This window comes from Canis lupus, chromosome 29 (genome assembly GCF_048164855.1).
Source record: "Canis lupus baileyi chromosome 29, mCanLup2.hap1, whole genome shotgun sequence".
In the NCBI taxonomy this organism is placed as follows: domain Eukaryota; kingdom Metazoa; phylum Chordata; class Mammalia; order Carnivora; family Canidae; genus Canis; species Canis lupus.
In genome coordinates, this window is record NC_132866.1 from 19,394,873 (window position 1) to 19,455,661 (window position 60,789).

Consider the following 60,789-nt stretch of genomic DNA (forward strand, 5'->3'; position numbering starts at 1 on the left):
CAGCTCTCTCTCTTTTTTTTTTTTTTTTTTAATTTTTATTTATTTATGATAGTCAGAGAGAGAGAGAGAGGCAGAGGAAGAAGCAGGCTCCATGCACCGGGAGCCCGACGTGGGATTCGATCCCGGGTCTCCAGGATCGCGCCCTGGGCCAAAGGCAGGTGCCAAACCGCTGCACCACCCAGGGATCCCGGAGCTTCAGCTCTCAAGGGGTTTAGAGAAGATTGCTCGGCCTCAAAGTTCCTGCATCTCTTTCAATCATTGGGAAGTGGGCTACTTGGAGCTGTTTCTCAAACATTCTCTTGAAAAGGTGAAAAGACAAGGAAGCAAGAGTAAGAAGAGTCAAAGAACTAGAGCGATCTAGAGTTGCCTTGACAACAGTATCAGAGGAAATGGCCAAGCCCTTGAGGTGCCAGGGCTGGACTTGGCCAACTGTCCGTGGAAGGATATCACCTTTTGACTCTAGCAGAACTTCACTGAAGTGAGTCTTTGAAATCCAAAGGAAGTGGGGCCCACGCTTTGAGGAACTCATCCCACATCTTCTCCAGCCTTGTTCCGATTCTGTAGGAACACAGGATGTCCTCATTAAAGGCTGGCTGAGACCTTTGGAGGCAGTGTAGGGTACGGCTTACGAATCAAACAGGCCTTAGCTGTGCCTCATGGTAGCTCTGTAACTTTGCACAATATCTGTATCTCTGAGCCCCAGCATCTTCATTTTAAAAGTAGAAACAATAATATTAGTAGCACTCAAAGGGCGTTGTAAGGATGACATTATAAAATGTATGTGGGGATGCCTGGGTGGCTCAGCGGTTGAGTGTCTACCTTTTGCTCAGGGCGTGATCCTGGGGTTCGGAATGGAGTCTCGCATCGGGCTCCCTGTGAGGAGCCTGCTTCTCCCTCGGCTTATGTCTCTGCCTCTGTCTGTGTGTCTCTCATGAATATATAAATAAAATCTTTTTTAAAAATATATAAAATGTGTGTGAAGTTCTCAGCACAGTGCATGCAGTAAGCAAATGATAATGCTGGCTTAAAAAATAGAAGCTGAACTAAAGTTCAGAGTGCATTCTATCCAACTCCATTCTATGGATGGGAGAACCGAGGCCTGGTAGCCTAGTAATGGTGTGGAAAGATTATAGATTTTGGAGTTAGACTTGGTTTGAATCCTGGCTCTATCACTGGACTTTAGGAAGTTCCCTTAATCTCTCTAAATCTTAGTTTCCTCATCTTTGCAATGGGACAATCAGGTTGTTCTGAGAACTAAATGGGAGATATCCTGTAAAGTACCTGGTACTTGGGCCTGGCATATAGTACTTGCCCAATAAAATGTTCCTTTGTGTCCTTTCTTTGGTTGTCCAGCATCATATTTGGTCCTGACTTTTTCTTTCTTTTCTTTTCTTTTCTTTTCTTTCTTTTCTTTTCTTTTCTTTTCTTTCTTTCTTCTTTCTTTCTTTCCTCCTTCTTTCTTTCTTCCTTCTCTCTCTCTTTCTTCTTTCTTTCTTCCTTTTCTCTCTCTCTCTTTCTTTTCTTTCTTTCTTTCTTTCTTTCTTTCTTTCTTTCTTCTTTCTTTCTTCCTTTTCTCTCTCTCTCTTTCTTTCTTCTTTCTTTCTTTCTTCTTTCTTTTCTTCTTTTTTTTCTTTCTTTCTTTCTTCTTTCTTTCTTTCTTTCTTTCTTTCTTTCTTTCTTTCTTTCTTTCTTTCTTTCTTCTTTCTTCTTTCTTCTTTCTTCTTTCTTCATTTTAAGTAGAATCCAAGTCCAGGATGGAGCCCAACATGAGGCTTGAAGTCATGACTCCGAGATCAAGACACAAGCTGAGATCAAGAGCTGGATGCTCAACCAACTGAACTACCCAGGTGCTCTGGTTCAACTTTAAAAATGCAGGCCTTCAGGGAGTTCATGGTGACATTCATGATGCAAAAGTGAAAGTCAAGCATATCTCAACTCCGATCCAATTCCAGACCTTGGACAAGTTACTGATCCTTTTTTTGCTGTATTTAACTTGTCTGTAAGATGAAGATAATTATAGTACCTCGCTGCTGGTGCTGGTAAGAGGATCAAGCTCTTTTGAAGTGTCCCATTAATGTTTATTATCATGTCCTACAACTATATCTCTGATCTATAAGACACTCTCAGATAGATAACTAGTAATGCCTATATTCAATCATTCATTTATTCATTTTTTGATCATTCGTATGCCAGGCTATTATCAGATCTGGGATTCACATAATTAGACAAGATGCCCTGCTCTTGAGTTGCTCACAATCTACAAAACTGAAACAATGGCTACCTGATTGTATGTCAAGAGCTCTGAGGAGATACCAGATCACAAACAGTTGAGAGTATAGACTCTATGGTCAGACTTCAGCCCTGCCACTCTGTGATCTTACCAGAGTTACTTAACCTCTCTTGTGCCTCTATAAAATAACATAAAATAAGAATTATCAATCCATTTCATTCATGGGGTTGTTACGCAGGTTGAATGGTTCCGTGGCTGCAAAGAACTTGGAGCAGAGAGAACAAGTGAGAGATTGGCACATTGTGAGAACACGACGTGAGCTTCTTCAATCAATAGAAGCATAAGCAGAAAAGACATCGGCAACATTCAGGGGAGAGGGTAGAGTCCTAGGGGAAGAAACAGGGAAACCCAGAAGAAATTCAGTGCACTTTCTGCACTTCAGCTCCCCTATATTTCATATCAAAATATTCCCACTAGCCAAACCTGGAAGGGACCCTGGAGAGTGTTTTGTCAAAGACTCACAGTTTACAGATGAGAAAACTGAGGTCATGTGAGGGGAACAGAATAATGGACCCCCAAATATGTTCAAGTCCTAATCCCCAGAACCTATGATTATGTGTGTCTCTCTCTCTGTGTGTCTCTCATGAATATATAAATAAAATCTTTTTTAAAAATATATAAAATGTGCCATGACGTTACATGGCAAAAAGGAACTTTGCTTTTGTGATTAAATCAAGCATTTTTGGTTGGGGAGATTATCCTGGATTATCCGGGTGGGCCCAGCCTAATCACAAGGGTCCTTGTAAGGGAAAGAAGGAAGCAGGAAAATCAGAGAACTCAACGTAATGACAGAAATAGAGATTGGATGATGTGGGGCCAATGAGTCAAGGAACCCATGCATATATGAACACGAACTTCTGCTTTCCCCAGGCTCCTTTCCCCCATGGGTGCCCTTCCATTGATCTGAGCCTTCATTCCCTGGTGATATTTCCAGGAACCAAATTTGCTACTTCCAGGTTCGATAAAGTGCCCTCCCCCCATTCTTGCCTTTAGAGAAAAAAACAGAACTTTTACTTTCAGAAGTGGAAACTAGGAGTGCCGACAGGAAATGAGTGATATTAGCTATCTGGAAATCTTTTCAGGAAAGAAGTCACCGTAGATGAGATTTGTGAACAAAGCGGAGGAGATTTGGGAAATGTAGCCAATAGCAGATAAACTATTGCCTAACTGTCATGGGTCCTTCGTGAGAAAGACGTGGTGGCTGAAATGGAAAATTGGTGGGAAACAGTAGTCAGAGTTTGTGCCTCCAGAACTAGACACAGCAGAGGAGGCCTTGAGAGGCTGGGAAACCAAATTTATACAATTGGACAGGAATATCCCTGGAGCGGAGAAGAGAAAGTAGTCAGGCTACTGCTGCTGGTTCACCAGTGATCAAGAAAGCAGGTGCTACTGGATGTGGTAGGTGGGAACATAAATCGACATCAAGTTTTTCAAAGGCTCTTTTTTAGTATCCACCAACCCTCCTTTAGGAACCTCATCATAGGAGGCTAATAAAAGACGTTCAGCTGCTAAGATGTTCATTTTAGCTTTGTTTATCATGGTGAAAATGCTCAACAGTATGGAATTGGTTAAATAAAGGATGGTATGGCCATATATAGTAGGACACTATGCAAAACAGTTTTTAAAAATGGTGGTGTCAAAGACTATTTCAAGACATAAGATGTTAATACACACCTCATAATTGAAAAGAATGGGTTTGGGACCCCTGGATGGCTCAGCAGTTAAGCTCTGCTTTCAGCTCAGGGCATGATCCTGGAGTTCAGGGATCAAGTCTCACATCGGGCTCCCTAAGGGGAGTCTGCTTCTCCCTCTGCCTATGTCTCTGCTTCTTGCCCTCTCTGTGTCTCTCATGAATAAATAAAATCTTAAAAAAAAAAAAAAAAAGAAAAGAGTGGGTTATAAGATGGCATGGGAGTAGGATCCCATCTTTGTTTTGTTGTTGTTTCAAGCATGCAAAGCCTGGAAGGGCACATATTAAGATGTTACCAATAGTAGCATTATGGGATGTTTTAGTGTTTTACCTTTTCTCTTATAGAATATTTTCGATATTCAGTAATTAACATGAATTACCTTTGCAAATGAGTTATCTATAAAAAGTAATTAACAGTAAGTGACCACTTGGTTATATTTACTTTGTGCCTGGGGCTTCCCATATGTTCTGTCACTCATACTTTATTTTATTATTTCTTAAAGATTTTATCTATTTATTTATTTATGTATTTATTTATTTGAGAGAGCACAAGAGGGAAGAGGGTCAGAGGGAGAAGCAGACTCCCTGCTGATGTGGGGCTCCACCCCATGACACCAGGACCATGACCTGAGCAGATGTTTAATGGACTGAGCCACCCAGACACCCCTCTCACTTACACTTTAACACAGTATGAATTAGGTGTTATTGTACCCATTTTATTTACAGGGAAACTGACACAAAGATTTTAGGCAACTTGCTCAAGGTCGCACAGTTAAATAAGCGCCAGTCACATTTTCAAACCAATTCCTTTGCGCGGTAAGGCCACCTTCTTTCTACGACACATGTCCATTTGCGTCCCTATAAAGAATTGCCAGGTTGCTCTGTGCTCTTTCTGTGTTCTGAGTGACCTTCTGCTTATGTGGTAGCCTTAGCTTGCCTTATCCTCAGGAGGGAGAACAATACTGCTGTTGTTGGGCAGCCCGGGTGGCTCAGCAGTTTAGCGCCACCTTCAGCCCAGGGCATGATCCTGGAGACCCGGGATTGAGTCCCACATCAGGTCCCCCACTTCGGGATCCCTGCAAGGAGCCTGCTTCTCCCTCTGCCTGTGTGTCTCTGTCTCTGTCTCTGTCTCTCTCTCTCTGTGTCTCTCATGAATAAATAAATAAAAATCTAAAAAAAAAAAAAAACGCTGCTGTTGGAGTCAAGGAATTGCCTTATATAAATGAATACCTTCATTTCCTATTTCATTATTCCCACTCTTGTTACGCTTTAGGGTAAATTAGTCCCTCCAGGCCTGATTAGGGCTGGGGGAATTGGTGGGTCAAGGCCCAGGGTCCATGCTAGCAGGATCTGCTACACTGACTGCTCTCTTCCTCAGTCTCCTTCACTCTAGCTCCTAATGGGTCATTTGAAATAAGCTATGGCTTCTCTAAGTACCAGAAGTTGGGTGACCCCCCCCCCCACATGTGTTAACCCAGGGCATTGAGATAAATGCTCAGTCTCCATTGTGCAAGTTGACCTGGGGAGGGATGTATCTGAATGGACTCAGTATCCACACCACTTAGCATAGCGCTTGGCATGGAGAAGACACTCTGTCACCATAAAATGTATCCATGGCTACGGGAAATCAGCTAGGTCACTCTCCTTGCCAGTCGCTGCCTCTTCTCTCTCCTTAGGTCAAACACTGTCCAAGTGGCAGAGAACTGAGCAAGACCTTAGTATTTTCTGAAGACCTCCAGTATGTCCTACTATCCAAAATGACTAAAGGGAGGGTGACAGAATTGAACTATCGAGTGCCTGCCTGGGACCAGCATACCGCGCTTTCCAGTATTCATTCATTCAACAAATATTCAACTTGTTGAATGTCTGTGAGCTAAGCCTTGTACTGGATGCCACAGAAAATAAACAGGGATATATAAGGAGCTTCTTACTTGAAGCATAGGATTTTTAAAAATTATTTTTAAATTATTATACACTAAAATTGACTTCTTTTCTTCTGATGTATGGTCCATTCATTTTAGCACACTTGGATTCATGTAACTGGCATCACAATCAGGATGCAGAACAATGTGTAGGAAGTTTAATTTCTATTTGGCTATTGAGGAAATTGAGGTCCAGAGAGCCTGAGCAACATTCCAAGGACAAGCACCCTGGTGTTAACACAGATGACAGAAAGAAATAGCGATTTTGCTGTGGAGTCTGAGAGAGGCTAAGTAAGGGATCTGGTTCCAGTAATGGTCCTTGAAGTGGAAATTTACACTTTGTCAGGGATGATTGCAAACGTCAGTGAAGTCTATTCTCAAAACTTTGAGAAAGCCATCTGGGAATTTAGAATTTAGCTGGGTCCAGTGATTTCCTCTCTGATTACCTACCTTAAGGTAATCAGAGCTTGTCTGGAATAGCTGATTTTAATTATGAAACATTTTGACTCATTTCCTTTAAAAAATATGGATACATAGAAATCTTTTGCCAATAACTCCTGGTCATGTCCTTAACTGTCACTTGATGTACCCAAAATGAAACAATCGGTTTTTGACTCCTCTCTTGGCGAAAGTGTGCTTACCTGCCCTCATCACAAGCCCACTTTTAACTTGATGTGTTTAATGAGTGCCATACTGGAAAATAAACATATCACTGTTGTGAAAATTGTAAATTGAAAGTCAACAAAGTTGATTAAAAGGTCGAGTCTCTTCTAAGGAGTGTCATGCACTCACAACATCTAATACTTCTATTCCACCTCTCAAATCACCCCCTATGGTTGCTGAAAGCACTTTGGAAGTTTTTTCACCCAGTGTTTTAATTTTAGTTTATGTAATTAATAAATACACATCGTCAAAAATGATATTAAGTGAAAAATAATCTCCCTCCCAGCCCCCGATCCTCATCCCTTGGCCTCCCTTTCCAGAGGCCAACATGATGACTGGTTAACTGTGTATCCTCTTGAAAAGTCACTAAGCAATCAAAGGTATTTTATTTACTGTCTTTAGAATATGTATTTATATATTGCCTAAAAGAAATACACCATTCCATGTTTCTTGAGTCTATTCGTTCAAGTAATTCAAGAGTAGGTATCAGGGATTCAAGGACAAATAAAGCAGCTGCGACTTTCAAAGAGCTCATAGTAAAGCCGAGGGGAGCTTATGTGTAACCAGGACTGAACACAGAGTTTTTGGATTTGCAGCCCACATGCCCCTTGGTCCTGCCCATTTGGTCCTGACCCACCCACCACTGCTGCCATCTTGTGGCAATGGCTGGTTTTCCTGGTGTATTTACAGGGCTTGTTTCTGGCTTCTAAGGCAGGGCTCAGCTTGCCTTCCCAGTGCAAAGGGAAATTTTTCTCCTCAAAGTCCCTAACAGGACCCAGGAGCTCCACTTCCACAGCTGGTGACCTCTAACCAGTAGGCGGTGGAATAAGCCTCGTGAAAAATTTCCTTCCAAATTGCTTGGAATTCCCACCGTAGCATGCTTGGGTTGAAAGGGACCTGAGTGAATGACCCTCCATTCCAGACTTCACCTCCTACACATCCTTCCCCCATCATGGGGTCTTCTGGCCTCTGTAGGTGTGGGAACACACCAGTGAACAAACACTCCATCTCTGGGGCAGCCCACTCAGTGGTCACCCAACACAAAGCGTTGGAAAGATCTTTCCTAGATTAGCTGACATATGTGGCCCACTGACATCGGTCCACTGTTCCCAAAGCAGGATTATCCAGCACATAGACCCAATATAGCTTATGGAATCAGCAAAGTGGAGGCCACTGAAAAGATTATTTATTTTTTCAAAGAACATTGATAATTGATAAAATAAAAAGGAGAGAGAAAAAAGTTCTAAAATGGCCATCAATGGAAAAATCAGAACTTTACTGAACTTCCTTATATTTGTTTTTAGGATTTACATTGTTTATTTTGTATTACTTATGAGGATGGGGGTGGGCAGGAAATATCATAATCTTTAGAGGTTTAAGGCTTCTAAAGATCTTAAACAGGCCCATGGTCCTAGATTCCACATTTACCCAAAGGAAGTCACCTCCTCTGATAGCCTTTCAAATATTTGAGGACTTCCTCCACTCTTACACTCAACTTTGCTGCAGTTTGTCAGCCTCCAGGAAGCCCTTTCTGAGCAATTGAGAGAGAACTGGGGATTCCCCCAAGACATACAACCCCATCTGTATTTGTCTAACTCGGTGTCCTGACCCACGTACAAGGAGACAACTATACCCCTGAGTGGGTGCCCACACAGCGCCCACAGAGTCAGTGACTACTCCTTTACTTCATGGCTGAAGCTTGAACATCCGCCCACCTGTCCCCATCAGCCTTACATCACCAGTCTGGATCATCTCTTTGCCTCCTTACACATCCCCAGGACAACCAGGCTCTCCCATTAGCCATAGCAGGACTGTGGAATGGGGCTGAAGTTGAGAGTTGGTGCTCTCAGCCTGGTAGGATGAGGGTATAGGAAGGGGTGACTAAGCCTCTCTAGCAGCCTGGGGGGTCATAAGTATCATGGCTCTTATTACTAAACAGGGCATGGCAGAGAGAAGGCTCTGGAGAACAGGGGACCCTGAATGGAACAGGAAGTGGTCACTGTGATTCAACCACAGAGCTTTTCCCTAATGTCATCTGTTAAGAGTGACACAGCTTTTGGGGAAAGTCACTAGGCTGAGGTGGGGGTAGGGGTGGGTGGAGAGACGTCCAAGTTATGGGCTGGTGCTACCACAGAAACTGGGTAGCAAAATCAGGAAGGAGAGCAGCCTCCTGCAGCATTGGTATCTCCAGGGAGCCACTGCCAGCATGGATCCCAGCCCTGCGGGAAAATGCCTCTCTGTAGAGGGGGACAGCCCCCAGGATCTCTCTACCTTCCTGGGGTCAGAGACCCTACTTACCAGAGCTGCCATCTGGATGGGTTACTTTACTTCTCTGAGCCTCTATTTCCTTATCAATATAATGGGAATAATAATGGAGCCTATTACCAGGGCTGTTGTGAAAAATCAAATGAGATGTTATATGATTATCACTGAGAAGAGAGATTGACATAAGGTAGGTAGTAAGAAACAATAGCTGTTATTATTTTGTGTTTATTATAACCAGGGACTCCCAGAGGTGAAAGCTTAGCCTGAATAATACAATTTATTTTTTCTTTTGCTGCATTTTATTTTTTTAATTTAAATTCAATTAATTAACATACAGTGTGTTATTGGTTTCAGAGGTAGATGTTAGTGATTCTTCAGTCTTATATCATACCCAGTGCTCATTACATCATGTGCCCTCCTTAATGCCCATCACCCAGTTACCTCAACCCCTCACCCTTCTCCCCTCCAGGCACCCTCAGTTTGTTTCCTATGACTAAGAGTCTCTGATTTCATCTTGTTTTATTTTTCCCTCCCTTCCCCCATGATCCTCTTTTTTGTTTCCTAAATTCCACATATGAGTGAGATCATTATGATAATTCTTTCTCTGATTGACTTATTTCGTTTAGCATAATATCCTCCAGTTCCATTCATGTCATTGCAAATGGCAAGATTTCATTTTCATTTTCTGAATGGCTGAGTAGTATTTCATCAGGTATATATATATATGTGTATATATATATATATACACACACACACACATATATATGCACACACATCATATATACATATATATATATATATATATATATATATATATATATATCTCACATCTTCTTTATCCATTCATCTGTTGATGGACATCTGGGCTTTTTCCATAGTTTGGCTATTGTGAACATTGCTGCCATAAACATTGGGGTGCAGGTGCCCCTTTGGATCACTACATTTGTACCTTTGGGGTAAATACCTAGTAATGTATTGCTGGGTGGTAGGGTAGCTCTATTTTCAACTTTTTGAGGAACTTCTATATTGTTTTCCAGAGTGGCTATACCAGCTTGCTGAATAATCCATTTTAAATAAAATAAATCTGAAGTGTCAAGAGAGGCAGTGATGTCTCCACTGTCTCAAATAGCTAACCAGAGGCACAGCTGCGCATAGAGCCAAGATCTACTGCTTATCAGCCCCTTTGTCTCTTTCTCTTTCCCTTTCCCCACCCCTCCTTCTTCATCACACCATTTACTTTATCAACCATTTTATGTATATCAGTTAACTCCCATAAAAGTTAAGCAAAATTGTCCCATCTTTCAAATACTGTGTCATTCAGAATGCTTCTATCCATCTTCTCATCAATTTCTTTAGAACTCTGCCCTCACCACCCTCCCCTTTCAGGGAGTTCTAGATTAAACCTCCCCCAGAATTCTAATTCCTCTTAGACACTGTGTCCTCTCAGCGATTAGTGGACAGCTTGATATAGCAAGTACTTCTGCAACCATCAATGATCAACACAAATATATGGGAGAGGAGGACAATATAGGTCAAACATGGGTCTTTCAGGAGTGCCTGGCTGGCTCAGTTGGTAGAGCATGCAACTCTTAATCTCAGGGTGGTGAGTTCAAACCCCATGTTAGGTATAGAGCCTACTTAAAATAAAAATAGAATAAAATATTTTTTAAAAGGATCTTTCAAATCATAAATCATAATTTTAAAAAATTATTAAAAATACCTTTGTAATAAACATAAAGTAGTAATAACCGCCACCTGTTTTTTCGAGTGTTTATTTTATGCCAAGTTTTCTTCTGGGTGACTTACAGGGAATATTTGTATTTTAGTTTATTTTTATTTTTTGATTTTTAAAAAAGATTTTATTTATTTATTTGAGAGAGAGAGCGACAGAGCATGAGCATGAGCACTATTCTCAGCATGTGAGGAGAATTCCTCAACAGCTTCCATTCTTCCAGGGTTTTCCCTGGCTGCTGGCAGCTTACGCAAGGCAGTAGCAGCTTGTGGGCAGCTTCTACTCTCAGGAGATGTGCAGTCTCAAATAAAGCCACAGAACACCAGGATGGGGGGCCAGGTACATCTGAAGACAACTAGTCAAACATATTCATTGTGGTTTTAAACACATTTCTGAGAGGATACCTACCCTTTCTGGTTTGGGTCTGATCCCCTCAGTTTCAGTGTGAGCCTGAAGGTAGTTGGCCAGGTCTGCGGTGTCAAGTCTAAAATCCTAAGGGGACATTCTCTGTCTGGGGGAAGAATTGCCCCCTCCTCTCTCTAATCTCTGAGACCTGGTCACTCATCTCTCCTTCCTCTGGCTCCTGACCCTGTCTCTCTTACACCAGCAAGCTTTGTTGCAATTTCCCCCAATAAACCTAGGCATGTCATACATCTGGACTTCACATTTTCTCCCCTGCCTCGAACACTCCTCCCGTACCCTCTACTTGCTGTCCGAGGACATTCCTAGGGAATTAAATACATACTCCATTTGGGTCTGTCTCCCTAGACAAACTGTGATTGGAATTTAGTCTTATTTATGAAAATAGGCTGCAGGCCTACGGGCTATAGTTTGCTGATTTGATTTTTTTTTAAATATTGCATTAAAATATTATTTATCTTGGTCACTGAGTTTTTCGACACCCCCTTTCTTTAGGTTTTTGTACTCAAAGCAAGTGCCCCACTCTCCTCACACTATTCCCTGCCCTGTTTGTTTGCAACCCTAGAGCCCCAGCATACTACCTGATAAATGAATGAATGAATAAATGAATGAAGTGGAAAGGACACCAGATTGGAAATTGAGAGCTCTGAGGTCCAGGCTCTGCCACTAATTATGTGATCTAGGCATATTCTTTAACTCTGCAGACCTCAGTTCTCTCGTCTGTAAAATGCACAGATTATATTAGATGATCTTGCAGGGTTTTTTTCTGCAAACACTCAAGAAACATTCATAGGTAAAATTATGGATCAAACATAAAAAGGCAGACAGCTCCTTGCCCTGGAGGTACTCACACTTGAATGAATTTAGTAAATCTCTGAGCTGTACATTTTTCCTCTGGATAATGGGGTGCTGCTTGCCTTGGGCTGCTGTGAGGCTCAAATGAGAAAAGGTGAGCATCCTGCATTGTATTACTCCACAGCCTCTCAAACCTTGAACCCCAGGACTTCCTTTCACACTTTTCTGTAAACCAGTAGGCAAAAGTACTAACATCACACGCTTGTCCTGCATTGTGGGGAGCGGCTGAGTGCCATGATTTCAACCCCACCAGGCCACTTATCGGCCTTGTGTCTTTGGGCAAGTTACCAAACCTTGCAGAGCTGCCATTTCCTCACCTGATGAGTGGGAATGACCGTTGAGGAGTCTCCTATCTCACAGCCTTGCCGTGAAAGTGAGTGGAGACTGGCACTGCTGGGGCATTGAAAATTGACAAATGCCAGAGCTGGGAAGCTGCGCGGGGACCCCTCCTGCCACGACGAAGTTTTATGTCCTCCTTCCCTCACTCCCTTGCACCTGCTCTCAGAAAAGCGAACAGAAACTGCTTCTTGCTAACATGGGAAGTGATCCCTGCCAGGGGAAACCTTATAGCAAAGGAAGTGAAGTGGCATTTCAGGTGCTGCGGGTCGGAGGCGGAGGATTTGGGGTTGGCAGAACTTTCCTGACTCATTGATTGCACATCCAATAAACAAGGCCCCGCACGGTGTTTCTGAAAAGCTGGGGCCACTCTCCTCATTGGGTCATTTCTTACAAGAATCTTGGGGTAGAGCAATTCACTTCTCCTCGGGCCTCACGATCCTCCGGCATGAAATCAAAGAGTTGGACAAGCTGCCCTCTGAGCCCCCTGCGCCTTTAAGATTTTCATGGGGCTTTGGAAGGGAAGGAGGGGAAAGACTGAGTATTTCACTTCCCTTTGCCCTTCCTCCGTAACCTTTCTGGGCCCTGGGCAGGCCCAGGATGGATCCAGGAGCACGTGGGTGTCCGGGCCCAGGAGACTGGGGAGGTAAAGGTAAGCGCGCTGGTCCCTCCGGGTCGGGGAGCCCGGGGAGGCTGGGGCGCACCCCCTGCCAGCCCCACCCTCGGAGCCGCCCTGGCTGGGCGCAGGTGCCTATTGCACAACTCCTGCCCAGGGAATGCAGCCCGGGCAGTTCCCACGGGGCTCTCAGCTCAGGGTGGGACCCCCCCCCCTCCTTGGCAGGGTGATCAGAATCACATCTCTGCAAAATATTAATTATTGTTGCTTCCAAAGCCCCACCACTGGCGGTGCCGGGGCCCTGCCCAGGAAATACAAATAATCAACATCATTGGCATTTTAGTCACCCCCGGTGGGGGAGCCAGGCCACGTGACACACACACCCCCAGCTATTTTTTTTTTGAGCCAGAGCCACTTCCTGGAACCCAGCTTGAAACCCACAAGTGCCAGGAGGCTGGTGGGGGCCGGGGTGGGTGGGAGTGAGTATGGGAGCAGAGGGGAATATGAAACTCTAGGGGATAAGAGAAGAAGAAAAACTTACAAGATTCTCATTTTTGAGAAGAGGTTGAGAGATGTAAGAAAATTGCCCCAAGTCCCCAGCTGGCAAGAGTCGCTGGGGCATTTTCAATGACACTAAAGGCAGGTGATTTCATAGGCAGGATTAACCACGCTGGTCTAATCAGGGGTTGAACATATTGGGAACGTGAGAAAGCAGTGGGCAGGCCAGCGGTGGCAAGGTGGCAGTGGGACCGTGGGACTCATACTCTTGGTGGCAGTGAAAATGTCCCCTCAAAACACAGTGAGGTGGTGTGCATCCAGGAGGGTCATGCCCCCCATGACCACCAGAATTGTGGGAATTTTAAGAGACAGACTCTTAAAAGTTTCTTGAAACAGAGTGTTTCATTGGTGTCAGTTAAGCATCAGTTATTATTCCAAAGAAACATTCCAGAATCAGAAACAGTTTTTGAAAAATCATTCATAATTTATAAATGCATACCGCTCCGTGTCCTTTCCTGCTTCCCCAAATGATGGAAGCAACACTTGGGGAATAATTCTATGCACTCCACAGGATATTTTGCTGTTCTTAAGAATAATGATTATGAAAAGTGTTTATTTTTTTTAAAGATTTATTTATTTATTTATTTATTTATTTATTTATTTATTTATTTATGAGACACACACAGAGAGAGGCAGAGACATAGGCAGAGGGAGAAGCAGGCTCCCTGAGAGGAGCCTGATGTGGGACTCAATCCCAGGACCCCGGGATCATAACCTGAGTCAAAGTCAGACACTCAAACTCTGAGCCACCCAGATGTCCCCCAAAGTGTTCAATAACATAAGGAAATACATATGCTATAAGGTAGAGGCACAACTGTACACACAGGACAATCATAGCTGTTTGAAAGGAGAGAAAGAACACAAACCAATACATACATACAAAACAGACTAGCAGGAAACACCAAGATGTTGACAGCGGGTTTTCTGTGGGTGGCAGGTGATTTCTTTTCCTTCTTTCAACTTTCTAGTATTTTTCAACTTTACTGTCTATGGCATATATTACTTTATAGTAGAAACTAGCTATACTTTAAAAGAGAAAAAGTGGATGATAATAGTAATATAACAATAATTATAACAACAACGGTAAACCAGCATTTACTGAGCATGTACTGGGGGTCAGGCACTGTGCTAAGCATTTTACTTGCTTTTAAAAAAATCCTCATAGCAGTACTGTGAGGTGGACATAATTAATGTCTCTTATTTTACAAAAGCTCTGAGATATTAGGGCATGCCCTGGACCTCGAGTTTTTGGTTGTCCTGGATCCAAAGTCCCCTGGCTAGCATGAAAGACTTGCCCTTGTGTGCAGGCTTGAAGGAAGGAGACACCACCCTGCCCCCTCCTATCCTTGAGGTCCAAGAGCAAATCCTCCCACCTCAAGCTGACGATGGGTATGGGGACCTGACCAGGATGCTCCTGCTTAAGGCCTGGACCTTGGACCCTTGAGTGCTGAAGGGTTAGAACTCTGTCTGCTGTGATATCTGGCTGCAGTGACATCAAGATCCTAATCAGACGCTTCCTGGCCAAGGAATGATTTTGTGCCTTCTGCTGCTCTGAGCCTTGAGAGCTGCCTTCACCTCTGCTCCTTTCCTGAGACTAGTGCCTCTTGAACCCCTGCCAATTCCATTGCATTTGATTCTCTTCTTTGTTTAAAACATCAGGGTCTCTTTTTATGGCTTCTTATTCAAGAGTTCTGACTAATATCAGTGATTCTCCAGCAGGTCCAGAGCAAATGGTGGAAGCAGGACTCTAATCTAGATCTATCCATCTAGAGCCCAAGCATTTAACTAATCCTCTTGTACTACCCACTCTTCCCCTCTGAGGATGATAAATATTTCTTGAATTTCTAGAAAACAAACCAGAAACGTCATTTTGAAATTTTTCTCAAAAGTGAGGGGCCTGCCACCTACCCTCCTGCCACTGGGGCCTGGCAGGCCAGTCCTGAAGGGCACTAAGCTCAAGGCAAAAGCCAGGTCAGGGAGGAGACAAGTCACGTCTCCAGTGACTGCCCTGCAAAGGGATCTGGGGAGGGGAGGAAGCAGAGGCGGGTCAGGCCTCATAGTGCCAGGGAACTGACTCAGCATAGGGTCTCCTCCTCCAGAAACCTTCTTTGACTTTTGGCATCTGGGAGAAGAACCCCAGGTTTGTTCCCCCCCATGGCACCCCCACAGAGTTATGATAGTTTGTTTACATATCCACCCCCATGCAACTGTAAAGCACTGGACCTTTCCCCCCAAATCTCTATGCACATCAATGGTATTGGGATGAATGAGGGAATGAATGAATGAAGGGCTCTTCCCGTCCCAATGCCCAGCAGTGGGAAGCCTTATTAAACCCTGGAATTGGGATTCCCTGGATGGCTCAGTGGTTTGGCACCTGCCTTCAGCCCAGGGCATGATCCTGGAGACCCGGGATCGAGTCCCACATCGGGCTCCCTGCATGGAGCCTGCTTCTCCCTCTGCCCGTGTTTCTGCCCCCCCCCCCGTGTCTCTCATGAATAAATAAATAAAATATTTTTTAAAAACTCTGAAATTTTTCCAAGGCATCTTGGTAAAGCAGAACTACCATGGGCTTTGGCATTGACAAATCTTGCTTCAAGCCATGGCTCCCTTACCTATAAGCACATTCTTCCTTGACAGACCTGGTCCTGTAATTCTTCATCTGCAGCAGGGGGATAGTACCTAAACTCTCACCCCAAGTGAATGGGAAAACAGAAAAAGTGGTTGGCACACAGCAGAAGCCTTAGTCTATCCTAGCTCACTTCCTCCTCCCAATATCAATTTTGATTTGCTTCCCTCTTCCTACCCTTCACCTGAGTAAATATCCAACAGTAGGAAAAAGACTAAATAAACTGTGGCATACCAGTAAGAGAAAATGTTAAGCAGTCAATAAAAATGTTGTTTAACTAATAATTTTTAACGGAATAGAAGATGCTCATGTACTCATTTGAAGTGAAGAAAAGGCCAAATTATTTATACAGTATGACCTCAGCCATGTGAAATGAGTATGTATATACATGCTTGTACATGCAATAGGCAATTTCTGGAAGGATAGGTAAGAACTTCTCTAGAGAGGTTTCTTCTGGGTGGGAATAGAAAGTTGGGTTGGACTGACTTTTTCTCTTTATAACTTTCTGTCCCATTTTATACATATACAAATAGAGAATACATAATCTTATAATATAAATAAAAAATTTGCCATGATTATGTATTAATCTACCCCCCAAGGTGCAGAAAACTTAGAAAGGAAATATTATAGGATTTCAACAGTGGTTATTTGGGGAGTGGTGGAATTATGGAATTAATAAAATATTTTCTCCTTGATATTTTTCTATATTTCCCAAGTGTTCTGTGATGAGCTTATAGCTCTTCTATAATCAGAATTAAGGCAAACATCATTTCAATAGCTTCTCTGGAATAGTAAGGAGGGGGAGGAGGAGCAGGTGACTGTGTCCAAAGGGCCAAGCCTGAGGTGGAACTGGGCAGAGGCAGTTGTATTTTTGGAGACCTGTGGTTCCTGCTGAGTCAAGTAACTAGTTGTTTGGCCCCAGCCTGCCAGTGGAAGCAGGAAATGCTCCCACTCCTGCCCTGGTTCACTCTTAGTCATCCTCTGGGAAAGCAGGGTAGAGGAGGTTGCAGGAGGGTAGTTGGGAGTCTCCATCTGCCCCTAAAGCCTCCTAGGCAGAGAAGTCCTGAAAAGGAATCTAAGACCTGGCATCTTATCCACCTGGCATTGTCACCTTGGGGTGGGCAGCAGCTGGGAGTGAGTAGCAAGGGTTGGGGGAGGGGTACTGGGGAACTGCCTTTCTGGCCTTTGGCAGGCAGCGCTGCATCCCCCTGTGGAGCTGCTGTGAAAATTAATTAGCATTTGTCCAGGACTTTGAGATTCCCCAGATGAAAGACGCAGCAGAGGAGTGGCATGATGAACACATATTTACGGTATGGACTTTCATCCCAAACACTCATCATGACAATCACGTGCTCCCCTCCTAATCTTCCCCTGCCCTGACATCAGGGCTTCAGAACACCAGGCGTTGAACATCCATATCAAATACTGCTGAAGGGGAGGAGGGACTGGCAGGGGATCACTGATGCCCCACTGTCCTGTATTTCAGACAGGTAAACTGAGGTGCCGCCTCCCCTTCTCCCACAGGCTGAAAGGAGGAGATTATGACAAAATTGAGAAAAGGGAGGTAAGAAGACTTGGAGAGAGGGGTTGTGGGTTACTCTATCCCAGAACCCAGGACTCTGCCCCCCCTTGTGGCCTGGGGCTGAGGGATGGAAGGAATCGTAGAACTCTCTGGCTCAGGGCATGCTGTGCCAGGTAGGTTCATCCCCTGATGTGCAAGGTAGACAGACTGCACTCCGACCTCTAATTCCTTCAGCAAACTGAACGATTCTCTGTTGGTTGCTTCCTAACACTTGACCACGGTGAATTCTGTCATCTGGCTCTGGGAATTTGGGTGGAAAACTCTTTGGTTTTCTGGATTCTTCCTATTCTTTCCTCCCAATTTTGTGCAAGATAATTGATTCCCAAAGCTGCTTAATGTGTTTCTGGGCAGGTGTACAGAGCAAATCCAATGGAGAAAGAACAAGGAAGGGGCCAGGCCCTCCCTCAAAGAGACTGCATTCTTTTTTATTTATTTTTTTTTTAAATTTTTATTTATTTGTGATAGTCACAGAGAGAGAGAGAGAATGAGGCAGAGACACAGGCAGAGGGAGAAGCAGGCTCCATGCACCAGGAGCCCGACGTGGGATTCGATCCCGGGTCTCCAGGATCGCGCCCTGGGCCAAAGGCAGGCGCCAAACCGCTGCGCCACCCAGGGATCCCAAGAGACTGCATTCTTATTGGAGAGTTGGACCTTCCCTTGCTTACGAGACATTTAAACAACATACGGGGTCAGACAGATGAAGAGAAGGCCTGAACCCCAAGAGGAGTAGGACAGTTGTGGACTAGAGAACTTGGGAGACTTTCCTAGGACCCACAAGTAGGGAAATGCAAAGGGACATGGCCTCAGTGGAGACAGTGAGGAGGCCAATGAGGCCAGAATGGAAGGTGCAGAATGGACAGGCAGTTGGGCAGGCTGGGTGAGATTGTGAAGGGCCCTTGAATGCCAAGCTAAGGAACTGGGAGTTTTGTCCAGAGGGTAATGAAAAGCCCCTGATGTTTCTGAGCCAGAGAATGAGATAATGCAGAGTTTGAGAAGAGGTTAAAATGTTTTCATCAGGAGGTGAATTTTCACATCTCTGAGTCAGCCGCCCTACCATGAAATTCACCATTTTCATGTTCAGTCCAGCTGCTGAATTCTATTTCAGCTAATGACACACGTAAGCACAAATGTCACCTCCCCCGGTTGCTCTCTGACACACTACCTGGTGTTATTTTCTTCATAGTACTTATCACCTTTGGAAATAATCTTGTTTAGACACTTGTTTACTTCCGTTTTCTCTTGTTGTCCTTAGAATGTAAGCAAAATGGAGTAGGTGGGGTACTGTTTCCTATTTTGTTTGCTGTTTCATCTCTAGCACCTAGGACAGCACTGGGCTGGTGGCAGATGCTCAATGTGTATTTGTGGAATGAATAAGTGGATTGATAAATGGTACTCCCATTTTCTCAGCCATCTTGGCCCCAAACCCCATGGTGATTCCTGACTCATCCTTCTTCCTCCTCTGCAGAATTCGCTTGTTCTTTCCTATGTCTGTGGATAGTGTCTCTCCATCTTTTCCTCTCCTCATCCACCTCCTTTGCACTTTATGCCTCTATCCGCTCAAACAATTCTAGACTCCTTAAAGGCAGAAGCTCTTCATTATCATTTCCCCAGGGGACTCAGTACAGGACCTGGGCTGTAATTCCCACTGATCCGGTCTTTATTTTTTTTTATTTTTTATTTTTTTAAAGATTTTATTTATTTATTCATGATAGTCACAGAGGAGAGAGAGAGAGAGGCAGAGACACAGGCAGAGGGAGAAGCAGGCTCCATGCACCGGGAGCCTGACGTGGGATTCGATCCTGGGTCTCCAGGATCGCGCCCTGGGCCAAAGGCAGGCGCCAAACCGCTGCGCCACCCAGGGATCCCTGATCCGGTCTTTAAAGTTTTCCAAGTGCTTTTTACATGATCCTGCTATACCTAGGACTGGAACTTCAATTCTCATTTCTCAACTGCACTTATTCCATTATTATTCAGATTTATGCATAATCGTTGAATGAATGATTGAATGAATGAATTCTGGAAGTGCTCAAGATCAATTGTAGAGGGAGAAACTAGAAGCAGGAAGGCCTTTTGGGGGTAAAAAGTTGGTCCATATGGAGAAAAAGAGAATGAGTGAAGGAGGTGTGGTGAAGGGACAGCCAAAAGCTGGGGCTAGAGAAGGTTGGCTCCTCTATTACTCTATCCTATGTATTAAATACCCTCTCCCCCTTGTCTTGTTACTTAAGATGGAAAGACATGGAGCCAGAAGAAGACACTAGAGATGAAGCTAAAGGGACAGAGAGATTCTGAGTCCAAAGAAGACATTATTTATTGGTTTGTGAGCTATTGTGTTGATAAGCAATAAGTGTTAAATATATAAGCAATTCCACTGGACAGAAATTGCAGAGGACAGTGGTGCCTGGCTGGCTCACTTGGTGGAGCATGTGACTCTTGATCTCAGGGTGAGTTCTAGCCCTACATTGGGTGTACAGATTACTTAAAAATAAGAAAAATAGGAGCACCTGGGTGGCTCAGTGGTTGAGCGTCTGCCTTCAGCTGGGGTTGTGATCCCAGGGTCCTGGGATCCAGCCCTGCATCAGGCTCTCCACAGGGAGCCTACTTCTCCTTCTGCCTATATCTCTGCCTTTGTCTGTGTGTCTCTCATGAATAAATAAATAAAATCTTAAAAATAAATTAAAAAATAACTAAAAAGTAATTTTAAAACATTTTAAAGAGAAATTGCAAAGGACAAAATGTATAAAGAAAAAAGAAAAAGAAAAGAAAAAAGAAGATGAAAATCACCAGTTTTTCCACCATCCAGAAAAAGTCATTCTAACATTTGATGTACATCCTTTTAGACTACATAAATTTAAACATCAATATAAATATAAGTATATATACACTTATATTTATATAATTGTATTATATATGTTTATATATTTTGTTGTATATATTGTGTATACAGTAGATGTATTTTATATATGTAACTAGACACTCACATTTGTTTTTTTAATAAAATGGAATACATACAGTTTTGTAACCTGCTTTTTGTTCACTTAATAATACATAGTGAACACAAAAGAAATTTTATAAGCCCAAAGGGCAGTTTGAAAAGATAACCTCTGGGATAAACAGGAAGCCAGAGAAGATATATGAGCATAAAGTGAGTGGCTAGGTTCTGTGGTTTTGATAAATATTATTAAAGCAAATAAATCTTAGATGTCCTGCCAGGTTAGGTAATTATTAGCTCTCTATCAGCAAGGTCACTAATTCATAGACTCACAGGATGTTGGTCTTAAAGAAGCCTTTGAGATGATCTAATTCCTTCCCCTTGACTTAGGTATTGAGAAACTACAAACCCAGAGACATTAACTAATGTGCCTAAAGAGGCATGACCAGTGAGGTATGGAGCTGGAATGAGAACAGAGCCCTGACTCCCATTCCAGTGCTCTTACCACTAACCCCCATTGATCAACAGTGGTGCTCTTCAGCCACAGGCCCTGATGTGTTGAAAGGAACAGGGAGAGATGAGGCCCCAAACCCAGTGATTCTCCAGATCTATGATATCATTAGAACTGTGTGTTAGGAGGGTGGCAAAATGTCCTCAAGCAGGTCACTGGGGAGTCATAGAACGTAGCACTTGAGAGTGCTTGGTTCTGATGTCAGACCAAGATACCAAACCAACCTTGGTTCCTTTATTGATCTTGCTGCGTGACTATAGGCACTTTATTTAAACTTTCTTGCCTCCATTTTCTCATCTGTAAAAAGGGAATAGTGGCAGTATCTACATCAGATTGCAGTGAGATTGCAGAGATAATGCACACCAGGAGCTCAGCCAGGTGTTTGTCATATAGAAAGAGTCCAACAAATGTGAGCCATCATGATTATTAATGTTCTGGCATAGGAGGTCAACGCCCTCGTAAATTTTAAAGAGCTTAAGGGCACATCACACTTGTCCTTGACTGTGGCATCTGTAGGGAAAAGGGACATAGAAGCCCACCTACAGAGCTGCGTGAGCCCTGGCCACTATGAAGGCAGTCACCAAGAGACACTGTCATCCAAAGGAGGCTATGTGGCTTGGAGTGGAGCTGTAGGCAGCTGGGGACTCAGGGACTTTCTGGTATTCTCATTGAAGTCACCCCTGAGATATAACAGTGAGGCCATCCTCAATTGGGTGAGCCTATTATTATACAAATAAAGGATCCAAACAAACAAACAAACAAACAACAAAACAAAACAGAGGATCCATGTTTTCCCTTTATTTTTCAATCTATTTAAAAGATAAGCAATTTTTTTTCAAGCAGAAAAAATAACAAATTATTATGAGGTTTATCACTTACAAAGAATTCAATTCACTATGAGAGTACAAAGACTAGGGAGGAGGACATGTAAATGTATTATAAGTTCTTTCACTATATGCAAAACAATAGTACTATTTGAAGGCAGTGATGCATTAAAGGTGTGTATTTTAAGCCTTAGCACAACCATTAACAACAACAAAATGAGAATAACCAGTAAACCAACAGCAGAGAAAATGTGAAACTATAGGAACTATTCAATTTGTCTAAAAGAAATCAGGAAAAGTGGAAAACAGATATAGAGAACAGAGAGGGCAAGTAAAACACAAACAGAAAAATAATAGATTTAAGCTCAACATATTGGTAATTATATTAAAGGCAAGAAAAGCAAGACTCTACTACATGCTGTGTATAAGAAAACACCTCTACATATAAATACACAGATAGGTTAAAAGTAAAATAAACAGATGCGCCATGCAAACACTAACCCAAAGAAAGATAGAGTAGTGATACGATATTAATATCAGGCAATATAGACTACAGAACGAGGAATATGACCAGAGATAAAGACGGACATTTCACAATGATAAAGGGGTGAATTCATCAAGAGGACATGTCGGACCTAAACATTGCTACACCTCACAGAGCTTCCGAATACATGCAGCAAAGACAGATGGAACTGAGGGGCATCTGGCTGGCTCAGTCGGTGAAGCGTCTGACTCGTGATCTTAGCTCAGGTCTTGATCTCAGAATCAAGCCCTGCAATGGGCTTCATGCTGTGTTTGTGGAGCCTATGTAAACAAACAAATAAAACAAACGGAAGGGAGAACCGGGTAAATTCCAGGCGTAGTTGAAGACTTCAACACTCTTCTCTTGGTAATTGATAAAAGAGTAGACAGACTCAAGGAGGATAGAGAGGACTTGGATAACATGATTAATCAACTTGGCCTGACCTTTCATAACACTCCACCCCAAAACAGCAGAATACACATTTTTTCCCCAAGGGCACATGAAATAGTCACCGAGTCAGACCATATTTAGGGTCATAAAATTACTCTCAATAAATTTAAGTGATCAAAAATAAATAAATAAATAAATAAATAAATAAATAAATAAATAAATTTAAGGGATCAAAATCATACAAAGTATGTTCCATGATCACCACAGAATTAAACTTGAAATCAAAAACAATGATACATGATAAATAGATAAAAAAGGAAATCGCAATATGTTTTGAACTGAATGAGAATGGAAACACAACCTATCAAAACTTGTAAGGTGTTTACAGGAAAATTCATGGCTCTAAATGCTTACATGAGAAAAGAAAGCATAAATCAACGACAGATTTTCACCTTAAGGAATTAGAAAAGATGGGCAGCCTGGGTGGCTCAGCGGTTTAGTGCCGCCTTCAGACGGGGCCTGATCCTGGAGACTGGGGATCAAGTCCCATGTCAGGCTCCCTGCATGGAGCCTGCTTCTCATCTGCCTGTGTCTGTGCCTCTCTCTCTCTCTCTCTCTCTGTGTCTCTCATGAATAAATAAATAAAATATTTAAATAAAGAAAAAAGAAACTAGAAAAGCGGGACGCCTGGGTAGCTCGGTGGTTAAGCTTCTGCCTTTGGCTCAGGTCCCAGATTCCCGGGATCGAGTCCTGCATCAGGCTCCCCTCTGGGAGTTTGCTTCTCTCTTTGCCTGTGTCTCTGCCTCTTTCTGTGTCTCTCATGAATAAATAAATAAAATCTTTTAAAAAAAGAAAAGAAAAAGAAACTAGAAAAGGAAGAGCCAACTGAACCCAAAGTAAATGAGAGGAGGGAAAAATAAATATGTGTGGCAATCAATGAAGCAGAAAACAGACATGTACAGAAAAATCAATAAAACCAAAGAACCTAGTTCTTTGGAAAATATATATAACATTGATAAATTTATAACCAAACTGATCAGGAAAAAAACAAGGAAGGACAAAAATTACTAGTATCGAGAATGGGAGGCAGAGGGAATACTACTCTAGATCCTAGGACCAATATGATCAAAAGGAAACATTATTGACAACTTTATGCTAAACAATTCAGCAACATTGATGAAAATGAACAAGTTGTTTGAAAGGTACAGATTAGCAAACCTCAGGTAAGAAGTAGGTGACTGGAATTAGCTCTATCTCTACTAAAAAAACAAAACTGAATTTGTATAGCTAAAAAGCTTCACAAAAAGAAAACTTCAGGGGATCCCTGGGTGGCGCAGCGGTTTGGCGCCTGCCTTTGGCCCAGGGCGCGATCCTGGAGACCCGGGATCGAATCCCATGTCGGGCTCCTGGTGCATGGAGCCTGCTTCTCCCTCTGCCTGTGTCTCTGCCTCTCTCTCTCTGTGATGTGACTATCATAAATAAATAAAAAATAAAAAAAAAGAAAAAGAAAACTTCAGGCCCCAGTGACTTCACTGGTAGATTCCACCAAATAGTTAAGGAAGAAATAATACCGGTTCTATCCACTCTCTTACAGAAGTTGGAAGATGAGGGACCATATCCCTCATAAACACAGGTACAGAAATCTATAATAGAATATTAGCAAGTAGAACCCAGCAATACTTAAGAAAGATAATATGTCACGGTAAAGTGGGGTTTATCCCAGAAACACAAGGTCTGATCAACACTCAAAAACTTATCCATGTATGGGCACCTGGCTGGCTCGGTTGGCAGAGCCTGACTCTTGATCTCAGGGGTTGTGAGTTCAAGCCCCACAGTGGGTGTAGATATTACTTAAATAAATAAAAACTTAAAAAAAAATCAATCCTTGTAATGAAATTAAGAAAAGAACTCCATTTACAATGGCATAAAACATACTTAAGAATACATTTCATGACAGAAGTACAAGATGTATATACTGAAAACTACAAACTCTTGAAGTAAGGAAGGTCTAAGTAAATGGGAAGATGCCCCATGTTCATGGACCAGAAGACTTAACATCATGATGGTAGTACTCCCCAAACTCACCGACAGATTCAACACACACCTTAAGAAAACCCCAGCGATTTTTTGGCAGAAATTGACAAGTTGCTGCTAAAATTCAAAAGATCCAGGATAGCCAAAACAATCTTGAAAAAGGAGAACAAAGAATTGAAAGACTCATACTTCCCAATTTCAAAAATTATTACAAAGCTAAAGTAATCACTATTGTCTGGTACAGGGGTGCCTGGGTGACTCAGTGATTAAGTGTCTGCCTTTGGCTCAGGTCATGATCCCAGGGTCCTGGGATTGAGTTCCACATCAGCCTCCCCACAGGGTGTCTGCTTCTCTCTGTCTATTTCTCTGCCTCTATCCTTCTCGGCCTTTTGGCTAAGATCAAGTGTACTATTTCTCTGCCTCTCTCTGTGTGTCTTTCATGAATAAATAAATAAATTTTTTAAAAAGTTGTGCGGTACTGATATCAGGATAGAAATATAGATCAATGGAATATATAACTAACTTTTAAATCTCAATAAAACATAAAACTCATTTAAAGAAAATTTTCAGTAGATACTTTACTAAAGAAGACCTATGAATGGCCAGTAAGTATTTAAAGTAATTGAACATCATGAGTAATTATAGAAATAGAAACTAAAAAATCCAACGGGTTACCACTACACACTACCAGAATTGCTAAACTCAAAAAAACTAACAATACCAAGCATAAACTAGAATATAGAGCAACTGGTACTTTCATTCATTAATGGCAGGAATGCAACTTACCATTTGGCCAGAAATATGTCCACAAATGTCCATAGCAGCTTTATCCATAAAGCCAAAAAGCTGGAAACAACCCAGCGAATGCAGAAGCACAAAGAAATTTTGGATATCAACAAAGTAACTCACATCTTGATTGTGGTGATATATGTGCATACATTTGTCAAAACTCATTTAGCTGTAAAATTTAAATGAATTTCATGCTATGTAAATTATACCTTAATAATGTAATGATATGGGCAGCCCCGGTGGCTCGGAGGTTTAGCGCTGCCTTTGGCCCAGGGTGTGATCCTGGAGAACCGGGATCAAGTCCCATGTCAGGCTCCCTGCATGGAGCCTGCTTCTCCCTCTGCCTGTGTCTCTGCCTCTCTCTCTCTCTGTCTAATAAATCAATAAACAAATAAATAAAATCTTTAATAATAATAATATAATGATATTAATAATATTATAATGATTTTTTAAAATAATAAACATCATTATTTAATCGTTCTGCAGCAAAGGCATAAGTACCAGGGGGAACATTTAGTATGGAATCCTGAAATCTGAGAAGATTTCCCTGAAGAAGTGAAATCCTGAGTGAGGTACTAAAGAGATCCATAAACGAGCAAGTGGGAAAGGGAAAGAAGAAAGCAGAGGAAGGAATGTATGCAAAGGTCCTGAGGTTTGAATCCTCTCCACAGTAGTCTTTCCGATAGAAATCCACTCTGCTTGCCCAACCCTCACACCAGTGGGTAGTTCACTGCTGCAATTATTGTAATTAATAACCATGACCACTGTTCATTGAAGACTTATTGTGTCTTTGACTTCATACCAGGCAATTATTCTTCATCATGTTTAGTCTTCAAAATTGTACCCATGAGGTAGATTCAATTAGTATACCCTTTTATGGATAAGAACTTCAAGGCTGGTAGACATGAGGTAATTTGTCCATGTCCACACATCTAGCAAATGCCAGAGCCAGAATTCACACTCAGGCTTGTGAAACTCCAACCCCCGAGTTCCTAGCCACCACCCTATATACCTTCAGTCAGACAATTCACTGGTTCTCCTCTGCAGGCTGCACATCTCTACCTCTCTACTAGCTCTACTTCTTAAAATCTAGTTTCCAAACCCTTCATTGTCCATTATCTGTAAACACACCAGGTTGTCCACATCCTTCTTGAAATTCAGCTCCCAAACCTAACAAGTCAGTAATAATGTTGGAAGAGAAGGCTGTGGCTGTCAAGTTAATGAACTATTGCAATAAGATCTCTTGAAACCCCGTTCGGAAGAATAAATAGATTCCATAACCGCATTTTTGGGACATGGAGACACACAATTGAGATGCTTTTTAATTTCGTTTTCTGGAAAAGTGTAGTACAGAGGAAAGAGTATGGCTTTGGGAGTACGATGCAAGTTAGGTACCTTGGCTCTGACATCTGTAAGCTCTAGCTATGTAGCCTTAGGCTGGGCATGTAACCTCTCAGTTTTCTTACCCATAAACAGAGCTAACAGTATCCATTCTACTGGGTTTTTGTGGCCATTAAGTGGGAGAACATATGTAAAATATCCCGCATCCAGCCTACCCATTGTAAGTGCTTTTTAAAAGATCTTTTAAAAGATTCTAAGTAGTTAGTTTCCCTGAATCTGGCAGCTATGCTTCCTTATTCTAAGTCTACTGCTCTTTGACTTGAAGGCTGGAAATAAATACTTTTCGTCTTCCTACCATAGAGATATATTTGAGGCTTCACTATCTGAGAGGTTGTTCCTCTCAAGCAGCACATTTTCTCCTGGCTGCTAGAGAAGCCCGGAATGAAAACTGTACAGATGCTTCAAGGGTCTATTTTAAGCCCCCACCTAGTGGCTTCTTGGTTTCTGCAAACTTTAGAAGTTAATGGTGGTGGGTGTGTGGGTGTGAAACAGTTTGATCTACTGCTATAAATAAATACTACCAGAATATTAAATTTAGGTACCATAATTCATCACCTTAGGGTGCTCACTGGCAGTGGGACAAGATGAGTAGGGTTGAATTTCATTGTGCCCAGGCTATATAGCCGTCTCCTGGGCCTTCTTGTCTAATACTTAGTCGGCTGGCTTTGAGTCCTTTACATGGCATGTTAGTCCTTCTAGCTGAAACTGCCCTGTCTATAGCCCTGCTCAGGGAGTCTGATCTAGGCAGGTCTCTGACTTTAGTGGAAACTGATGGTCCCAAAATGGACGCCTGACCTATGGGCGGTGTGGTGACATGAACTCTGACCAATGGGGTAGCAGTCATTATACCCAGGAAATTGTTTCCTTGAGGATTGGGAGGGAACTGGTAAATGGCATGGGGTAAAAGAGCTTGTGTGTAGAGGATGGCACAGGGTTTGAGGGAGATGGAGAGCCCAGCTTCTGGTTCTGACAGTTTCTCATTCCCAGTTTTCTGTTTATTCATTCCTTTACTCAAGTGACGCTTAACTAAATACCCACTGTAGGTCAGGCTCATGGTGGGTCCCTCTCTCTCACTTTCTTTTTCTCTCTCTTTTCAAAAAAGATTTATTTATTTATTTATTTATTTACTTATTTATTTATTTATTTAATTTTTGAGAGAAAGAGAGAGTGCTGGGGGAGAGGAGTGGAGGGAGAGGGGAAAGAGTCTCAAGCAGATGCCCTGCTGAACATGGAGCCTGATGGCGGCTCGATCTCATGACCCTGAGATCGTGACCTGAACCAAAATCAAGAGTCTGATGTTCAACCAACTGAGCCACCCAGGGACCCCCTGGGTCCCTCTTGAAATGTAATGTAATCTTTGTTCTCCTGGTGCTTCTAGTCTGGAGGAGAAATATATTAATAAAATTATCACAGACAAATGAATACTCTTTAAACTTTGGTAAAATATGAAAAAAAAAATATAGATAGGGAGCTATGAGAGATGAACAGAGACATCTGACGTGATCTGGGACTCTGGGAGGGCTTCCCTGCAGAGGGAAAGTCTGAGTTCAGACTTGAAGACCAGTGGGAGTTATTTAGTTAAAAGTTGAATTTAGGGGAGAAACATGTTCCAGGCAGAGGGGGGAGCATGGATAAAGGTCCTGAGGCAGGAAGGAATGTGGTGTGTGTAGTGGCTGTCAGAACGCCAGTGTGTGGAGAGCAAATAGACATTATTTTCCTTAATGTGGTCTGAGAAGACTGGGCAAATACAAGCCCAGTGGACAAAAGCATCGAGTATACATCTCAGGTAGGGGCTCGGAGGGGTAAGAGATCAGTGACATAACTTCATCTTCACTCTACTGTTTACTGGCCGTGTGACCTACCTTGGGCAACTTACTCAATACCCTGACACTGTTTGTACATCTGGAAATGAAGATAATAAAAAAATGTTAGTACAGTTGTGGTGAGGATTAAATCTGACAATGCCTCTGTGCCTGCCTAACTTGGTTTGTGGGGCATGGTAGGTGCTTACTACACACCTTTGGTTGGCCAAATGACTGAGAAAGGACTGGGCTCAATAAAAACACTTTTTTAAAAAAAGATTTTATTTATTTATTAATGAGAAGCACACAAACACACACACACACACAGAGAGAGAGAGAGAGAGAGAGGGAGGCAGAGACACAGGCAGAGGAAGAAGCAGGCTCCTTGCAGGGAGCTGGACGTGGGACTCCATCCTAGGTCTCCAGGATCACGCCCTGGGCCGAAGGTGGCGCTAAACCACTGAGCCACCTGGAGGTGGGGGTGGGGGCCAAGGCTAATACAGCATTCAAAACAAGTTAGGAAACAATACAAGAGAAACTTCGGGATGCACCACACCAGAGCTCAGCTCTTTGCACAGGTGAACATGGCCACGTGTACAGGCTGCTATGTGCAGGGAGCTTGCATGAAGTATGCTGGAGCCAGAGGGGAGAGGTTGAAGCTGGAGTCTAGGAGAAGGGAGTGGGGAAGGGGATTGTGTGGGGCCTCAAAGACCAGCTCCAGTCTGGGGCTGAAAGTCACTAATACTTATGAAGTCCTTAAGTGTAGGGCCACTTGGCTCTCATCCTGCCCTACTGAATCCCAGGTGCTGGCAGGTGCTCAGTGCTAAATGGATGGAGCAGTGCTAGTTATCTAAGCACAGATCACATCCCTCACATCGGGTGTGTAGAGATCAGGAGAGGCTGTGTTGTGGCTTGGAGCAATCTGTCCATCTGTTCGTGGGTTCTCCCTATCAGAGCTTACTGGCAGCAGAATGCCAGGTTGAAGTGGAGGGCAGTCCCAGAAATTGAGAGACAAGGACCGAGGGCCCGAGCCATGGGCCTTGGAGTCTGTACAGGATTTATTCCAGAAAGAAGAGACCTTGGCAGTTACTGAGAAGGCAAAGGAACCTAGTTGGGTGGATGAATCCTCCAGAAGGAGATAGAGTAGCAGCACTGAACATAAACAGGCTTCTCCCCACATGTATTCATACACCACTTCATTCCATAAATGCGTATGATATGTCTCAACTTTACTACCCAAGGGTTGATTTGTATTTTTTTTTTTTTTTTTTTTGTAAGTCACTGTGGAAATAGAAGTAAAAGAAAGTTCAGAGACAAATGCCATAACGTCATTGCGGACAATCGTATAATTGTCACAAGGAAGGAGAAAACTTTCATTCTGGGCTGCCTAGTGGGCTGAGCAAGGAAGGAAACAGGGCAGGCATGAGCTTTATGGTGTTCAGAAGATAAACCACCAGCAATCCAGAGATTGCTTAGGGTTTTTCCAGGTCCTCACACAAAGGAGACCAGCAGGTACACAGGGCTTCTGCTAGCACGCTGGCGTGGGGCTGCTCGTACATTTCCTGCCCCATCAGGCCCGGCTCAGGAGCAAGAATGGACCTCAAGGTGCTCACCCACAGACCCAACTGGGAAACAATCGGGGGAGAGCTACTATCTCTATTCTCCCAGAACTGTTCCTAGAGACTAACCCAAAAGTGTTTCGTCAAAATCTGGGGATGAAGGAGCCAGACGGCACCAGCTTCAATTCCCCACCTGGCACTGGAAGCCAGTGTGAAGTTGGTCTTGACACAGATGGAGGTGTAATTAATGAGATTATTAAGGGAGTGAGAGTCAAAAGCCATCCCCAGCTGTGGGGCTTCACTTGGCTTACCCTTCAGTGACTCACGGGCTTATGAGCAATCCTCATACGCCTGATTTAGAGGACTTACTCACCCTTCAGAGAAAGACTTTAATGCAATAAAGCAAATGTCAGCAAGTGGGACGCAGCTTAGCACATCACCCCAGCCTGCACCCAGCTTCCCACCCCCTGGCTCTCCCTGCTCCAGGTCCCTGTGGCCACTGCGCACCTGGATAGGTTTCCGGGCCACATTCCAAGGCCCGAGCAGAGGCTCAGGGATTTGAAACCCTGGAAGGAACTAGCCCAAGCCCTGGAGCATTTCAGTCCAGCAGGGCTGAGATTAGCTCCAAAGGTGTTAGGGTTAGGGGTATAGGGCAAGGGCTAGAAGCCAGGACTTCACGCTTCGCGGCCAATGTTCTTCACTTTGTGAAATCCCCACTTGGATTATGCAGAGGAGGCGCACAAGGTGAAGGAAATGCAGCCTCTCTAATGTGAGTGGAATTCTTTCCAAGGCATCTGTGGAGGGAGAGTGGTGAAAACGAAAGGCTTGCAGAGAGCAAGGCCTCAAGCCAAGCCTTGGAGGTCACATGTTTAGAAAGAGCCGGGCTCCCCTGGGCTAGGCTGCCATCTTGCTATTTGTGGACATGGTGCCTGAGAGGGGAGCTGGCCAGCTCTTTGGGCCCCCCAGAATTGAGGGGTATGTTTAGAATTCCCACGTCAGGTCCTGATTAGGAAAACAGGCCCCAAGAGTTAGGCTGGGACAGAGGCCTCAGGTGTGGAAAGAAGTCAGTATTGCTCCTACCTTCCTCCAACAGAGGAAAACAACTGAGTAGGCAAGTCGATCCAGCCTTGGACTTAAACCTACTCACTCACTGAGGGAATCCCCTGGCAGAATTAGTTCCAAGGGTAAAAAAGAAGGGGGAGAGACAGGCCTGTATGGTGAACTGTCACCTAGTTCACTTCTCTGTCCCTCGGGCATTTTTCCAAATTTTTCTGAGTGTTTCTGCCATGTGCCAGGCACTAGAAGGAGGCTGACCACAAGCTTGGCACTCGGGTTTGCTACAATCAAGGCCTTGAGCTTTAAGGGACCTTCAGGATCCTCTAGCTCATTTCACTGATGAGGCATCTGAGGTTCAAGACCACCTTGCCCGGGTTTGTGGAAGTGAAGAGCTGTGAGTGGGTGGACCACCTCTTCACGTGGCTGGCGCCTAAGGACTCCTCCTGCAAGGAGCTTAGGGAAGCCTCTCAGTTGGAAAGCAGTATTCTGTATCCCTAAGATCACCAGCTCTCAAGCAGACACGCAGACTCACACCTACAGTAGCATGTCCACCATCACCCTAGTGCTCACCTGGAAAGAGTGTTTGGATCCAGTGAAAGAGGCTGGGTCCTCACCTAAATGTACTCCTACCTTATGACCCCAACTTACCAGTATGAAGAAGTGTTTTCTTTTAATCTTTTTATTTTGCACTATAAAAAAACAACACCCAGTAACATACTGCTGTTCTTCACATTCATATGGATTTTAGGAAATTATTGCCTTTTCCCCTGGAGAGAGAAACTACAGACAAAAAAAGAAGTACCACATTACAAAATCTGCAAACCCCAGAAGTCCACAGTCTGAAGACAACCCCCAGGGGTAGGGGAGAAAACATGTGTCACAAGAGACAAGACGAGCACACATTAAGGACAGCAAGCTGGGGAAATGACCAGTTCAATGCCAGTGACCCGGACGCAGCGGGTCCCTTTTACTCTTGGCACCCACAGCCACCCCCTCAAAGGGGTGATTTTTGGTCTAAGGTCTGAAGAGCTCTTTACGAATGACACAAGAGATGCTTTGAGGAGGGGGGTGACGAGAAAGGTTCAAGTATGAATAAGAATCATGCGAAGTCCAAAGTTAGGGAAGAACCCCCAGTGGAAAGGACACCCAGACAGGTCAACGTCTTGCTACTTCAACCACCCGCCTTCACACGGGACCCAAGAGGGAGTCTCAAAACCATGTGAGGGTTCAAATAAGCATCTTGATCTTGTCCCTCCACACCCTGGAGGGGTTACTTTCCTGACTGGGTGGTGATCAGCTTATGCCCTGAAGCAAGAGACAGATGCAGAGACTGCCAAAGTTAAAAAAGTAAGGTGGAAATTGTGCTTCCTTCAGAACAACTTGGCTTTGTAACTGCCTTTTCTCTTGGTCTAGCAACTGCTCTCTCCCACGTTGCTGTGGGTATTTATTGCCTTGCGCTTGAAATGAAAAGGCGAGCTTGGAGGTGCAGGGCCTAGGCGGTCCTGAGAGGGCAGGGGGTCTGGAAGTACAGTAGTCGGCACGTGCTGTGCTCTAATAATGGCTTGGCCTTCCTTCGGTCCCCAAAACCTATCCCCACTGTACATGTGAAGTTCGTTTGCAAGCCTGGTGACCACTCACTGTCCCACTGGGGCGGCGGGCCAGTGAGGTGTTCAGTATTGCACAGGTATGAAATGTCCACGAGTTTTAAAAAAGCAGAATCACAGTTGTTCTTGGGGCTCGGCTGGTTCCCCCATCCTGGTTTTAGCAGGATGTGGCCGTGGCCATGGGGCTCCTGCCGAGCTCTGAGACTGTCGAGTGGGTGGGCATGGGTGCCAGCACCGAGGTAGGGAACGTGCAGTAGGAACCCTGCATGTCAGGGCTCAGTGTCTGCAAATGGGCGAGGAATGAAGAGCCGGCTGCCTCCCCTTGGCAGGAAGGAGCCTGAGGCGTGGAAGGTAGGATCTCAGACTCATACTGCAGGAGCTGGCCCATGAAGCCAAAGTTGGGCGAGACCACACTCCTCCGCTGCTTGATGTAATCGAAGGCATCCTTCAGGCGGAACTGCTTGGCCTTCATGAGGTAAGCCATACAGATGGTGGGCGAGCGGGAGATCCCAGCCTCGCAGTGGACCAGGACCTTGCCTCCCTTTTCCCTGACACAATCTAGAAGGAAGAAAAGACAGTGAGGAGGTGTTGGGACTGAAACCCAAAGGCAATGCCAAAGATACAAGAATTAAACACAAAAGTGACCTAGTTATCAAACATCACATCTGCCCAAAGGCGAAGGTTCCCACATAGTCTAATGCTCATTGGCAGGGACAGAGCTTTTGGGGTCCCAGGAGAGTCTATCCTCGTGTGGGACCTCTCTAATCTTTAGAGGTGCTTCCCTGTTCTCCAGGATACTTGCATATATTCTGCCCCTGAAGGTGCTAGACTGGAGTAATAATCCCTTCCTGGAGATGCCATCCTCACTTGGGTTCCTGAAATGGGTTTCAAGAGGCCACTAGAAAATCCTTGACATTGCATGCAAATCTACTGGGTATGTATATTTTCCTGAGAGGGTCGCAGGTTTAAAGACTGGCTCAGAAAAGCAATTCCTGCCTCTTGGGATCTGATTCTCATAGGAAGGACCTAGCCCCGCCCCTCCTGCTAGAGGCCTACCAGCCTCCCTGGGCACCCTATCTGGCTGTGCCAGGGCGAGATGTTTGGCTCAGCTCCCAGAGTTCCCACCACCGAACGTCCAATGAATAGTGCACAGCCACTAATTACAGCCCTGGCTAAGTGACGCTTACTAGACCTGGGGATAGAGATGGCTTTCGCAAACTCCATCTTGCACAACAATGGGAGACACTGCTGTAAACCTACCACCACGAGTTAGCATTCTTTAGCTCAATATGTCAAGGGGGTGGCCTCCTTTTCTGTTCCACTCCTCCCCCAACCCCGGAAGAATTACAACAGTTAAAAAGGAGGAGCAAAAGGTTACACATATATGTACACATCAATTAAAAACCACAAAAAAAAACAGTCTTTCCAATTCCCTGTCTTGCTAGTGAGGAAACTATTACATCACAACACAGGAAGTCTGATGTACCTGGCACTGTGAAAGGCCACAGTACACAAAAACATGTAAGATTCTGAAGGGCAAATCAAGTCAGCTCCCTTACCTCCCTCCCTCCTTCCCTCCCTCCCCAAGTTCACAAGTTCGAAAAGATCAACTTGGATCAAGTTAGGGAGGAACCCTGGAGCTTCCCCAACAGAACCCAAGTCCCAAAGGCCATACTCAGTGGAGCTCATTAGAGGTACCCCCAATTTAGTCTGACTCAAAAAAACTTCCTGTAAATTTGTTCAACCCTCAACCCTTAGGATTGTAGGGTCAGGACTCCCAATTTCCCTTTGCTCCTTGTAGACTAGCTTTTCATTGCCCAGTGACATGTCCAAGAAAGCAAAGGGCCTAGAGTTGCTTCTGTTCTACCCCTCAGGACCGGTCTTCCACGTGGCCTTCCCAGGAGGGCCCTGGGAAGGTGCCAGTGCATGGTATGGGCTCAGTTCCCCCTTCCACCAGCAGGGCAAGGAGTCTGGGGAAAAGCATCCTGTGCTTTCAAAAGGCTGTGGGGGTTTGTGTGGTTGTGTACATAATACACAGGATGGGGAGGGAGGCTTCTGAGAAATGGATGGGGGCGGGTTTCATGAGCTCACGCAGTAGCTATCTAGGTAATTAAATAACAGGCAGAGAAGGGCAAGGCATTCCCAGGGTCAGGGAGACAACGTCAAGGGTTTCCCATTCTGAACCTATCATTTGGGCTGCCTCTCAGAGATCCAAAGGAAACCTCTCAGCCCAGAGGCTCAAAGCACCAGGACAGGCTTAGCCCTCTGCCTCTGGTGACTTTCCCAATGGGTTTCCTGTAGAGGAGAAACCACGTGTGATGAGCACAGGGCTCACCATGTGGCTGAAGGGCTCTCCTTAATTGCTACCTGCCCTAAATAGTTATTGCTGTGCCCAACACCTGCATTTCTGCGTTTCCCCCTCTAAAGCCCTCAAGTCAAGGTAAGGAAAATCACATCTCAGCTTCAACCTCCACGCATGTTAAATGGAAAGGAGAGGACAGGCCACAAGGTTGGGGAGTGGTGCTTGCAAATCAGAAATGGAAAAAAGTCAGCCTAGCCACCGAGGTGGGAGGAATTGGGGGTGTGGGGGAAGTTGTCAAATAAGGGAACAATCCAGGCTAGGCTGAAGAGATAGAAACCCAAAGCCCAAAGCCCTTTCCAGGCAGAGACCAGAGGTTTTCCAGGCCTGCACAGGGGAGCGAATGATAACTGCCTAACACAAGGTATAAGAGATGCCAACTTCTCTGTGCACAGAGCATGGAGCTTGATCAAATGCTATCCTTAATCCAAAATTAGCTGAAAATGCAAAACAAATTGCCCCTAAAGCAGTCTGCCAAAAACTGTGAAAAGCTGCCAGGGCCCTCAGGGCTCAGTGTGTAACTGGTGCTCTCTCAATCCTTCTGTTTGCTTTTTAAAAATACCCCAACCTACGTAGAAGCACAGTTAGGATGGTTCTTTCCCTCCCTTGCTTCCCTGGCGTGGAGCATTACGCACGGACACACTCTGCTTCCCGCCCAGCTAGGGAAAATAACAAGAGCAGCAGTGAGTGTTGCCATAAAATTATATTAATTCATTTATCTTGCAAATTAAAGCTCCTATTAATAGCAACTTGAATCCTCCCCTCTGCCTCTTTGGTGGCTGCATCTCTTCCTGGCCCCAACGCCTGGTGGTTGCAGATACAAGACACTTTTCTTCTTGGCAAAGGGAGCCTCCATCAGTACCTCAAAACCAAGAACAGGTGCCCCTTTGGGACACCCCCAAATGACTGAGGGTGAATGACTGAACCTACCAATGAAGTCAATTGCTTCTTGAAAGTGGGAGCTAATGTCGGCTGTGTGGCTGTCTTCCACAGGGATCCATTTGTAGTGTAGGTGGGTCGTGCAGGACTCGGAAATCCGCCGTGAGACATTCAGCAGGGCCGTGATGTGCAGGTTGGCGAGGAACTCGCACTTGGATGCATGGTAGGCACTTCCAAGGTAGAGGAATGGAAGGATTTCGACGGGGCCGCCCTGGAAAGAAGGGCGAAGGAAACATTGGATTAACTCGCTCCTTTAGGAGAGGAAACAAAACAACCCTGACCTACTTGTCGTTAAGGTGGGAGGTTCCCTTTCTGGTTTCCAGGTAGAGAGTTCAGAGCCAGGGTAGTTGAACCAGGAGTGTGGGTGGAGCCTCCATCCTGGCCGACTTTCTACCCGACATTGCTGCCTTGTGACTCAGTGATGGCAAAGCCCACACAGCAAAGATTTTCATTTTCTTATACATATTGAGGCGAGAGGACATGCTAACAGCCTTCCTGTGCTGATAAGGATGAGAAGATGTGCGTGACGGGAAGAACTGAGAAGCTTACATTCAAGTTCTAGCTGCTCCGACAGCACCAGGGCAAGCCTTCTAACTGTGGGGCAGCCTCAGTTTCTTTCTAGATGAAACAGATGTCAACAAGACAAGTACCTCCACTTTATAGCCCCGATGTTCCTACAGTGTTATTTCATCAAGCCTAGAGTACGGATGATTGGTCCTAAGATACATGGGGGTTTCAGAGATGTTAAAATGTGCCCCAAAGGGGTGCCTGGGTGGCTCAGTGGTTGAGCATCTGCCTTTGGTTCAGGTCATGATCCTGGAGTCCTGTGACTGAGTCCCACATCAGGCTCCCCATGGGGAGCCTGCTTCTCCCTCTATGTCTGTGTGTCTCATGAATAAATAAAATCTTAAAAATAAATAAATAAAATGTGCCCCCAAGAAAGGATGCTTCTTGGAAGTGGAAATGACCACTGTTTTTACCTAGAACCCTTAAAGAAAAGCTATTAAGCCAAGGGGAGAGGGGTTTCTCCTACCCCTGATCTTCCTCACGTGGGGCTGAGCATTTGTGAGAGATGCTGACATCATCACCCTTTTGGAAGGCCACCCACACACCAGGTTTCCAGTGAAGGAGGATCCCAATTAGAAGCAGAGACCATCTACCCTGAGGCAAAGTTAAAAAGAACAACAGCTTGCCGGTCAGACTCTGGCAGTCTTAGCACCTCCAGGGTGGCAAGAAAAAACCCAAGTTAACTGCAACAATGGGAGAGTCTAGAGATTTAGAAAGACTGGGGTTGGGGGGACAGTGGCTGTGTCTTTGGGAGCCTTTCTCCCCTCATCCACCCGCTTCCTGTATTTCCATTTCCTGTCCTGGAATAAAAGCAGAATGGAAACTGCCAGACCCGTAACAGGGAAAGGGGCATAGGACGAGGGGTAGGTAGAAGAAGGTACCCCCTTCTTCTCCTGCCAGCAAAACGCAATTTTCAAATTACCTGGCATGCGGTGTGTGCTTTTTCTTTCCTGAGAAAAAGTGTTTAAGCAAAGGCCGGTTTGGTCACTTGGGGGAAGTTATAGAGGAGTTTACAAACTCCTCTGTAACTCTAGTTTACAAAAGATAGAGTAACAACCAGTATATACATATATTTTTTTAAGTAGACTCTGCACCCAGTGAGGGGCTCAAACCCATGACCTTGAGATTAAGACCTGGGCTGAGATCAAGAGTCGGATGCTTAACCGGCTGAGCCCCTCCAGGTGCCCCACCTGGACTTAACACTTCAGATGTACCTACATGGATGTCTCCCTCTCTTTAGTGCCTGGAAAACACTGACACACCAGACCTGGGATCTTATCCAATTACTTCTAAAGCCTAAAACAACAACCCCCTGAAACCATGTATCTTTCTTTTTCTGATCCCTCTGTTTAGACTCCAGAGGAAGAAACCAACGGCCTTCAGAAACCCCAAAGGTTAACGCGAGCTTGCCTGGCTTCTCTCAATGCAGACGCGCTTCTAAGAAATAGCACTCGGGGGTTCCCCAGATGAACCCTAGAGACACATCAGGGCCTCCCCAGTCCTCTCTTGGCCAAACGTCTGCTGTGCTTTTACAACATCCTGACAATTCTTGTTTCTCTTTCACTTTCTGCGAAGCGAGGGTAAACCACCCAAACAAACAAAAAATAGAAATCCAGTGAAGCCACATGCCCAAACTTGAATGTTAAGGGTTCAAAAATTAAAAAATAAATAAAAAAATAAATAAAAAAATACGCTGTATTTTTTAATAAAGGATAACAAACAAAATAATAACCCTGGCACCTTGCCAAGCTAACAGACTTCCTAACCAAGGATCCCATTCAAGGAAAGCTACTTGGCTTTACTGGGAAGTTTATTCCCAGGGGCAGAGCACTGCTCATGACAGGCAGTCATTTTAGACAGCATCCAGGCATCTTCCTTCTTTAGGATTGTGATATGCAATTATTTTGGGGGGAAAACCTGAAAAGATCCTCCTGCCAAGTCAGGTGCCCAGACTGGCCCCTTTCCAAAAGGAATTCTGCTTCTGTGGAAAACAGAACAAGGTCCTGAAAAGAATCAGAGTTAAGAGAAGGGGGGAGCTCTGGGCCTACTGTTACCAGGAACCCAGCTACAGGATTCTTTGCAAAGAGATCATCTCCGCTGTGAGATACATTTTTTCCTCCCCCTCTGTAAAATAGGAAGGTGGGCTTCGAGCTCTGGTTTCTGCCAGATTTTGATCCTTGCCCGCCTTTCTCTCATCCTCCCGCACTGGAGGGAACCCCTGATTGAGTCTTCCACATTTTCAGCCTTTAAAGAGTTGCTGGAAAGTAGAATACTTTGAAGGAAAAAACCCCACATATTTGTAGGAGCTTGAAATTCTCTATGGTGTCTCTTGATCTTCTCTGGGCTTCAGAATTTATGGAATTGTAAGCACCAGAAACCCTTGGGGCCTGCTTAGCCATCCAAATAGGCATCCATTCCTCCAGCCCTGTTTCGGTTAAAAATAACAGTAAGACACATCTTGACAGGTCCTAGGTTGTTGTGCAGAAACTGCAGAGCATGAACAATTACAAAGATTAACACAGGAAGCCTGAAAGTCAGCTCTGAAACATCTTCAGGGAAACCTAAACTAGTATTTTGAAGCCTCTCTGCACTTCCGAGGCCAGCTAATCATAATGTATCTTTCACTTCCCCTTTTCTCCAGAAGCTGTCAAGCATCCTGTGGCTCGGTTTGCTCTTGTCAGCTTGTTTGCTGGAAAGAAGCCCATTTACTCTTGGATGGAAACTCAAGTTGGCAAGCCATAGCTCTCTGAAGCTAGAGGGCTCTGCCAACACCCTGATCCACAAAAGAACGAACCAGTGCCACCGAGCGAGTGGGGAGAGGAAGAGCCGGGGGCCGAGGAAGGAACAGAGTCAGCAGCCAAGACAGCACTTCCACACCACTTACCTGGTCATAGGCTGGCCTGTAGCTGATGCTGAGCACTGGTTTCCCACACTGGCTCATGAGGGCTTTCTCAGTGTCAACCTTCTCTTGTGAAATGGGTTGTACATCCACACAACACTCAGGATATTCAGAGTAGAAAGTCTCATATCCCCCTGCAAGGGGTTAAAAAAAAAAAAAAAAAGGAAGATAGATGTTAAGCATTGATTTCTCAGGCTTTCAGAAAATGTCCAGAATTAATCAATACCCTCAGTGTGGAAGAGTCAAGAATATATATATATATATATGTATATATATATATACATATATATATATATATATTTTTTTTTTTTAAGAGTCAAGAATATTAAGCTAACATAGATTCTGGTCTTATAAAATAAAAATTGAGCCCAACCAATGAATAGCTTTAAAACAGAAATGGGCCACACACACACACACACACACACACACACTCGCTCTTCTAAAAAGTTATAGTTCAGAGAGGCAATCATTAACTTTTTGTGTCTATCAGAAGCAGCTGAAAGGAAATCTGACATCTGGCAAATATTAACCAAATCCCTCCAGAAAACAAAAGCTATTTTCACTCATTTGTCTAAAATGCAGGTGTGATTATGCAGAATTTCATTCATTTGCAAGAGACGCCTAAATTGGTCAGTTTTATCCCTGGCCCATTAGCTCTGAACTGGATTATGGATGGAACCCCCTCTATTCATAAGGGAATGGGGGCTAGTATGAGGTTTAAACTAAGAGCAATTAAAACAGCCCTGCCCTTTCTCACTCCCAAGGTGCTAAAGAACACTGCTGATAATCCTCTCTATAGGTCCAATTTTGAGTAATCAATCTAATTACCCTTAGAACTTAATTCTCAGTCCAAATAAGTAAAAACCAAACTAGAGGCACGAGGCCCTTAGAACTTAATTCTCAGTCCCAATAAGTAAAAACTCTCTCCCTCTCAAGACTACCTACCCTCCCTTTCTACCTTATTAACTTTCCCTTCTGATCTTCCCCACAGCATGTCCTCAGATAAGAACTACCGGCAGGTAGGACTCTGTAAAAATCCTTTATATTACATTTAAACTTCTCCAGATGGGAAACTTCAGGTAAAAGCTACTGTGACCAAGGCACAGAAACTTGGGTATATTAAAGCAATCTCAGGCCCAGCACTAAGTAGGAAAGAACCAAATGAAAAACATGCCAAGTGCTACCAGGTGAATAGGCCAGCCGTCACTTGGGGAAACCCTCACTCCCAATCCAAAAGGACCTAAGGGGCTTCTGAGAGCCTCCAAAAAACCCTTCTATATTTTTCTGACCCGAATAATTCACTTAGGGTCAAATCATTGATTAAATATGCATCCTGAGACTGTGTATATTTTCCAAAGTCCCTTCTTTCTTCTGTCTCTGGGTGTTGTGATCGTCCCACAGTGGAGCGCACGGTGGTTTTAAACCCCTGCAGTAGACAAATGGTTAATGGATAGCATGGCGGTCTCCAGCTCCCTCCCAGAAGCTGCAGCCAATTCCTAGAATGAGTCATCTTGCCATTACTGCTTCCTCCCAGCTTGCTGGAACTGCCCCCGCCCCCATGAGTACACTCCAATCTCCTCTGTGGTCACTTCAACAAAAAGCCCAATGGGCCTCCCCAGATCAGCTTCTGGTCCTCCCAGTCATGACAGGAGCCCACATGTCAGAGAATGACTGAGGTGGGAGGCAGTGGTATTTGTGACTTAGCTTCCCCCTCCCCTCACTGTAGCCCCTCGGCCCTTTCCCTCCTGGGCGGCCCTTTCCCTCCTAGGAGGCAGAGAGAATGTTCGAATTAGTGACCCACAGCTTTGTTGAAAGAGGTGACCCTCGTTAGTAAATCACTTCCTGTGCTTGGGCCTCCAATGTTTTGGGTTCCAGGAGACAAACGGAGTGATATGGGATGGGAATCGGGAGTAAGAGTGGCCCAGGCCCTCCCCAACTTTCCCAAGAATGAGGCTTGGGAAAGAGAAGCCTTCAGGCCACCACATCTCGTCTTTAAATAGCACACTTAAGAGATGGCTGTCAGGACAGACAGGAGGTGCGGGTGTGGGCCGGGTTCCGCCTGCCTGTTGACAAAATAAGGCAGGCAGGCCAAGAGTCTCAGTGTAGTTGAGGGACAGATAAACAGGATCCTGTCTCTTCAAGCTGGGGTCAGGAGTCCTTCAGATTAGGTGGTGGTCTCTTTCACCCAGACCCCTCAGAGGCATGGACAGACAGATCATTCTTCCTTGGTGCCTCACTCTTGAGTTGCCAGAGCTGTGGCAATTCTTTTGGCTGCTTTAACCCTCTTCAGAGTGATTCCGCTTTTGATCACTGCTGCATGACCAGGGGAACAGAGAAGGTGTATGGACACTGTATATAAATACACAGTGACAATGCCATTCAGTCATCTCATTTTAGTGTTATTTGGGGACGGGGTGGGGTGGGGTGTGCGGAGGCTAAAAGAAAGGATGAAAGGCATTGCCCCCAAGATCTGAAATGCCACTAGACTAAAACCTGAATTCATATCCGGACATGATGTAGAGAAGTAAATAAAATTTTTCTTGAGCAACAACTTAAGTTTTGTACTGTTGTAACAGTAGGTATCCCGTAATTTCTACTGAAATTTAAAAGGCACACAACGATCAACCTGGCAATTATCAGAATTTTACTGAAAGACAGTACACACACCAAGCATTTGGACAAAAATATGCCCTACCACACTGCCTCAAATAGTGAGGTTGAAAGAAACCTACTGGCTACCAGTAGAGGACTGGTTTAAAAAGTAAAAGGGACATGTATGCTCGGATATGGACTAGTCTCCCAAGATCTAGTTAAGTGAAAGAAGCAGGAACTGGAAATATACAAAACCATCCTCCTTTTTAAAGATACTCATGGAAAATCAGCTTGTCTAAAGATGAACAAAAAAAAGTTGGTGGCTGTCTCTGGAGAGTGTAACCGGGCTCAATGGTGTGCAGAAGACACTTTTTTCATTGTACAGCCTTTGTGCTTTTATAATTTTACTTGTGTATGTTACTCTCAAAAAAATTTTTTTTAGACATGAATTTTCCCAAGATGTGAGTCTATAGAGCTCCTTCTTTCCTGTGGCAGTAACTTCTACTAAACAGTCAGCGTGCCCCCCCCAACCCCCCCCCCCCAGAGGGGTACGGAGCAGAGGCAGGACCCGGAGGGGTTTCCTGGAACATTTCTTTCATGCTACAGGGGAGGCAGTAGCTTTTCCTGTACCCATTACTAAGAACAGGACATAAAAACCACATCAGGAAGAGAAAGAAATCCCAGGCTAAGTGCGAAACTTCTGCAGAGCTGGGAGGGCATCTCTCCATCCCCTGCAAGCTGAGAAGATGACCATCTTCTGCTTGTCATCTCCCTAACAGGAATAAACAGGGGACAGTCTGTAAGAGGTGCTAATGGAGGTGGGGGCTGCGCATGTGATCTCCTGGCCTAGAGTGTGTGAAATTCCCCAAACTGCATGGTTTTAAAACAGGGCCCTAATCCTCAGCTCACTGCATCCGAGTTCTGAACCACATTCCTGCTGTATCTCAAGGAGTGGGCAACAGGGTTGGCAGGGCCTTGGGGCACAGCTCGGCTGAACTCTCATCTCTGCACTGTGGACTAGGTCTTCTACACATCGGAGATTACAAAGAACTCAAGACAAGGCGCGAGAAGTCATAGGAAGGGATCCAGAAATCAAAGCTCCGTAGTCTGAAAGTAAGTCACCTGCTCACTACAAGGCTCAGAAGTCAAAGTCCTCTCTCCAGCAGGTGTAATGGGCGGACTGGTGGGGCACCTCCTGGGGCGACTCAGACCAAAGGCGACGGAGTCCCTTTGGCCACCAGCCCGCTACGCCTCTCCCAAATCCTGGCTCCCCTGGCAGCCGTCAGGGAGCCGGCCCCGGGGATGACCTGGGGGCCAGGGGGCGGGGGGCAGTTAAGGGAAGGGGTAAGAAGAGCGGGAAGGCTGTCGGTTCCAAATGGAGCTAGAGAAAGACCTGGGAGGGGAGACGGGAAGGCCGGAGGAAAACAATAAAAAGCAGTAAAATGCAGTGGAAAGGAAGGGGAGGGGCTGGCCAGGGTCAAAAAGGCAAGAGGGGTCGGCGAAGACTGCCCAGCACACGTTAACCGTCCAGGCGGGAGGAAGGGGGCGCCGCGGCGCCACGCTCCGGGGGCGGGGGGTTGGGGGCGCGACCCGCTGATCCCGCCAGATCAGTCCCGGAGCAGGGCTCGGAGCCCCGGCCCCCGCGAGGGCGGCTAAGCCGGCGAGGCTGGGCGCGCGCGGCACGAGCCGACGGCCCCCTCCGCGGGACCCCCCCCCCCCCCGCCCCGGGCCGACCGGCTGCCCGGAGCTTTCGAGGAACGCGGGTGGGAGGGCGAGGCTGCGAGGCTGGCGCGGGCAGCGGCCTCCCCGGCGCACGTCAGCCCCGGGTGCGGACTTCGGGAGGCGGCGACGCCCGGGGCGGGGGTGGCGGGGGGCGCGCCGCACGAGGAGCGCACGGGAGCCCCCCAACCCCCCGGGCCGGGCGGGGGCGGGGAGGGCGAGGGCGGGGGCGGGGGCCGGGCGCCCCGACGCGCTCACCTTTGAGGAAGTAGACCCGCGGCCCGGCGGGCAGGCAGGCGAGCAGCGAGGTGAGCACGACGCGCGCGGCGCTCTCCTCGCGCAGCTTCTGCCAGTGGCGGCTGCCCTGGTCCAGCACCACCACGGCCGCCACGCCGCCGCCGCCCTCCTGCAGCAGCCGCGCGCGCGCCGCCTCGTCGGGCAGCACGTAGCGCGCAGACACCGCGCCGCCGCGGGCCCGCCGCAGCACCACCGAGTTGAGGTTGACGTTGAGCGAGCCGCGCACGCTGGAGGCGGCGAAGGCCAGGTAGGGCCGGCAGTCGAGCACCACGCAGCGCGCCGCCGCCTCCTTGCGGAGCATCTTGCGCAGCTGGCGCCCGTCGAGCGACGTGACCTTCATGCCGCGCGCCCCGCAGGTGCCCCCGGCCGGGGCCCGCCGGCGAGGCACGGGAGGCCCGCGAGGCTGCGAGGCTGCGAGGCTGCGAGGCTGCGAGGCTGCGAGGCTGCGAGGCTGCGGCCGCTCCACCGACCGCCCGAGCCCGGCGCCGGAGCCGGAGCCGGAGCGGCCGCGCGGCTCTTCTTTCCCGCCCCGCACGCTCGGCAGCCGGCCCGGCCACTCGCCGCCCCAGAAGCCGGGGATTCCGCCGGCAGCGCCGCGTTTTATGTGAATGAGTGAGCGCCCCGTGACGCGGCTGCCCATATAAGGCCGGAGGGGGCCTCGCCCCGCCCCCGGCGTCTGGCCCCGCCCCGGGGAGCGAGCCGGAGGCGTGGGGCGGGCGCGCCCTTAGTCAGCCGGCGAGGGAGGAAGTGGAAGGCGCCTCCCTCGGCCCTGCGGCCGGCGCGGGCACACTCACTCGCGCATCACCCGGGCCGCCGCCGCTGTCAGGAGCGCCGCGAGGCCGAGGTGACCCACGCTGTGCGGGAAGAGGGGGCGGCGGGGGAGGCAGGGCCTGGCGCCGCGCGATCCGCCTCCGAGGCTCCCAGACGCGGGGGCCGAGGCTGCTGGGGGCCGAGCCGGGCGCGGAGCGAGCCGGGGCCGAGGGCAGCCCCCCCCTCCCCCCCCCCCGCCGCCTGTGCCCGCGGGGCAGCCGGTGCGGGAGCCTGGGCTTCCCCGAGGCCTGACGCGGGAACGACGTGCTTCGCGCTTCGCCTCTAGGGATGAGCTATGGAAGACTCCAGATTGGGTTTGCGTCGGTGACCGGTGGAGTGCAGGCACGGCCACCGTCTGCTGGGCTCCTTACACTGTTTTCTCCACGTTTCTGTGTGCTTGACGTTTTCTGTAATAAAGGTAACCTCGGGGATCCCCGGGTGGCTCAGCGGTTCAGCGCCTGCCTTCGGCCCGGGGCCTGATCCTGGGGTCCCGGGTTCGAGTCCCGCGTCGGGCTCCCTGCGTGGAGCCTGCGTCTCCTCCTGTGTCTCCGCCTCTCTGTGTCTCTCATGAATAAATAAAATCTTAAAAAAGAATAAAATAAAGGCAACCTCAAAGTCGAAATGGAGAGAAGAGCCAGCAGTTTATCTCCCCAAATGGATTCTGCCCTCAAAGGATGGGCAGTCCTTTTTTCTCTGTAACACTTCAACAATAATGAGAATAATTGTTTTTTATATTTTATTTTTTTTATTTTTGAGGAGCCGTCTTCTGGCCCCTGGAAAATCTATCACGGAATCGGCTGCAGCGTCAACATGCATCCGTTGACGGAGCTCAGTCCAGGCAACTGTCCAGGTGGCTTCTGGATTTGGGGGATTATCTGTGGATCAAGCCTAATCCCAGGCTGTCTGCTCCCCAGCAGTCCCCAGCAGCTTCAGGCTTCCCATCCCCAATCTTGGTGAACTGGACACGTTCACCCATTCAGCAGGCATTCGTTGAGGGCCAGCTTCGTGCCAGGGCTCCGCTGGCTGCAGGAACAGGTGTGAGGGAACCTGCCTCTACTCTCCAGCTTGGAGACCCACCATTTTCGTTTTATTAGCTGGAGCAGGGAGGGAGCTGCTCAGTACAAAACAGCCTGCTTCCACGAAAAAGGTGCTTGTTTACTAGACACAGGAGAATGAGGTTTCTAGAAGGAAGCAGAGATCAAATTCTGAAATCAAATGCAATCAAACCGGACGCTAGATAGTTGTTATTGGGTCACAGCTGCATTCAATCTGAGCACTGTCCTGGCCCTGCCCCTGGAGCCCTAAGGAAGATGTGATGTGGGGGGGGGGTCTCTCTTTGGGGTTATTCCTGCCAGCCTTCCCTGCAGTTTGCACCTGCCTCCAGTGTCACCAGCAACATCCACCACCAGATGTTTCAGCCCAGAGCCACACATGTATGGAGCACCCACATGGCCCAGCTCCATGTTGGGTGCTGGACACCCGAGTGAGCAAGACTGGTTGCCCCCAGCCCAGAGAGGAGGCTTGGCACAGCCACAGGCCTCTTTAAGGTCCTGCAGTCCGTATGGAATAGCATCCAGGGTGTGGGGAGTGGGGGGACCTGAGAGGGCCTCCCAGAGCAGGAGAGGAGAGCTGAGGGAAACTTCAAGGAATGAATTGAAGTTAGCCAGGCCACTGAAGGGGGAGGAAGGAAGGCATTCCAGGCAGAGGAAACTGCTAGAGGTAAAGAAAAAACAAAATGCTGGCTTGATGTGTGCTGGAGGTTTGTGAGAGACTAAGACACTCTGGCATTTATTAGAAAATTAAGCAGGGTCAGGTGACAGAGGGCCTTGTGTGTCATTTAAGGCATTTGGATCTTACCCTCTGGCTGGGGTAGCCCTGGATGAGGTGTCTTACAGTGACCTGGTCGGGGGGACATTTATTTGGGAACCTCTGTGAGGCAGCACTGTGGAGGATGGATGTTTTATTTGAGAGTGGGGGTAGGGGTCCAGACTGGAGTCAGGGAGCCAGATAGGAGGCTTTTGTGGGTAATCCAGGCCTGAGCTGATAAGGGCCTGCCGGAACTTGGCAGTGATAGCAGCGATTGGAGAGGCCACACAGATGGGAGAAACATTTAGGAAGTAAATTGCCGGAAGGGTCGGGATGGGGAGACAGAGGGTGACGCCAAGGTTTTCAACTGGGGTAATTGGGTGAATGGTGACACCTTTAGATTAGGGAACCTACAGGAACAGATCTGGGTGAGTAGCAGCAGGAGGAGAAGGGGCTGAAATTCAGGCATGTTAAGTTAGAGGTGATCAAGGACCACCCAAGGGGGTGCCCAGTAAGCAGCGGGGTGACCTGGCAACCATTGCAGAAAAGTCATCTGTCAGCCTCTCCACGTCCAGCATGATCCCAGATTCCAGGACTCTGCCTTCCAGATTTCTCTTCTGACTTGCCCTTTCCAGTCCTGGGGAAGGGCTTGCTTCGTGGGTGTCTGACCTGCGCAGCTACACAGGGCCCCTGCTTACTTTAATGCTCTGCTGTCGCTCTTTTGAAATTCTTAACAATTTTTGGACGAGAAACCATGCATTTTCTTTTTTGTACCAGCCCCCATAAATTATGTAGCTGGTCCCACCCCTGGCTGTAGTTAAAGAGCCCCATTATCTCCCATGCTGGGCTGTATAGTCATGTCCTGTTTCCCAATCTCCAAGCTCTCTCCTTGCTCTCTCATCCTCTACAATGTGATCTTTTTAGGCATAGATCTGAGCATAGAGCCCACCTGCTTTGCTCTAAAACCCTCAATGACACCTACGCACTGTCTGATAAAATCCAAATTCCTTAGTGGAACACCAAGGTCCTTCTTGTTCTGGCCAGTTGGCCATAACCCACTTCTAACCTTGTTTCTCTCCTTCCTTTCTGCCCCTCCTCCCCCCCCACAACCCAGGCTCTAGTTGCTGCCTATTTCCCAAACTTGCCCAGCATTTTACTGCCTCTGCCCTTCCTACAGTACTACAAGGCCTCCCCCATTCCTTCGCAGAGGGATCCTTCCCCTTCATACACAGCTCCAGAGCTACTGTTGCACCTCCAAGAAGCTACCCCCTCAATCCCGAGCCTGTTAATCAGTTGTCCTCCTAGGCAGGGGGTGGTGGGGTGGTGTCTCACCTTTGTGCAGTTTCTCCCTCCCCCAACCTGACAGGTGAGTGTTATCTGTCCTGCCATTAACCTGCAGTCTCCCAGGCCACACTGAGAATTTATTCCACCAACTGTGACTGCGTCATAACACCTAGCACATGGTAGGAGCTGGATCAGTGTGGTAGAATGGAATTCAGTGCTTGCTGAGACTTGCAGCTGGCTTTTTAGGAAGCACCTGGGAAGAAAGTTGGCCACAGTATGGAAATCAGAGGCTTAGTCCCTGGGTAAGGAGACCAGATAAGAAGCTGTGGACACACTGCCCCCAGGATCAGAAACTGTACTTTATCAACTACAGGCCAGGCAGAAAGAGGAGGGTGTCTGAGATTGGAGCTGTAAATAATTATGCCTGTCTACCCTACTGCTTTGAATGGGGGAAAGGATCGGCTCAGGGGGAAAAAAAGCAGAATTCAAATTAATGTTGTGAGATGTACATGAGGCAGGACCTTGTTCTATTCATACTTCTCTTACCCTTGCCAGGTACTCTCAGAGGGAGACAAGATTTTTTAGGTTTCTTGGTGCTTGTTTGAGCAGTCATCCCAACCTTGAAGCTCTGGTTCATCATTGTGATCTGGGATTCTTACCCTTTGGAGGGTCATGGGTGCCCCTTCTAAAAACGATGTGGGGGCAGCCCGGGTGGCTCAGCGGTTTAGCGCCACTTCAGCCCAGTGTGATCCTGGAGACCGGGGATTGAGTCCCGTGTTGGACTCCCTGCATGGAGTCTGCTCCCCCCTCTGCCTGTGTCTGTGCCCCCCACCCCCCTGTCTCTCATGAGTAAATAAATAAAATCTTAAATTTTTTTTTTTTTTTAAAAGATGTGGGCCTACAGCATTCAGCTTCCAATGTCAGGGTGTTTCACGGACCTGGGAACTCCTGTGTCTGTGTCTGCTCACTTCAGTCTCAGTAGGAACTTCTAGAATTCTTCCCCAGCCCTGCTTCCCATCCCCCTGCCCATAAGATGGACCCAGATGGCCTGTGGTGATGGATCAGAGAGTACCCAAAAATGCCAGGGAGGAGCCCAGAGCAACCCCACGGCCAGCCTCAGGGTCCTTTCAGAAGGATGACTTTGCCTTCCCCTTCTTTGTTTCTGATGATACAGGTAGCACGGGCTTATTGTGGATAAGGGAAGTGCAGGGAAGTGAAAATGCTGCTTCCCCTCCACACCCCCCTTCTTTTTCTTAATAAAAGCACTGCTGTCTCTTAGGCTTATGATCCCAAATCAAGGCTGCCAGACAGGTCTGGATCCTAGACTTGCTTCCCACCATCTTGCATAAAGGAAAAAGCACTGGACTAGGGGTCAAAGATCTGGATTCTTATCCAATCTCTGCTGTAACCAGCTTTGATTCTTGAGTTAATATTTGTAAAATGCTTTTTGTGTAGGGTGGCTCTTTTTCTCCCCATGGACCTCTTTCTCCCTTGCCCCCAGGTTTCTTGGAATCAATACAGTGCTTCCTCATAAGTCCAAACAGCACTTGCTGTGTGACTGTTGAGAATCACTCATCCTCTTAGAGCCATGGTTTCCTCTTCTATAAAATAGGGACATTAGTGTCTATTTGCTAATGGTGACTGATGATGACAGAATGTACATAAAGCCGTATTACATGATGCAAGCAAAAGATATTTGTATAGCTGTTGTTGCTAATACTATCCATCAGCAAAGCATTTACTTGGTCAAATCCTGATGCACTGGGTACATTCGGTTTCCTCTTCTGTAAAATGGGAGTGAAAAGACTTTTCTAATGGCACAGGAAAAAAAGATGGGGGTAGGGTATGGCAGGGAAGAGGTGCCTAATTCAGCTGGCAATCAAAGAATTATAAGATGCCTACAGACTTGTTCTTCTGAAAGTCTGCTGAGTACAGGGAAATATTTAAGAGTAAAAATCCCCAGGGCAGCCCTGGTGGTGCAGCGGTTTAGCGCTGCCTGCAGCCCAGGGCGTGATCCTGGAGACCCTGGATCGAGTCCCACATCAGGTTCCCTGCATGGGGCCTGCTTCTCCCTCCGCCTCTCTCTCTCTCTCTCTCTCTCTCTTGCTCGCTCTGTGTCTCTCATAAATAAATAAAAAAATAAAATCTTAAAAAAAAAAAAAAAAGAAAAAGGAGCAGCGAGGAATCCAGCTCCCTGATAAAATAAAATTAAAAAAAAAAAAAAAAGAGTAAAAATCCCCAGACCCAGTTATAGTAAGGTAGGAGAGAAAAGAAGCAGTTCACATAATAATTGCAAAATTGGGTGATTTTGAAAATGCTGAGAAATGAAGACATTTTATGAAAAGAGATGGCTAAAGCCTAGAGTATTAGAGCAGGTGAGCCTGGAAGAGGAGTTGAGATCTGACAAATAACCTTGCCAATTCTAAGAGCAAGGACTTGGGAGTGTAACATCCTAAAGTTCAAGTCCCTGGTCTGCATCTTACTGTTGTGTGAACTTGAGCAAGTTATATCACCTTTCTAAGCCACAATTCTCTTATGTAGAGAAAAGAAAAAAAAAGTGGGGGGAGGGTTATAATAGTACCTACCTAGAAGGGCTGATGAAAGGATTAAATAAAGTGCCTACAAAAAGCTCTCCTCTGTGTGCCTGGAGCGCAGTGAGGGCCCTATGCGAGCTATTATTTTTCTTTGTGATAAGTGATGAGTAGCACCAAAGCACAGAACCTTAGTAGTAAGGAATTTTAATTCTACCTTGAAATTTTCCAGAAAGGAACTTACTGTCTCAGGAGACATTTTTGAATGAGGCCAAAAAAGGAAACAAGCATGTTCTGAGATATTATGAGATGCCAGGGATGTCCTGAGCATTTCACTTATTCTTAACAACCACCCTATGATGTAAGTACTGTTGCCTCCACTTTACAGTTGGCCCAGATCACATAGCTGGAGCTGACTTCCCTGTATCTTCCATCCTTTGCTTCTAGGTCAGAGAAGTACACAGTATAAATCTATACCCTGTTTGAAATATTTGAATAGTCATCTTGTCCCTACCCTGCTATCTCTTTTCTAAGACAGTAGTCCTCATTCCTCACAGTAATAGTTTTCCAGACTCCTGGAAGACTTGTTTATTTGCCAGAACTCTTTACTTGTGATCCCTGAATGAAACCTGGGTGCAGCAGAGAATGTCCATTCATTCAAAGTTCTGGGTTCTACCAAAAAAAAAAAAAAATCCCTGGATATGATTAGAGAAAGGAAAAGATGATGTGGGAGAGAAAGTACCAAAGCAAAGAAATGTAATTCTTCCCCTTCCACTGAGGAGCCACAGACTATCTATCTCTGAAGGATAGGAGCAGGGTTTGATCCTCCTATCCAGCCTCAGCTCATTTCTTATTCTGCTGTTCAAATTTGGTCTTGATAATGTGGGGGCATTTTTGAATGCTATAGGAAGTGGGCTGGGGCGGGAGGAAGTTAGAAGGAGCAAGTGTGTGGTCTCCCCAGCTTCAACCTAGAGATTCTAGATTCCAGGCAGAAAGATAAATGGCTGTGGCAACTTGTATGTGTGTGTTTGTGTGTGTGTGTGTGTGTGTGTATTTACTGGTGAGTGTGTGCCCTTGAGTGAGCCTAATATTAACTACACAGTAAGATACCCTGGGGACAAGGAGGATGGGAGAAACCACCCAGACTTGAAATGTCAACAGACTCTGGGTAGAGCTCTTTTGGCTGCCCCTTCCCTTCTCCCTCTCTCCCTCCCTCTCTCTTTTCCCCTCTCCCTCCCTCTCTCTTTTCCCCTCTCCCTGTGTGTCTTGTGGTGTTTGAAGATGTTTCCCAGACTCCAGTCTTTTCCCACCTTCATGGATTTTGCAATATCTGAATACTACCTCCTCTGTCATTCCCAAAATTAATTTTACAGAGACTCATTTAAACAAATAAACAAAAAATCCCTTATTCTGTCTTAAACAAAAGGATCTGGGGTTTAATAATCTAATCCTATTTTCGGTAGTAAAGATTAAAATATATGACAATTCAAATGGGAGATTTTCATCTGTGTGCTACCTACAGTCACCTCTCTTGCCATCAGGATACCACTTTGTCCTTGGGGAAACAGGAAACATTTCCATGTTGGCCCCTGTGTAGCCTTGAACACATGGTGGAAACTCTCCTGAGCTAGCTACTTGAGTCAAGTTGGGATAGTTAGTAAGTTGTAAAGTAGAAACCAAACAATAGGCATTAAAGTACCTTATAAAGTGCTTGGGAAATTATTTTCTATCAGTAATTTCCTTGCTCTTAGGAAAGGTGGGGTCTGGAATCCTATCTCTCCTGGCCCAGAGCTAGTGGAAAACATTCCTTGAGCAAGGTCTTTGACCAAGAGGACTCCCGAGCTTTGCCACCTGACCTGCTGTGGGGACCCTGCGGGCAGGAGCGACTTCCCTTCTCTGTGTTGCAGTCTCTTGGCCTCCAAAGTAATGTCAGTTACGGCAGCACTTCTCAAACTTGATGTGCGTGAAATCAGAGGAACCTGCTGAAACATGCAGATCATCATTGTGTGGCCTGAGAGCCTGCATTTCCAACCAGCTCCCAGGGGTTGCCGATACTGCTGGTCCCCAGACCACACTTTGAGTAGCAAGGAGTTATAGTATTTAATGTCTAGAAGTGTTGAATGGCTTAGATAATACATTCTAAACATTTGGCCTGGTGCTTACGTCAGAACTTATCCAATAAATAGTAGCTCTATTGTCAATATTAGAGTGATTATTGTATATGGGGAGAGCCAGGGTGGGTTGAGAGGTAACCCCAGATAGAACAGAAAATGATGAAACTTATTGCATCTGTGTGGTTTGGAAAGAGCAAGGTACCAGGAGTCAGGAGACCCAGGGTCAAGTCTTAGCTTAGAACTCCTGCTATAGCTGTCTTAACCTTTTTTTTTTTTTTTTTTTTTAAGATTTTATTTACTCATGAGAGACACAGAGAGAGAGAGGCAGAGACATAGGCAGAGGGAGACAGGCTTCATGCAGGGAGCCCGACATGGGACTCGATCCTGGGACTCCAGGATCACACCCTGAGCCGAAGGCAGGCGCTCAACTGCTGAGCCACCCAGGCGTCCCTGTCTTAACCTTTCTGAGCCCGGTTTTCCCCTCCACAAAAGGGAAGGGGGATCGAATTGGATGGTGTCTAAGGATTCTCTCAACTTTAAATCTAAACTTGAGGCCAGTAATCCCTGCTCCACCCCCACCACCAAAAGACACTGCTAACAGGCCTGACCTTGGCCAAAACCTTGAGCTGCAACTGTTACAGAGATGGGCCTGCACCGAGCTTGCCTTGACTACAGGGAAGATGAATAACTAGAGAACTTAGCCTGGTGCCCTTGGTATTCCTGGAGCCCTGGGTGACATCACCCCTGGAAGCCTCCATGCCTCAGCCAGCTTGTCCAAAGTCCTCCCTATTAGGGCAGGATGATTTGCAGTGTAAGTAGGAGCAAGTTTGCTGCGTGCCCAGAAAAAGGATGTAAAAGGACGCATTTTCAACATTCTATCCCACTGCTTCACCGCACTGGAAGCAAAGATGATTCACGACCAAACTCCTTGTATGTATATATCATGCCTAGCAGATGCCAGCCCCTAAGCATGTCGCTCCGGGCTCTGGCCTCAAGACCCAGGCAGCTAGACCCCTCAAGAAACCTGCTTCTTGCTGGAAGAAATGAGCACCCAACAGCCTAGTTCCCAAGAGAACAGGCCAGCATAAATCTCATAGCCTCAAGCACTTTGCCAGTGCTACCCCAGACAGTTTATTAACCCACATGTCTCTGCTGAGATCTCACCATGAGAAACATCTATTGAGCACCTGCTGCATGCCTCTGGCCAGGCAAGTTCACCTAAATAACTCATTTAACCTGTGAATTACATCCCAGTGAAGGAGAGCTTAGTGTAGATTGGGGGCCCTCTGGTTCAGAGAGGCTAGGTGACCTGTTCAGGATCACACAGCAAGACATTCAAGTATAATGCCCTGAGCAAACCCACCTGGTTGGGCTGACCCCTCCCTTCTCTTTCCTCTGTTATAAACCTGCGTCAAAGGCCCTGTTCTTTGTGGTTACATTCGATTATTTATTTTTCCCTCTCTCCCTCCGTCCAAAAAGCCAGCTCCTAAGGCCCTTGCAGCCATAATCTCTAGCCTGTTCCGTAGCTGAACCTAGTAAGACACTTTGCCCATTGAATAATGAAAAGCAGTATGATCTTAGCACCCTACTGCCCAGCTCTGGGCTGAGTGGGGAAGGAAGAAGAAGGAGCTCAGGACTTCGTTCCCGACTTTAGGGACCTACTATTGGGCGTTACGCACCTGATTCTGAAAGAGGAGGGTCCACAAGTCAGGCTGGGCTTGGTTATAGATTCAAGAGGCCAGTGGTTAAAATCGGAGGGAAAGGAAATGGTTGAGGGCCCAAGCAGTCAGGGCAGGCTGGGGAAAGTGTAAGGAGTGAAAACCGGGGAGCATTTACTCAGGCAGAGAGGAGAAAGGCTCTGTAGCTGAAAGAGACAGAATAGGAGGCAGCACAGGAGTGGGAGGGGGAGGCAGGCAGGTGTCGTCTCCAGGGAGATCACCCCAGTGGGGTGCAGGGGGGCTCTGGGACCCGAGAGAAGGTGGGGGCAGTTAGATCTAGGAGAAAACACCTGCTTCGTGTAAGCAGGTGTTATGTATATGGTGTCTAAAAACGTTTATTACCCTTTGACCTAGTAATTCCACTTCTGGAAGTGATCTTAAGGAAAATCTCCAAAATCCGGGGGAGGTAAAGCTATATTCACAACAGTGTTCATCACAGAGCTATTTATAAGAAGGTAAAAATGGAAGCAGCCAAAACATTTCTCATGAGAATGGTGAAGAAATTGGTATATCCAGCAGCCGTGAGATGTGATGTTTTCAAAGCCTCTGAATAACATTCAGAATCAATTATCTTAAAATGTTAAGGGAAATGGCAGATTACACATAATAACAATAGCTGCCTTTATGGAGCGCTATTTCCTAAAGCCACTTCTACATGCTTTCCCTATTGGCCTCATTTAATCCATACAACAGCCCTGAGAGGGTGCAGTTACTCCCACGGAACAGATCTGGAGACTGAGGTTCACCCTGGTAGAGAGGGGAAGCCCTGTGATTCGTGCCCTGGTCCCACTCCACTGTGTGCTGACTGCCACCTTAGGTGAAACATCTGATAAGGAGACCAGAGAGGAACATATCAAACCCTACAACCCATCTTTCAGAGTGGGAGGTGGGGGAGGGGTGATCCTCCCCTCCTCTGTTTTCCAAATTTTTCCTTGTGAAGTTGTGATATTCCTTTTGTATCTTTGCCTGTTTTCAGTTCTTTATTCTGCTCATCATTCTGTAAACTCGTTCCCACCCCACCCCACCCCATTTACCAGTAGATCTCAGTGACCCTGTCATCTTGTGGATGCCCTTTATTCTTTGGGGGAGGGGCCCTCTGGTGATTCCACAGTGTACATTTTAGCATGATTTGTTTACCCGAGTCTCCCATTGAAGGACATATTTCCTGATATCCCTTTGGACAGAGGGTTGCATTTGTTTCAAGAATGGGTTGAAAAAAAGAAGTACTTCCAGGGGGCTACACGTGTGGTTTTGGCAGATTGGGGTTAGTGCTCCAGATTCAAGGACTGTCCCTGTTGGTAAGTGGCTGGCTGAAGGGAGTGGGTCTGTTTGAAGGATCAGTTTCTCTGGAGTCTTAGGTTTCTGGAAATAATATCCCTACACCCCACACTCCCCTTGGGGCAGCTCTATCAGCTGACTCTCCTTGGCAGGTGTAGGGCTTTTCTCTTTGGGGGAAGTTACAGATTAGGATCCCCACCCTTGATTCCTATTGACAGACAGCTAATTCTGTTTAGCTGTGGGCAAGTCCTCTTCAGGAAGTCATTTCTTCCAATGCCTGTGGGCCACCAGGATGCAACACTGAGTCTATTTCATTCAATTCCACCAACTTCCCTGGAGGTTTGTTACAGCAAATGTAGTTTGAAAAACCAGAATGTTAGCCAACTCCTTATACTGGCTGTGCAGCCTGCAGCCAGCTTTGTCAGAGCCCTGGGCTGTGTGCTTCATTTATACGGAATCAGGGGCTGGAATTACAAGGTTTCAAACAGCTCCAGCCTTCTGCTATGATTCTTTGAGGCCTTAGACACAGTACTGCATCCTACTAGCTATGTGCTCCTAGATGAATTATTAACCCCTCTCAGTGTCAATTTCTCATCTTTAAGATGGACATAGTGAGACATACCTGATAGGATTGTGCAGAGTAAATGAATTAACTGCCAGGAGTTTGGCGCCTAGCACAGTGGGTATCCCTGGGAGCTGAGCAGTGAGTCATGCTTCTCATACTTAAGGATCTGAATAATGGAAGCCCTTGGGTCTCTCGGCCCAGTCTCCAAGGTGTTTCCTGGGGCTGCTCTGGAGAGCTTGTCTTTGAGAACCTCTTATCCAGGTGGGAAGCCTATTCATTTCTTAGCCAAGGTGATGGTACCCTAAGCCACTTAAGCTAAAAACAAAAGCAGCAACAACCAAACACCCCTTCTACAGGCATCTCTGGACCTAGTTAAGAGTCCAAACCCATAGAGCTGCTGTCTGGCCAGCACGTATTATATACCACCTCTTGCTTCAGCCTTAGCTTGTCTTCATGACATCGCTCATCCTGAACCCTGGCAGCCAGTGCAGCAACCTAAAACTCCTGGGAAGGGAGGCATCAACTTAGTGAAGTTTAAAGGTCTGGTCCAAAATGTATTATCAGAGAGAGAGAGAAAAAAAAAATGGGACAGAAAGTCTGGCAGTAGTATTGCAGGAAAAGGGAAAACCCGCTTACCCAGACAGGTGTGTGTTTTCATATTCTACAGACCTTTTTATGTACTTAACGTGCATTGTGCTGGTATAAAAAACACTCTAGTATAAAAGTTATCAGCTATCAGCAGTTTCTTCTGGGGAATGCAGTGGACTCTCCTTTCTTACTCTTTGCCTTTCTAATAGCACATCTTTTGAGACAGGCAGTTATTGTAGTGGTTAGGAATGAGAGGCCACTGGAGTTAGACCATTCCAGTTTGGCTTCATACTCCGATGTGTGTCTCTGGATCAGAAACTGCAGTTCCTGCGGCTCATCTGTAAAAGTGGGATGACAATAATAACAAAACCAACCTCACAGGGGTGTTTGGAGGATTAAGCAAGGAGATGCCTTTGCTTAGCACAATGCCTGGAATTCAGGATGCACTCAGAAAAGGTCAGTTGTTATTATCACTTGCATAACTTGTGTGATATATATATATATATATATATATATATATATATATATATACACACACACATATGTACACACACACATACATATATATAAAGATTTACATATATATGGCTTGGGCCCAAGGACAGGGGTATTGTGAGGCTGCACATGCATTCCTGTGACATATATAGCCATAAAAACAGAGGCAAGAAAAGAAAAGAGAATGTCTGCTGGTTAATAACCAGCTCTGAAAGCCCTTGTGCTGTGTGATCTTCTCTATCTTCAAAAGTGGGGGAGTTAAAGGAAACACTGATGCAGGAAAGGGTAAGATGTTTATAGGTCCAGCACAGAGTCCATCCCCCCCTCCCCCTCCACAAAGTGCCCCCATGGGTTAGATGGTGATAGAGCTAGAAGTGACTCAGGTTTGTCCTATCTTTTGAGCCAGGAGCTTCTGGGAAGGAATCAGAACAGTTCATTCATTTATTCAGTGAGTACTTGGTGAGTGAGGCTATGTGACAGTCACAGACCTAAGCCCAGGGATGCAGCAGTGGGCAGAGAAGATCTAAACAAAACAGCAGACAAACAAATGAAATCTAGGGATCCCTGGGTGGCGCAGCAGTTTGGCGCCTGCCTTTGGCCCAGGGCGCGATCCTGGAGACCCGGGATCGAATCCCACATCGGGCTCCTGGTGCATGGAGCCTGCTTCTCCCTCTGCCTGTGTCTCTGCCTCTCTCTTTCTCTCTCTCTCTGTGACTATCATAAATAAATAAAAAATTTAAAAAAAAATCTTTAAACAAATGAAATCTCATAATCAGAGGGCTACATTCTACTGGAGGTTGGTAGACAACTAAGCAAAATGAGTAAGACTTGTGGTATGTGGGATAGTGGTAAATGCCATGGAAAAAAAATCTAGCCAAGAAGGGTTTTAGGAATTATTGGGATGGTTGCAATTTTAAATAGGGAAGGTCTGGAAGAGCAGATAACATTTGTAAAGACTCAGAAGTGCAAGAGAAAGCCCTCCAGCCCTCCAGGAGGGGAGAAGAGTAAATGCAAAGACCTAGAGCTGAAAGCAAGGACCACCGCAAGGAGGGCTGTGGGACTGGAATGGAGTAGTTAAGACCAGTGGTCCCCAACAGGGGGTGAGTTTGCTCCCCTAGTTGGCCCCAGGACAGTGTCTGAAGACATTATTTGTTGTCAGAACTTGTGGTGGGTACTACTAGTGTCCAGGGATGCTGTCCTTCGCTGCTTCCCCAAGAATTATCCAGCCCTGAAGATGGCTAGGGCAAAATCTGAGAAACTCTGGTTGAGATGAGTTGCAGGAGATCATGTCCGGGAAATAAGGAGCAGAGGGTTAGAGGCTGGGCATGGAGGGAGAATAGCCATGTAAAGACTTGGCTCTAAACCGGATGGGAAACCATTGGTTGTAGATTAAATATAAAGACAATGTGTAGCCAATGGTCCTTGATCTTGGTTCCAGGTGCTGGTTCCCTTTGGCTTCCTCAACGTGGCCACCACACGGGCTGAAAAGTGGAAAACAGGTCATCTCCAGTCATTAAGTAAGACTGAATCAGCATGTAGAAACCCTGCTTTGCTAGGAAATCTGGATTATGTGAGAATAGCCCAGCATTAGTTGCTAGGAACCCTGAGAAGTCCTGACTTCAAGAAAGTGAGCCTTCCACCAAGTATTTAGGCTGATTGTAGAGCAAGGCCAGTGTTGGATGTCAGTCTTGCCTTCTAAAATTTTTAATGTGTTGAGGGATGAGGGGGAGGGGAGAAAATTAACACTTCTCCTCCACTGAGACCTGGAAGATTCATGCAGGTCCTGCTGAGTACACAGGGCTTGCTGGGAGCTGAGGTTAGAGCGGTGAATGAACAGATGTGTGTGAGGAAGGGAGTCTGGGCTGGGAGATGATGTACCCAGACCCCACAACGTGATGAGATACTCGTAGTCACAGATGAGCATGGGCACTGATGGGAGGGCGGAGTTCAGTCTTGGGTGGGAGTGGGACCAGAGAGGTGGTGTTTAGGCCATGGAAGATGAAGGAGCTCAGGAGGTGCAGTTATGGGGGACAAGCACCAGTAGCAGAGGGCAGAGTGAGCCAGTGTTTTCAGGAGCTCAATTTTCTGTAGCTTTCTTGGTCTCATTCTGTAGATTCTTATGCAGGGCTCCTCAGGTCCTACTGCTTGCCTTTTACACAGGGCCCAGGGCTCTGTGGACCAGGGATTTCTCCAACAATCGACTACACATTGAAAGGCAAGGTTGAGGCATCCAGCCTCCAAGAGAAACGCACCCAAATGCTGCTGCTTTGAAGGGCAAAACCAGAGGAGGCTGGCCTGCTGAGCACGGCCACCCTGAGGGCAAGGGTCCCCAGCCTTGAGAGACCTGAACAGCACAGGGCAGGGGGTGTGGTGGTGAAGTTGCAGATTTCTGGATCCTGTCACAGACCCTTTGGACCTTGTACTCACTCTTAAGGAGGCCTCCATCTGGAGATCCTGGAGATCCAGAGCCCAGTGGAATCTCTATAACCCAGACATTCCTCTCTTGGCCACGCTGCCCTCCCCTCTTACCCCTGGAATCTCAATAGGAAGAGAGTCCCACCAGTGTTCCATTTGCTCATTTTAATAATAAGTGGTTGCCTTTTATTGAACACTTATTGAGTGCAGGGCTCTGTGCTGAGCACTTTATGTTTATTATCTGCCTTCATGCCTCATGACAATTCGGTAAAGAAGGGAAAATTCCTGTAAGGAAACTGTGGCATAGCAGTCAGGGCAGAAGTGGGAGTGGATATAGCATAGTCTTGCTTGATCCCAAACCCAAACTCTTAATTTCTCTGCGCCACGTCCCTCCTGACACTGCCCTGGACATGTCTATTGCTTGTCTCTATAGCCAGATTACAAACTATTTAGGGCAAAAATTGGATCTTAGGTTGCTTGTATTCCTCAGAGAGAATTGCCTTAAATTAACAGGGATTGCCTTCTCAGAAAGAGCTAAGCCAGAGCTTTCTCTGGACCTTTTTCCAGGCCTGCAGACCCCCAGCTCCTTAGATAGCAGCTCCTCCTTTCTCCTCCCAGGCAGAGTCAGCCCCCTCCCAGTTCCTGGGGTTCTAATTCCTCTGCTCTGCAGCACTTGCCAGAAGGGTCTTGTATCTGAGTTCTCAGCCTGCCCCTCCTTTTGACGCATTCCTCCTGGGCTGTGAGCTCCTGCAAATAGTGAGGCCAACTTCTGGCCATCTGTCCCACAAAGCAGCACAGAGTAGGCTCAGTGAATTCAAGGGGTGCTGATTGATAGC

The 60,789-nt window shown here is 46.2% G+C and overlaps 1 protein-coding gene across 1 annotated transcript; it reads right to left on the reverse strand.

Annotated features, from left to right (window-relative positions):
- Positions 1 to 32,036: 32,036 nt before the first annotated feature.
- Positions 32,037 to 44,751, reverse strand: DUSP5 (dual specificity phosphatase 5). The gene is made up of 4 exons (XM_072805358.1): positions 44,311 to 44,751; positions 39,727 to 39,875; positions 36,267 to 36,486; positions 32,037 to 33,535 (listed from the first exon to the last, which is right to left on the reverse strand). Exons 1-4 carry the CDS (start codon positions 44,687 to 44,689, stop codon positions 33,135 to 33,137), a joined length of 1,149 nt encoding a protein of 382 aa, XP_072661459.1. The 5' UTR covers positions 44,690 to 44,751; the 3' UTR covers positions 32,037 to 33,134.
- Positions 44,752 to 60,789: the final 16,038 nt, after the last annotated feature.

Excerpts from the sequence above, each read along its gene's own strand:
- DUSP5 (XM_072805358.1), bottom strand. The coding sequence starts at position 44,689 with ATGAAGGTCACGTCGCTCGACGGGCGCCAGCTGCGCAAGATGCTCCGC. Across the intron at positions 39,876-44,310 it reads GCGGGTCTACTTCCTCAAAG|GGGGATATGAGACTTTCTAC; the intron begins GTGAGCGCGTCG and ends AACCCCTTGCAG. Across the intron at positions 33,536-36,266 it reads AGAAGCAATTGACTTCATTG|ATTGTGTCAGGGAAAAGGGA; the intron begins GTAGGTTCAGTC and ends TCTTCCTTCTAG.